This window comes from Lichenostomus cassidix, chromosome 5 (genome assembly GCF_008360975.1).
Source record: "Lichenostomus cassidix isolate B80296 chromosome 5, HeHo_3.0, whole genome shotgun sequence".
Lineage (NCBI taxonomy): Eukaryota > Metazoa > Chordata > Aves > Passeriformes > Meliphagidae > Lichenostomus > Lichenostomus cassidix.
The window spans coordinates 43,706,290-43,778,378 of record NC_139486.1 but is presented as its reverse complement, the minus strand read 5'-3'; the positions used below and the strand labels follow the sequence as shown (position 1 = coordinate 43,778,378).

General features: G+C 40.0%; 1 protein-coding gene across 3 annotated transcripts; it reads left to right on the top strand.

Moving 5' to 3' along the window:
* Positions 1-33,776: 33,776 nt before the first annotated feature.
* Positions 33,777-67,944, top strand: EHF (ETS homologous factor). 3 transcript variants are annotated; one of them, XM_085062691.1, is made up of 9 exons: positions 33,777-33,911; positions 52,411-52,510; positions 54,880-55,125; positions 55,433-55,492; positions 57,730-57,798; positions 57,889-57,957; positions 61,022-61,081; positions 63,487-63,682; positions 64,474-64,804. In XM_085062691.1, the coding sequence occupies exons 2-9, from the start codon at positions 52,414-52,416 to the stop codon at positions 64,571-64,573; spliced, it is 897 nt and encodes a 298-aa protein (XP_084918817.1). In that variant the 5' UTR covers positions 33,777-33,911; positions 52,411-52,413; the 3' UTR covers positions 64,574-64,804. The 3 variants fall into 3 exon arrangements, with proteins under 3 accessions (XP_084918817.1, XP_084918816.1, XP_084918818.1); XM_085062690.1 differs by lacking the exon at positions 33,777-33,911 and adding an exon at positions 67,746-67,944 and having other exon boundaries at positions 64,474-64,607; XM_085062692.1 differs by lacking the exons at positions 33,777-33,911; positions 61,022-61,081.
* Positions 67,945-72,089: the final 4,145 nt, after the last annotated feature.

Below are 72,089 nucleotides of genomic sequence, written 5' to 3'. Positions count from 1 at the left end.
ACTTTAATTACAACTCCTAAAGGTTTACAGAGGAATTTGTGGTTGCTTTCATGAATCATTCCCATGCTATAAATATCTTCATATGTATGCACATGCAGGATTAATGTAATCCTACATGCTGTGTTTTAAACCCTGAGATGCTACTATGACACTGTAGCAAAGCCAAGAGGTGGGCAGAAGCTCTGGGTCTGATTTTGGGACCCATACCTTGAGGATATTTGAATGTCAGATTTCATTCACCTCCTTATTTAAAAGGAAAATCAGATGAGCTTGACATTGGATCAGCTTTGTAAGCCCTGCAGACTGAACACACCTGGTTGTGTCAGGGTCTGAAGGATTCCGTGGGGGAGAATGGGAGTGCTGGGAGCACCAGGCTCACAGGACTTCTGCCAGGGAAAAAAACACCACCTTTAAAATTATGCTTTAGCTCTACAGGGATCCCAGCTTCAGAGGCTGCTCAAGAAAAGCAGAAGGCTGAATCGATCCCTGTCTGAATCAGGAGTACTTTTATTTTTTCTTTTTTCTAATCCTCTGCCAACAGCCTCCAGCCCCCCTTAGGAAAACTGGAATATCATAACATCCTCAACTAGACAGATTTAGAGGCGATGAGCATCCCTGTGGAGCTGGGCATGAACCCAGCCCTGTGTTTCAGGTCTGCTGCCACAGACCTGTCCAGACCCTTTCCCAGTATCTGTGCTCCATATGCAGCCAAGTGAAAAGTTCATGGCATTGCTTTTCTATCTACAAGAGTGTTGGACTGCTCATTATTCTCCTGCCTAAAGGTAATACAAAAAAAAAGCAGAAGTATTTATTCTGCCAATCCACAGGTACAGTGAATAACCTTGAAAGGCTTTGTTGATTTGGCTTGAAACTTTGAACTGATTTGTACTGTCATATAAATGACATGAGATGTTTAATTCATGGAACAGCACTCATCTGGTCCAGTTTCTGGCTTTGCTTTGGTTTTGGAAAGACTAAGATCACACTTTTCAAATATTTCATGGCCCCTTGTAGTGCTGCTGTATTTGATAAGCATTTTAAAGGTGCTGACACCGAGACCTCACCTTCACATGTGGTCATGCCTTTTGTATCTCATATCACAGTAAAGAATCCAGGGAGATTTGCTGTCTTGTAAATGATGAATGTGATCAAGGAATTATGCCACTGAGGAGGAGGAAAGATCAGCCACAGCCAAAGGGTCTATGAAACATTTCAGGGGGCTTTTTAGAGAAAAAGAAAGGGGCAGGTAGAATTTCATGCAACCATACAAGAGCAAAAGGGTCAGTACATCCTCTTGTGACAAAAACATGCCAAAATTGTGCCTAAAAGTACAGTTTGATAAGGTGAGGGGAAGACACCTGGCAGAATGATGGTGAATAGCTGAGGGTTGAGAAGAAAACGTAGAATTCAGACCTTTCCCATTCCACCATTTTACAGTGACTTCCCCCTTTTCACTAAGTGCTGGAAAACAAACTACACGATATTTTTGGTGTCACAAATTTTTATGTCCTCCACTTTGTGTTAGGAAAAAATGCCCCCAAATACAAATGCTGATATATTCTGATTGCCAGAAAATAAAAGAATTAGAATTACCAGTGTGGCAACAGAAAGGCAAACTAAACCTGTAGTTCTTCCCATAGGAACACAGGGGTGGCTGCACTGTCCCAGATGACAGTCCTAGGCCAGGATCCTGTCTCTGATCAGGTGTGCCAGAACTATTTCACATTTTTGCAGATAATATTTTAGAAACAGGCTTTGGGCTCATACATTAAAATAGTGTGCTTTCATGAAGAGGAGCTGACCCAGCAATAGCCTGTAAATCAGTGATCTTCATCTGTTTCTTTCCAGGCAGTCTTGCCACCACAGTTTCATCTCTTTTAATTGAGCTTCTACTTTGTTTCTACCAAGCACAAAACAGGTTTTCAAAAGGCACTGGGTTCACAATCCTTAAACCTATTACTGTCACAAGAAGAAAGTGTAGGTCGAATGTTATTATGCTGACCTACATTCTTCTCTGGCTTTGCAGCAAAGTGCTTCTCTGTTCAAGGGCTGCTTATGCAATGCTGGTGGCTCTGCTGTGGTGGCTTCACCTGTGTATTCTTGACATGCCATATGTGCTCTGTGGCCACTGTGGAATAAATGACAACAGAATTCCCAGGCTGGTTGAAATTTGATTCACATGAGAAATTACTGTGACTGTGAAGGACTCCTAGAAAGCCTAGACGCATCAGGAACTGAGCAATAGAAAACACGTGGAGGAAGAAGCATAGCTCCTACCCTGGTCAGAAAAGGCTCATTATTTCCTCAGCTCATCTTTGCTTGGCAAGAGGCCTCTGACCTGATTGGTGTGTAAAGCTGTGTGTCCTAAGAGCTGAGAGAGCTTACACTCAGCTACACGTGGAGCTCAGTTTAGCATATTTTCTGAGGTGTAGATGTTGCACCACTGTTCACCTGTATGAATTCAGAGCTGTGCAGGTGTTGCATCACAGACCTTATATTGATAACAGGTGACAGTCTGCAGTAAAGTTGGAAATTGCCAAAATACCTCAGATGGGCTGCTTTGCCTTTGGCAAATGCTGCTTTGCTGATATCACAAGTTCCCTAGGGATTATTTCAATTTCAGTGTTGTGGGGTTTATATTTGGGGTTTCTTGTATGTTTGTTTAAAGAAGTGGAAAATTAAATAACAGGCAGATCTTTAATAAAAAGCAAAGGAATTAATCAGAGCGATCCAAAATTAACTTTGAATAAATCACATCAGGTATTTAAAATGCATGTTTAAATTTTAGAACAGAATATTATCTGTGATTTCTGTAATTTCAAATGAAATTTAGAATTGTATTCTAAGATGGAATGAAAAGTAATATTAAAATAATATGATTAAAAAAATTCAGTTCCTGCAGGGCTTTAAATACAACCATTTAGTTGAAGCAAGAAGATTTATAATCTATCTCATATGTCAAACTTAGTGATACAGAAACAAGACACTACATGATCAGTTGTCTTGGATTAGCACCACCAGAAGCCATGTGGAAATTACTGTTATTACTCAAACTGTGTCTTCCAGGCCAGGTGTTTTTCATAAGACCAACAGTGTTGTCATGTAAAGGAGTAAAAATAACTTTGGAAGAGAAAAATGTTGCATGCACCCATAACTTTTTCCCGGTTCTGACCAAAAGTTTGGTTCACTAATATGAGTGGGTTGTACTTCCTCCCTTTTCTGAGCCTCTTGAATGATTCATCCTGAGTGCAGAGAAGAGTATCAGGACTATTTAGGAATTTGAACCAACTGTTTAGAAGGGAGAAGATTTCTAACAAGCAGTGCTTACTTAAGCTTCTGCACAGGGATCTGACCTGACGCCAGAAGATTTGGAATTAATTCTTTCAGAATTGGGATTCCCTCCATGAGATGCACAGCCTGGTAAAGCATGGGGTTTCCACATGGAAAATTCTGTATGGGGAGCTCTTGCATTATTACAGATGCATTTTTCTGGTGCCTTTCAGAATCCTTGTTCTTGCCAGCTTAGTGTGTATTTACCTGGTCACTGCTTTCATTGCCAAGTTGCAGAGCATTTGAGAACTAAATCTCACACTCCTACTCTTCCATTATATAGCTGGAGTGGTGTATTGTGTGGTGCTGCCAACTCAGTGGGCAGAAATAAACAGCTGAAAGCCAATTGCCATCTTGGAGAGAACATAATATCTCCACAGATCATTGGAGAGACACAATTTAAGAATGATTGCAAAGACAACCTGCCCATAGTATCTCTTTCACTCTCTACACCTGTCTCCCAAGGTGTAAGATTTCCCACAAATAAATGTCTGGAATGAAATCCAGGATCCAAGAACCATGGAAAGTAGACATCCTCAAGGTGAAATATTATCTGAGAAGATGGATGAATTATTACAGCCAAAGGGTGCGGGAAAAAAAAAATCCAAAGCCAGTGGATTTAAAAAACCAAACAAACTTAGAACTAGGCACCTGCTTGATTTTGTAGCTGTGGGGACAACATATTTCCCCAAGCTGAGAAACTAAGTTTGTGAAGTGGAATGGCAACCTCAGTCCCTAGTGAGGACTACATTTGAGCTAACTCATGTGGGGTAAAGCTGCCAGCTTCAAATCCTACCAACACGTTTGACCATATCCCTTACAGGCAGCAAAAGCTATTTGGGAAGGAAAAATCCTGTTTTACCCATATGCAAAGATATTAACAATTACCATTAATTTCTGGAATATCCCACATAGAGCTATAGATGTTCCAGAAATTAATGGTAATTATTAATATAATTAGCAAAGAGAATATATTTTCATGTATTTTATGCAAAAGGGATATTGGTTTGGGTCACATTGAATAGTATCTCACCATTAACTGGTGATGTTTATGTATGCACATATCTGCTTAAATACACTTAGGGGACACAGAAAGTGGAAGAGTCAGGCTGGATTTTTTCGAACAACAGGAGAGATTTACAGCTCTTAGTTTTACTCTGTCTGCTGCTGTGTTCACAGAATCTATATATTAGCTTTCACATTACAATCTCTTTTGATTTAGTGATACAGGCCGAGATTGTCAATTTATTAAAAGGTGTTGAGGCTCATGCTTGTCTCTACCATTAATTCATTAAAGCAGAGTCAGTTGTTTATCATTGATAAAACTGGTGATGCAGAAATAGAATGGCAGGCAGTACATCACCTGAGTGCCTGATAAAATCATCACAGCAAAACCATTTTGCCAGCCTACAGCTCTTTTATAAACAATGACTTCAGTAAAGAAATGCAGCTTACTTTTAGGTAGTTGATTACTCCTGATGCTGCAGTTAAAAGTCCAGATGTAGGTCTTGGGAGCAAGGGGGACCAGGAGGCTTCAACAGCAGCACAGCCCAGCACTTTAGAAATAAAGCCACCTGCAGGACTGTGATATATGGAACACCTTAGAGACAAGCTGGTTTGGTTTTTCAAGTTACACACCCCTTTTGATGACAGTGATAATATGTAGCATAATATAGGCCAGAGACGGGGGGGGTGGGGGGGAAGAAGCATTCTCAAGTACAGAAAATTTACCTTTATCCTGTGTTGTTTTCTTCCTCTTTCTCTAAAAGTGTTGATTTATGCAAGCATGACTTATGCACCACCTAAGCAAACCTGCTGGGTTTAAGTACTTAACTAGGGAGAGTCTCACTCCTTCTTTTGTGGCCTTAGCATGTAAGAAGGGCTATCAAATTTTGTTCAGAGTTTTCAAGCCCAGGAAGTGGTGTTCTCACTGTTTGCCTCTGGCAAAGACCAAGATGCAGAAAAATGACTGGCTTAAAGTCATGTAGCAAACCACTGTGGGTATTAGAAAATGGACAGCACTCACCTAAGGCCAGATGACATCTCTGTCTGCCTGAGCATCGTGCCTCTTAGACCCACAAAAACCTGTTGGGTTATAGCCCAGATGCAGCTGCTTTTATGTCTGAATGATCATTAAGAGATTTGAATGTTCATAGATATGATGCTTGGCATGATTTGAAGCAACAGATCAGAGACACCAGAAGTTGTGAGAATGAATTGGTGATTAAATGCATACATCTAATATAATATGATACTTTAAAAAAATATAAATTAGGAATAGTTTTGACCAGAGTAGATTGAAATATTTTTGTGCCCCAGAGTTCCATGTTAATGAGTTGTCACTTGAGAATGCCTGCACAAACAGCAAGAGTAAAAATTTAGGAACACATCACTTCAAGTGGAGGCATTTCTTTGCTCCTTGGCTGTGCTGGCAGGTGCCTCATGAGCTTTGCCATGTCACTGTCACGTGGAGCTCACACTGGTGGTGTGACATGGCTGTAGGGAGAAGCAGCTCTGATGAAGGTGATGTTGAGTGGTGTGAATACAAGGAGAGGTGACTCAGAGGGAGTGCCACCTTTTATCTCCTCAGCACAACCGGGGCTATGCCAAGAAATGATGCTGATGGAGCTGGTCGAGGGCCACCCAGGTGCAGTGTCCCAGCCAGTTGTTGCAGAGCAGTGCATGGTCCCAGGAGAATTACCTTCTTGTTATACAAGGTGAGGGCTGACAAATGTGACTGAAGCCTGTAGGCTCACATTTGGCAAAGCCTTAGCCCTAGAGAACCCTCCATCCTTCTCCCACTGCACTCTCCTTGCTCTTCTTTAACTAACTGAATTATCTCTCCACTCTGTCCTTATTTTTTAATTTCCTTCTCTGCTTGCCTTTCTTCTATCTTTCTCTCTTCACCTTTCTCTCAAAATGGTAGAATGATGGAATTTGCTTCAACCAGTGGGGAAAATGCATATATACTGTGGCAGTTCTATTGCAGAAAGATCTTTCCAGAAACTCAGTTTGCAGTGAGTGAGACTAAACACATAAGGTTGTGCAACAGCGTATCATCTTGTCCAAAGCAACTGTCTGATTTCCTGCAATTTGGCTTTTGCATTGATAAAGCAGCATATAAACTGTGGGACAATCCAGACAGGAAACTGTTGGTAACCTTGTAAACATCAATAACTGTATAAATAAGGAGTTACTGTACAGAAGCGATTTCAGAGGCTGTATGAACAGTGTCATAGGTACAGCCCTAAGAAATGAAACTAAAGAAAAAAGATTTCCTCTCCCTTCTCTGCTACTCAATGAAGATACTTAAATAAAATTCTCATTTCTCAAGGATATGGGAAAAGACTTCTGTTTTGACACAGTCTCTTAAGACATACTTCTGCACTTGTGAATTCACAAGTCAGCCTCAGTCCATGCTGTGTACTTGGTTTTGCACAGAAGTACCTGAGCCTTAGTGCTCAGCTCATGAACAAAGGCCTGCAGGTTTAAATTGACTAAACTCTTGAGATTAGCAGGAAGAAGTTATCATCGGATTAGTCCATGATACCATCTTTCACAGTAATGTGTCAATCACAGAGCTTTTCAGACTGATTGGAGAAGTACTGCTGGGGTGTGGAAATGGACACTGAAGAATTCCCCAGTGATACGTCTCTGATTCAGATACATCTCTGATTTTGACTGGCTAAAGTGGACTTTGTTCACAGTCTATTAAACTGGCTTCATCTGATATTTCCTAGTTTACAACCTGTTATTATTTTTTATCACTCACCATCATAAGAGTGACCCGAAAGAGACTTTGACTTTTATGATGTGGAAAGTGTGGGGATGATCATACCATAAATACCAATCTAGTTTTTTCTTTCAGCTACAGAAGCAGGGAAACCTGATTAACTCTGTTGCCTCCATCCAGAACTCACCAACACCAAACAATTCATGTCGTAGCAGAGGATGTCATGAACACACTGTGTCACATCTTCACCCTGACATGTATAAATTCTCTAAATAAGAATCATGCCACACTCAGCATTTACCAGCACCATGAACAGATAGTTATCCAGGCTTTTGCTGACTTGTGCTACTGCCACAAGTTTTCTATCTCCTGAAAAGGTGCAGATTTTCCACTTTTATTTTTTGGTGTAATCCCACACAGAAACAGTGCTACTGACTAGAGACAGGAGAGTCCATAAGGGAAAAAAAAATATAGGAACATGTACAAACAAGGCTGCAGCATAGAACAAGTTCCCAGGTCTCCTCTGAGATACCATTCCCTTGCATCCTAAAGATTGTCGACACCAGACAGGGTGGAGCTGGAGAATGATGGAACCACTGACATTCTCCTTGCCTTTATGTGGAATGATCACTGTGTATTAAAGATTCACATGCTGCACATTTTCTGCTCTAAGAAATTTTTGTGAGAAGACAGCGTTGAATGTTTTTAGCATTAAAATTAAAACTGGTGATAGAAAGAAACACTGACAAAAAGAAAAAGCCTGACTAGAGCCTTGGTGATGAAGAATAGGCAGAACATGAGCTTTTTGAGTTTGTCTGGCAACAGCTGCTTACATTTGTAGGTGGAGATGGATTGGAAAGGAAACTGGTTCTCCACCTAGCCCAACAGCATGGTTTTGACTTTTGATGGTTCTACTGTTAGATCCCACTCTTCTTCTTACATACATTAGCCACCTCCCAGTTTAGATGCCAGGAGTGGGCACCTGCTCCAACAAACACTAGTATGTAGTTATATCCCTGCTAAGGAATATCAGGTGGAGTGGCAGCCATTTTGCTCGTGCCACCTGAAATGAGGGTCAAAATGCTTTACACAACCTTCTGTTATTTTTTTAAGGGGAAGAAAAATCAGGGTGTGTCTTTGACCTTTGAAATATGATGGTAATTCCCCTACAGACTAAGGTCAGAGGAGTTAGGAAACAATAGGGTTGATCAATTTGAGACAGCTCAAGGGTTAGAAAACAGCAGGAGAAATCAACTTAGTGCTATAAAAATTATCACCATTTAAAAATACCTTTCATCTCTTAATTTACAAGGCCCATAAAAAAGGCAAAATAAAAGTACCTATTTCTCTCAGAAGTCTAGATGGCCAATATTCATAAACAGGTCTATCTACACAGGAGACCACAGAATTATTTAGACTGGAAAAGACCTCTAAGATCATCATGTCCAGCCATTAACACAGCACAGCTGAGTCCAGCATTAAACCATGTCCCTTAACAACACATCTACAGCTCCTATAAATACCTGCAGTGATGGTGGTGCAACCATGTACCTGAGCAGCCTGTTCCAATTCTTGACAGCCAGCGAGGAAAATCTCAGTGAAGAAATTTTTCCTAATATCCAATCTAAACTTCCCTTGGTGCAACCTGAGGTTGTTTCCTCTCATCCTGTTGCTTGGCTCTTGGGAGAAGAGACTGACACCCACCTCACTTTGACCTCTACATGAAAGTAAGGATCTTGAGTAAAAGCACGTAATGCAAGGACCCAAAGGTAAAGAATCTCAGATTTATTCTGACCTGAGGACCATCATCTATCTGTATGCATTTGGTGCTACTCATTATTTGGTGCTACCTGGAAATGTTTTCATTTTTCTGTTTAAAAAACTGTGGGACAATATGAAAGGCTGATTTAGGGATGTCTACACACCATAGGTTTCTTGGTTTAACAAATCTGTCTGTGTCATAAAATGATACATTTAATCATTCTTAAGTTGAGGCCAAATTTTTTGTTCCTAAGCACAGGAGCCGAAAAGGACATAATTCCATAATTCATGAAAACAGGGCTTTAGGTGAGTCTGAAAGCTATACCTTTCTTTACACCTAGCAGATTCTGTAGCTTTGCAAGCTTGAGTCCCCCTTGTTGTAAAGCCCATGCTCCCATCCCTGGAAGTGTTCAAGACTAGGCTGGATGGGGCCCTGAGCAACCTGGGATAGTGGAAGGTGATCTTGCCTGGGCCAAGGATCCAGGTGGGTGTGGAACCAGGTGGATTTCAGGTCCCTTCCAAGCCAAACCATTCCATGATTCTATAACCACAGGTCTGTAAAAGCAATCCTCCTCATGCTGTGACTCAGCAAATTGTTGCAGCTTAATGAATGAATGCCATGTGCAATTCCATTAATTCGTCTAATTAAAAGACTATCAGCCGGCAGTATGCCTATCTCATCAGAAATAAAGGATGTGGGGTCTTCAGGTGGAGGGATAATTTGAATGTTAAGTGCTGCATCCAGCTCCCTGGACTGAGGAGCAGTCTGCCCTGTGACAGGTGTGGCTGAAGCCCTCTCTGCTAGGCAAGTTTTGGAGACATTGGTGGATTTGGATGCCTCCAGCATTGTCCATGTGAAAGGATGACTGTGGGTGATGGTGAGGCCAAGCAGCATGCTTGGAAATATTTTGGTAGCTGGAAGACAAAACCAGCAGAAATTGTGGTGTGCTACCCCCAGGCTTATCGCTGTTGATCCCAGTTATACAGCTCTGCTGTAACAGGCTGGGGAGATTCTTGCTACTACTTTGTTAGCTCATGAGCATTCAGGGACAGTGACAAAACATGCAAAGCTAAAATGAGCCACCTGGATGTGATCAGCCTCATGCAGAGTTCATGTGCATCCTCCCTGCCAAGCACCCCCCTCACACACACCCAAAATTGTGAGAAGCTGCTGGAAAATCTGTAACAAAACACCCAGATGCACCATCACTGACAGCCTCAGGTTTAAACAATATAGCTCTCAAGCGAGAAATTTGAGATTAAAATATAAACATGAGTGAGAAATGGTGCCAAGCTTGGAGGGATTAAGGGATTCAGTGAACAATGAAACTTCAGAAAGTGTTCGAACCTGTTTCAAAATCCTTGAAACTCAAAGGCACAGAAAAGTAACCTCTTAGTTGCTACACTCCTGTGTCTGCCTTTGCCACTGCCTGCAAATGCAGCTCATATGTTTTAGTGACCAGAAAAGTGAACATCTCTCAACCACAGACCTGTGAACTGTTCCACTTAAACAAATTTTCCCTCTCCGTCCATGCATGAGAAACACAAGGTTACTCTTACAAGCACAAAATCTTTCTTAGGCTTTTCTCTCGGTACTAATCTACCCATGAAATGTTTGTGACTTGAGGCAGAAGAAACAGAGGGTGGAAATAATAATGACAGCCTTAGTTGGAAAACTCCATTATGAGAATTATTAAATCCTGCAAGGCTCTGTGATTACCAAGGGACTTGCAAATGAATGGGACTAATCAAGTCACCAATTGGATTTCTACCATTTTTTTGTCACCTTCTTTGGTACAGCATAGAAATGCAAAATGTTCCCTGATCCTGATTGAAATATCCTGGAGGATACAACAGGAAAAGAGCAATGGTTCTGCCCAAATTAGGCTGTCTAGATGGTGGGGCACATAGGCAGGCCTCTTTACAATGGAAGACTTTCCTCTTTCTAAACCAGTGCACCATTAATAATGCACATCAGTTTCTTGGCAGAAAGTGTTGCTCCAAAAGCCCTTTCAAGCTGTGTTCAGGAAGCTCAGACAGATGTGTATTTCCTTCATAACAGGGGGAAGGACAGCTTGAAGTACAGCCCAGGGACCACGGAGAACAGGCAGCAACAAAGACACCTGTGCTTGACTTCTTGTCTTGCCATGCATTTCTTCATAGAAAACACATATTCAACCTTTTGCTTTGGTTTAATTCTGAAAATGGGGGTATCAGTGATTTGATCTGTACAGAAGCATAGTGGGAGTCCACAACTGTTTGGAAAGGTCAATTAAAGCTGTTATAGTGTTTCATTTTGTTGAATTTCGCCATGAAATGACCTTGTCAGCTACCAGTGCAGCAGTTGGCTGAAACTAAGCCTTAACCAGACAGCTTTCAGAAAGAAATGAAAATTTCTCTGTCTGCTGTTTTTCAGGAATGTTGGGCAGTACAGAAATCTTAATGCTGCCAATGTTGTTGGCTCAAACAATGCTTTTGACATTTCAGGAATCGAACATGAAGGATTAACAGATAAATGTACATTGTTGTGTGTGAAGAACAATTCTTAAACCTTCACACATCCCAAAAGAATATTTGCATGGTCTGGGTGGACAGAGAAGAGGCACTGGGAAGGGGGCATTTGGCTTTCCTTTTGCATCCACAAAGGATTCACATTTGAGCTTCCTCATTCTCCCCACATTCTGAAAGGATCAGAATACAAGAGTATATGACTAGAGCTCTGCAAAAATTTGTCAGAAGATACAATGACAGCTAGGGTAGGATAAATTATGCTACTTAAAAGAAAGCTAAATATCATCATTTTACTCTTGAGGATTGGGCTATAGTGATTTAAGGCTATGTGAGTGCACTGAATTGGAGGTTTACCTTGCTTTAGGATACACATTAAAACTTCACGTGTTCAGCTAATTCATGTCCACTTTGCTGAAGAGACAGATGACAGTCAGAGGTCAGCCAGAAAGCCAGGGAGCTGAATCGGGAGCTAACAAGTACAATATTAGCTCCCGCAACAATTGCTATGTTTTTCTTTTTATATGAACTCAGCTAGGATTACACATGCTACACTGCTGCTATTACCATCCATTAATTTTCTGTAATGCTGGCTTGCAGATCTCTCCCAAACCAACTCTTAGTGAAGTTTAGGAGACATGTCCTCACTGCACATTGAATTCCTTTTACAGCACTGAAATACTGTCAGGTCTTAACATGCTCAGGCTGTAGCAAGGCCAAGTCAGATAGAAATCAGTTGTCGTGCTTGGAGAACATTTGCTCTAATATGTATCTGTACATTTCTGCAAGGGAAGCACTGCCAGGGAGGTGCCCTGGGAGGGCAGAGGCAGGGAGCAGTGAGGAGCTGCCATCCTGCATGTGTGCCAAACCTCTAGAAAATGAGGAAAGTGTGTTTGTACACTTTTACCGTTGGGGTCTGCAATGGTGTTTTCAAACCTTCAGTTTTCCCTTTGGGATAACCAGGAGTCTGCATTACAACAGCATTAGCTGTCCCATAGATTGGACAGCATATGAGAGTGGGATGCAGCAGTTATCAGATAGTGCTTCTGCAATGTTCAACCGTGTAAGCTTTACAGCCACAAGGAACACTCGTCTTTCTTGCTTCAGTTTTTAGCTCCTAGTAAATGTTATTCTTTGTGCCATCTCTTCTTTTTTCCTGTAAAGCTGTGAACATTATTTTCTGGAAGGAATCTCTAGCATTGAATGGACTTTTAATAGGCATTTCAGTTTTCGAATAAGAATGATGCCTTTATTTGTAAATTGTGCCTAGAAAAAGTCTTCAGTGCCTGGTCTGGCTGCAGTCCTCCTTCACCTAGGCACATGATGAAGTACATTTTAGAGTGCCATTGCCATTAAGATAAATCAAGTCCTTTAAGATACATGCATCATTAAGTATAGAAGGGTAGATATCATCTAAGTGGTTCATCTACCATTGCAATATTTTTCTTGAAATGAATACAGTAACCATCCATAACCTATAATTTTCAGAGAAGAATATGTTTGTAAACCTCAACAGAAAGTAGGTTTGGATACTCAATTTGCTCAAAAGTCCTGTTTGGAATCACCTATAGAACAAGGATAAAATATGGAGGAGAATTACAAATGGCAGAGGCTCCTTTCTGTTCATTGAGGATGTTGCTAAGTGTTCTAGAGCTCCAAGGGTTTGGATACCCTTCCATTAAAATTCTGTCATCTATCTATCTATCTATCTATCTATCTGCCAATGTATGTAACTACTTCACAAAGTGGAAACTGATCTGAAACTTGCTGTGCATATTAATCAATTAGCTACAAATGGTATCAATTGACTGTCTGCAGTAGCTTTACATGAAACCTATAGACTCATTTTGCAACCATCCCTCTTATTAGCTCATTAGGGAAAAAAAAATCCCAAACAACAAACAGAAGAAAAAGAGAGTGGTCAAGGAAAGAATTACATATCTTGTGGCACTGAGAAAACTCAATATAGGTAGAGAATTTTCAGCTAAGAACATAATTAGCAAGTAGTCTGTATTCACTGAGATCATAACATCATTACATACAAATCTCGAACCCTGAAGTTTCAAACCAAAATGTACTTATCTTAAACTTATGAAGCCTTTCTGTTTAGCTGCAGGGTGGAAAAAGGTAGCTCCTTGTTTAAATCTGATTTCCATTACAGAAATAAAAATAATGAAGAGAATGTCTCTGGGAGGACACATACATGTCTTGAATCCACAATTAACTGCGAAAGAGCAAGATTACTACATTGAGGAGCAGTCTCGACTGGTCAAATATTTTCAGTAAGGGAGTAAAATTCTTCTCTTAGCGTTGGCTCCATATCTGAGTTCACTAATAGCTCTGGAAATTTCTCCTTGGAATATGCAGTTACTGCTTGTCAGATGCAGTGTAAGTCACATGGGCAAGAGTGGGGGCCAAGTATCCTGCCTTCCCAAGCAGGTCAGGGCTGTCAGCAAGGAATGCAGCTCATGGGTTAAATGTCCTCTTTATGACTCCTTGTTGAGACGCAAGATCCAAGTTCCTAGGAAGAGGTTAGGGGTTTTTTTTGAGATACTCATTGCATTTTTTTGTAAGTACTTGAATGCAGTGCTGGTGAGGAATCTGCCAGGGTGGCATTTTTTCCACCAGAAAATTCCCTTTTGTCAAAATTTGAAATATTTTGTGAAAATATATCAACTTCAAAAGAATAGTGTGTGAAATCATACTCTTGGTCAAAACAGACAGTGATGAATTCTACCTGGCTCAAATAAGTGAAGCTATGTGGTAATAGCAGGATGGGTGGAGAGTTTCTTAGAGCAAGAGATGTCCAAGTTTATGATCCAGGTAAAGGAATACTTCATCCATTTAACTGTGATTCGCCAGTTAAAAAAAAAAATCAATCCACAATCAAAAAACCAAAAAAGCAGCAGTCTTGTTTTTTTAGTGAAGGAATACACAAGTGCAAAAGAAACATTCCTAAATTGAATGAGAGGGTGGATTTTAAAAGACTGCAGATGCCTGTTGTTAGAACTGTGAAAACTCAGAAGTGATTGTTTCCTTGTGTAATTGTTACTATTGTGTAAGTGGTTCCCAGCATGGTAAACAGCAAAGGTAAGATGGTGAGATACAGATAGCTTAGAGAAACATGTATTTATTTGTCAATACCATTTTGGTACAAACAGATTTGATTTTATACATGCAGCGCTGGGTCTCATTAACATTTATGAGCAAAACCAATAGCGTGTAGCACTGTCTGTCTTTTCATCAAAGACAAACTTCATAACTCTGTACTTGACTAAATATTGTCTGTGTAATATTCTATTCTACCTGAAAGAGCACTGTGCTGGTTTTGGCTGGGATAGAGTTTATTTTCTTCATGGTAGCTGGCATGGACCTACGTTTGGATTTGTGCTGGAAACAGTTGTGACAACACAGGGATGTTTTCCTTACTGCTGAGTAGCACTCATATAGGTCCAAGGGCTTTTCTGCTCCTCATCCCTCCTCACCCCACCCATGTGTGGTCTGGGGGTGCACAAGGAGCTTGGAGAGGAAACAGCTGTGACAGCTGACCCTTCCTTTGGTCAGGTTCCATGTTGTACGACATGCTCAGTGCAAAAATCTGGGGGAAGATGAAGGAAGTGGGGCATGTTCAGAGTTAAGGTGCTTGTCTTCTCAAGTAGCTATTACACAGCCCTGCTTTCTTGGGAATGGCCAAGTACCTGCCTGGGGATGGGAAGTGGTGAATGAATTCTTTGTTTTATTTTGCTTGTGGGTGCGGCTTCTGCTTTACCTATTAAACTACGTTTATTGCAATCGATAAGTTTTTTCACTTTTCCCACTCAGGGGGAGTAGACAAGTGTCTGGAGAGAGTACAAGACAGCTAAATGCTGTTAAAATCAGTGAGGAAAAGAAACTGACCCCAGCTGAGGAAACAATTCAAGAGACTTGGTACAGTCTGCTTCTAATGTAATTTGAAAAGCTGCTGATTTTGAAGTTTCTTTTCAGATGACCTTGGATCTTTGCTGTTGTAGGAACTTTAAATGGTGTTTGCTGAATATTAAACTCTGAAACTACTGCTAGATGTTTTCTCTTTTCCAAATTACAGAAACATTGGAATTTACTAAATTCTAACTCATTCCCTTAATTCTAATGAATGTTGCACTTAGTTCTTCTGAATTGTGTACTAAATAGCTGCTTGATATCCTTCTGCTGCAATGCTGAATACTCTTGCAGAAATACTCTGCAATCACTAGACTGAGATCCATTCCTTGCAAAACAACCAGATGAGCTAATGGCTCACCTTTGGCTTCTTCTCTTTGCCGTCTTGTTTCCTGGGAAATCTGTGTGTGTCTAAGTTCATGTGCATCTTTCCTGTCTGACTTCTTGGATCTTTTTCATCTATTGACCAGTTTTAACTATATTTGATACATGAACAGGAGTCTCAAGGACACCACAGTTCAATGGAAATGGTCAAGTGAGAACCTGAGACTTTTTCTTTGGTTTGTTATAGTCAGTCAAAGCTGACTTTTTCTTTTTTTAAAAAAAACATGTCATACCCAGATCTGATCCTGCTTAAGAATTCAGATCTAAACCATCCTAAAACTTCAAGCTTCCCCAAACTCACAGACCTGTTTTTATGTCATATGATGAGCTGCACAGGTTACATGCATTGAGACAGATCTGATCTTCTGTGAAGAGTAAATCAGGGGTTCCCAGAGTTGTGCAAAGTGAGCTAGAGGCAAAAGTAACTAATTTACTCTTTGCCAGGTGACGATAAAGAAAAGATCAGGAGAGTCATTGCTTTTAATTTTGACCTGCTTTCCACCAGATGGTGCTCCTTCCCTTGTCCTGAGGTTGTTCTTCCGATCGAGTAATACCTATCCATATCAGACCCTCTGCATCTGTGTGTCTGTGTCTAACCATCCTGTACACCTGGATGCATTGCTCTAGGAGTCTTCCTCTGGCCAGCACCGCTTTCTCAGCTCTGACCTGCGGCTGTGCTTCACAAGATGTTTGGGGTCTGTTTGGCTCTTCAAACCCTTCTGCATTATGAAACAGTGATATTGCAGCTGAGTCCAATCACATTGCGTCAGTACAGCCCAATGCTTTGTTACCACCATATGTATTCACCTTTGTGGCACTGTCTGAGGCAGGTAAACCAAGAAATGGGTGCAATTCCACACAGCAGCATGACTGTTAGAGGCTATGATGTGTCGATCAAGCGTGGGATTATGACCCGTGATGGAATGTGTTAGCTCTTTGGAAATCATGGATTGGTTTCTCTCGACTAGGTTTGTATCAGCATAAACAAGTGGATGACAGTACCAAATTAAAAACAAAGGCTGAGTCAAGCAGGAAACAACACTGATTTTACAGTGTCTGCATCCCGTGTTTTCCAGAGCACTTGCTGCGCTTACCTTGACAGTGCTCCCAGCAGAAGGTTTGATCTTGAACCAGCCAGAGCCAAGGCACTTTAGCTCACCCACAGCAGATCACCAAGGTGCTCTTGCAACTTCCACTTTTATCTAGGACCAGGAAGACAGCCAGGAAAGGATATTGTAAAGGCGTCTTTATCTCCACTAAAAGTATAAAAAGTTAACACAATGTTCCATGACTTTTCCTCTGACATTTTAGATATGTGGAGTGACACTGCACAAGAAAGTAAAGGCACAGACCCACAAGCAACGCTCCTGGGACCTGACAAGCCTCCAGCCACTGGACACAGCAGAGCCAGCTGCAGCCCTGTCCTTCAGCCATCAGTATGTTCAGCCTTTCACAGCCCTCCATAGCCCTCACCTCTGCCTTTTTCATGGATCTGCTATTAAGAAAACTCCTGAAATAATGGAGCATATGTTTTGCTGTAAGGTTTTCTCTTAACTTCTTTCTCGGTGTATTTAGCCGGCTGTCAGTCCCCACCCTACCTCCCAGCCCCCCGCGATGGTGCATTATTGGCATTGTGGAGTAGATACACTTACCAGATGTGTCAGGAAGGGATGGGTGGGGGTTCCAATATCTGATAGAAACAGATGGTGAGCAGGAAGAGATTCTCTTCTGCAGGACTTTTGTCCTTTGCTCTTACTGTGTTACTGGGCTAGGAAGGAGGCAGGTAAGAGATTGCAGTGGCAGGGCTACTCCTTTTCATAGGAAGTCCTTGAAGTGTTTATGAGGCTGAGAACTATCACTGCCCCATTCACCTCTTCCTGAACTACGGCAGACACTTGCCCAGGCTGCACAGTGAGTCACTGTAGAATGGGTTTGCCTCAGCTTTAGCTTGCAATTCCATAAGGCATTTCAGGGACTCTGTAACAACAGATGATTTGAAAGAGAATTAAAGTGAGTAAAGAAAACCCGAGTGAGACCAGATGACTATAACAAACTGCTGGGTCCTCTTCTGTTCTGTTGGGTGTTGCTAATTCACATATGTCATTACATCCATAGATCAAGAGCCATCTTAAAAACAGGACTTTTGCTAAAAGCTGAATTAAAATTCCATTCTACTTCTTTCCTTTTTTTTTCACACTATTTAGTGGCGGGGGAAAAGTTTTCAACCGTGAATTATTTTACTTTCCTTTTTTTTTTTTTAATGATTACATGTTTTTTCATTACTTGTTTGCCTGATTTATGTGCAACTGTGGATATTTAATTTTAATAGCAGAAGGCATTATACATTACTCACTGTCAAGCAGCAGAATCCTAGAAACAGCTTCTTCACAGACTGCCCATGTGCAGGAATGATGACTGCACAGACCTTGAGACTCATCCTGAGCTTAATTTTCCTTGACGTCTTGGTGATGTATCAGATCATGTCATCTGTTGTGAGGTTTGTATGTCCCGCATTTTCAAATGCCTGGATTTTCTAACCTTCAAGGACAGATCCACTCTTAAGCTAAAAGGAGAAAAGATATACTTCCACAGTTATGATTAGTGATAGAGCCATTGCATGTGTTTATGCCAAATATTTCAAGGATTAATGACAATAAATATTATGGCTCAAGATCTGTGTGTTAGTATGGATTGGTAACTCTGTTCCAATTTGGTCTTTTTCTACCTAGAAGTTTGCTTCATTTCAGAAACAATTCATAGGAGTGTTCTCATCTTCACTCTCCAGCTACCTTAACAGTAGGATGCATTTCTAGGAGAAGGAAAATTATTAGAAGAATTTATGCTCTCATATGATTCACTACCCAAGAGAAAAAATACTTCAGAGTATTTGTGGCTAAATGTATTTCTTTTTTCCTGTTCAGAGCTGCCTGATTCCCATGTCTGTGGGAATGATTTTTGCCAGAGGACAAATTGAATATTGAGTGTTCAGTGTGAAAATTGATTTAAAGTCACAATTCTGATGAGGATGGGACAATAGGACTGCAGAGAATACCTGTTTGTGATGCAAGAATGCAAATAGTACAGTGTGTACAGAAGAGTTAATCCAACAAAAAGTGGTTTTATCTCAAGACGCAGTTTAAGACTCTGCTGCCCTTCCTTGGACATTTTAATTGCAGGTGGAGAGAGATAAGCTAGCACTCAAAGTGACAGCAAGCTAATACCATGCTTTGTAATGAGAGCAAAGGAATGAATAGCTTTCTCATTACCAATTTCAGGCATGGGCAGGCAGAAGAAAATGCAATGTTAAGATCTGGGACAGGTCTAGAAATCCTGCTTCCTCTGCACCAGCCAGATGGGCACAGTGGCTATGGGCACACAGCATAATTCTGGGCTGGAGCAGTTTGGGCTCTTGATGCTTAGTGATTATTAATGGGCTAAAATTTACAGGGAGAAACTGTTTTTGATGTTTCATAGACTCACAATATAATGAAGACAGTCTTGCACTGACCAAGAGAGGGGCAGATTAACCTAACACTTTAGCTCTATCTCAACTCTGAAATTAGCAGGCTGCAAAAGCTGGTGCTGGAGCAGGGTGAAGCAGGACTCTCTGGGAAAGGAGAGTACTCTGCCTTCGAAAGGTTACCAAGGAATGGCTGTGATTCAGCGCTGAAGTGACAAAATAAGAATATGTTTTCCAGAAAGCCTCCAGCTAGGCAGCTCAGACAGGCAGTGCTCCTGGCATGGAGTCGCAGTATCGATCTGGTGTCCTTGCAGCTGATGGCACACATCTTCTGACTTTGCCCACTGCATTTAGATTTTGCTGTTGGGTGTTAGGAGGCTCTTTTTTGCTATTTTTTTTCTCCTTCTTTTTCTTCACAAACACTATAGTAAATATTCTGTTTGTTTACCAAAAAGAGCTCACTGTCTAGAGCAAGTTCTCATTCACCACTAAAATCCTCTCAGAAGATTTCCAAAGCCAGTGTAGGAGGCACTCTGCAGCACTGGCTCTGGTGGTGACAATGCCTCTTGGCACCCACTGGGACATTGTAGCTCCTATGGCTGACGCATCCTTTCAGAAGCTGTGAGCATTTCCTGGGGAAATACATCTAGCTGAAGGTCTCCCAGCCACATCCCTTTTTCTCTCGAGGACATAAGAAGAGGACACCAAAACTGTACTGTACAGGCCCTGCACATTAGTGAAGCAATGATGAGTTTCTCCATGTCTTTCTCAAGGGAACTTTGAAGTCATTCAAAGAGCTTTGGGAATGTATATTTTAATAACAACCCGGGAATGTACTTGCTGGTCTTTGTATTTGGCTTTGCCATTTTGTTTACTGTCGTGTTTGTGAAACAGGGACAAGCCATAAACATCCACCTAGCTGCACTTCTGCAATGACATGCTCTGACATGCATGAGTATTTTCGGTGGAAGTATTGCTGCAGCCTTCTTCTTTGTGGGTTTTCAAGTCATCCAGTTAGGGAGAAAAACAACCATAACATGTTACTGAGGTCACAGATGAATAAGACATTATGAATAGTCATGCTGGAAACAAAAGCTTTGGTGAATACTTGGTGAGAACTGTGGGGGTTGACAAAAGTTTGCAGAGCAATTCAAATTAATGAAGCACATGGAAAAATGTTACCTTGTGGATAACTTACAGGCTAAAAGAGTTTTTGACTAAACTGTTCAATGCTGGGATTTCACTCGCCCTTATTTTCACCTGAGTTGTGAATCATTCGATCATCATCTTGAAGGTAAATCATTAAGTCAAAAAATTTAGGGGGTGGGGGGGAGAGGAGGGGGTGGCAAATCAATGTGTCAGGTTTACCCTATGTCTCAGAGCAGTGAATAATTGCTGTTACTGTAGCAACTGATGGCTTAGTGCCCAAGCTTAAACTTCTCTCCAGCAGTGTCAGATCTTCTGAGCAGGTCATAAATAAATGGGAATATATATAATTTTTGCATCAGAAACTTTGCCAACAGATAAAATACCTTTCTTTCTTATGCCATTTTAAAAGAGAGCAGATACTAACATGCCCACAAAATAATAACTTGTCCATTTGTGACTAGGCTTTTCTCCATATCACGTCTTACTGCCAACAGTAACAGTCAACAACTTCCTTCATGAACTGCTGCGATTTTATCTGGAAGTTTCAGTCAGATGCATGTTTGTAAATTTTTCTCAACTATAGATTATGAGCATTTATACATTTATTCTCCCAGCAGCTGTGCAAAAGGATACAGTGGTCTACAGCTCTGGACCTGAAAAATAAATATCATATAACCTGCCTATAGTGTTGCAGAAAGTATATATCCTGCCTATAGTGTTACAGTAGAAAGAGAAATACATTCCAGATTTCCTAAGATCAACCCCAGAGCCTTATGTACATAATTGCCCAAGCTAAACATCAACTCTGCAGTCGTGGGTCCAGACATATCTGTCCCTAATATATTAAATGGCAGAAACATGCTGGCACAAAAAGATGGGGTGACGTTCAGTGTTAGAATATTTACTTTTCTCAATCTTACGTAATCTTAGCATGTTGATCTGTTTTTCCTACCTCTGAGGTAGATTTTACAGATTTTTCTCAAGTGAAGCAACATACTTCAAGTTCACTTTGGTCATTCAGTCACTTATTTCCCCTTTCTTCCACAAAATAAGAGAAGGTTTGCCACCTGTCAGGAAATTTCCAGTGAAAGGACAAAATTGGTAGCAGCAATCAGCTGAAAGTAAGAATGTGCTTATTACATGAAAGTGCATGCTTAGCAATTAAAATTTTCTAAAACAACATTGTAGTTGTTTTTGTGCTTTATATACAGCATGAAAAATAAAACAGTCTACCACATGTAATTTATGAAAGCAGCTAATAATGAGCTCATTATTGCATAGCAAGACAATGTTGCAGTCGTGGTTACAGGCCTGGCCAAAGTCTTTGATCTTCTGGTTCATTAATGTGTAAATGAAAAGACCTTTGCTAATTATTTCAGTAACTGGTCTCACTCAGGTCTCAGTCAGTTCTTATTCAAGGTCTTACTCTTTCATTTTCCATCCTCTATGCAGGGATTGAGTCACCTGAGTCATGATTTATTGTCCTTTCATATAAGAGATTTGTTATTTTCATACCTCTGTCCAAGGGACTCATCTGCCTATAAAATTTGCAGTTGAAACAATTTGAAAAATGCCAGGTGATGAAGCTATTTGCAGTGTCACCATCGGATATTAGTAAAGAGGAGCTGATTTTAAATAGGCAAATGTAGCACTAAAGAGTTGAGCCAGCCCCAGGGCTGAACTGAGTATCATCAGAGCATCACTGCACTCTTCAGGCTCCTTCCTCTGCTCCCAGGCAACCAGGTGGTGAAACCCATGACTGGGAATGAGAGGCCATGCCAACAGGGCATTTTAAAAATCCAGGGAAGATGAATTCTTGAATCTACTAGCCTCGCCTGTAACAGTGTATTCTGTCAGAAGTGAACAGCAAATAATTTTCTCTACCAGCTCTTGGCTCTACATGAAAAACATGGTATAGTTTAAAGATTTTGTTCACTTTCAAATATTGCAAATGGTCACTTCTATTCAGATACATTTCAGTCATAATTTTATATATATACATAATATTTGTATTTCTAAAAAAAAATTCATTCTGAATTCTAAATTATTGAAATCTGATTTTGATGGTGATTCTAAAATGTGGTCTTCATTTTATACACAGATTGTAGTTTTCAACTTGCATCTCAAAGAGTAGAAATAGTTACCAAATGGTGCTTAATAGATCATTGCCAGTCTCTCTCCCCTTCTTCCTCCTTCTTTTTCATTATTTTAATAATGACAGTTCAGTGACAGCAAATAGGAACATTACGTTCCAGACTTAGAAGTTGCATACCAAATTATTTTACACCCGGATTCTATGACACATCCTCTATTTCTTATTACTATAAACAAATCACATTCCATGAAGAATTACGTCATTAGAAACTCACATCAAATTCATATATTACAGTATTAATATGATGAATTTTTGGAATAGTAAGATTTGTGATATGCCTTCAAGTTCTAGTATAATTTATTTTTTGTTGTATCTTTCAATGAATCCATGTATGAACATGTCATGGCTTACCTGCTTTGACTGCCATTGATTTTCCAGGGATGAGACCTGGTGCTGGGAATGGAATCTGTTTTATGCAACTGTGCTGTGTGGAGAAAAATGCTGAAGGTAATATTTAACAATGGTTGCACTCACATATAATTAACCATTATTTTCAGGGGAATTTGCTTCTGGTTTTTTGTTTTGTTTTGTTTTGTTTTTTACTATACAGAATTACACAGAAACAGGTGGCTGCTTTCTTTCAACTCACGTCCTTATGGACAGTGGATTTCATGGTGCCTTGGTGCCTCTACATACAGCATTACTGGAGATGTGAAAAGAGATATGATACACAGTTTAGAGGATAAGTGACATGATGAGAGAAATATGACAGTGGATTATAACTGGAGTATATGGTTCAACATGATCAGGGCAAAACTGATCCAGATACACTTCTTGCCAGAATGTGACATATCTCTGAAGAGTCTGTAAGGGGAGAGGAATGAGTACCATTCTGAGAAACACTTAAAACAGGTCTAGATGATAGACTGGTTACAATTATAGTTATAACAGTAGTTTCAATTCATGCAATACACGATTGACCAAGAAACTGCTTAAAAGGGACAAAAAAGCCCTAAAGCCTGTAGCCACCTGGTTTGATCGCTTAGCTGACTTTGGTGTAAACAGGAACTTAAACTAGACACGTTCTGAAGTCCCTGAGAGCCTGAACTGTCCTTTAAAGTCACAGAATGGTTAAGGTCAGAAAGGACTACTGCAGGTCATCTATGAATATAAAAAGCAAATCAATACAACCAAATGCATGGCAAAGAAATCAATTGTAGAAAGTGACTGTACCATTTCCTATGAAATTAAAACTCTTACTTGGTTTTTTTTTTCCACCTCCTTCATTTTCTTCTCCACTCCATTTCTCCTTTTGTAGATTTTGGGCATACTAGTATGTTTTCCTGTGTTTTCTGTGCTGTGATCCAAGAACATGCTTTTTGTGCCCTTTCTGTGCATATGCAAGAATGATCAGATCTAGAGATCTCGTGCCTGTCCCCCATTTAGATTAGACCATCAGGGCCATTAACTAAATTATGTACTTGGCAGTAAGGACAGAGTATGCAATCCATTTTAGTAGCAATGGTGCAATCTCCTAGTAAAGAAATGGACTAAAAACCTGTGTCTGTTCTTTCCTCCAGATTTGGCAGCTCCATAAGTGTTTCTTTCAGGTATGCTCTGGAGAGGCATTTCTGCAATGTGTATATGTGTGTGGAGGTGCATGATAAAGCCATGTCCTTTAATGGGTGGGGGGCTGATTCCCACCACTGGGGTGATTGCAAGAGGCATTGCTGCCTGTTAAGATGTCTGCATGTGAAAAGGATCTCCTGCAGGGCATGAGACCAATGGTGAAGTTTCCTGAAGATCACAATCCCAGCTCCAAGGCTTTTGCTGTCTTAGGGAGCAGTTCAAGGAGAGACTCACTCCTTTGAAATTCAGGGCTGTTTTGCTGTGGGTCACTGAGCCCAGTTTGCAAGCCACAGAATAAATCCTAGTAAAGTCACTACAATTCTTCTCATTCTTTCCTCCCACAGATGCAGCATGCCAGCTGCTAAAAGCCTTTTCAGAAAGGGCATGGGAGAAACTTGGGAGAAGGTTTTTCTTTCCAAATAAATCAAGTCATTAATTCTGACTAATGAAATGTTGCATAGTAACTCTGTACAGGGGTAATGAGGTGCCAGCTTCATGTCAGTGTGCCTCACTGCAGTGCCTGTGATACTGTTCACATGGTCACCTTCCAGATTTAAAAGTCTGGTTTGTAAGAGGCAGATGAAGCTCCTCAGTGCAAACACCCACAGAGCTGAATTATATTGGCCCCTTGTCCAGGAAAAAAAGTGATGTACATGTGCTTTAATCTGGGAACAACATGCCAGAAGTAAGGCTTAGAGACATGAAACCTTTGCTGAGTAAAAGGCATCTGGAAAATATTAGGGCTATTGGACATGGACAGCCCACCTCAAATACTAATGCAGCAGATGTCTAGGGATAGAGGCTGAACTTCTGTGCCCCTCAAGTTTAATTAGCATGGTAAGTGCTAGTACAACAGTCTGCTACATAGTCCGGTATATCCGAGATCTGTCTTTATGGCATCCCTAATAAACTCTGTAGAGTCTTCATCTCTAGACACATCCACTGAGACTTGAAATGTCTCATGAACAGCAATGCATTCATCTTTATAGTGTTACATTATTTCAGGAAGGGTAGCTTCCTTAGCATCATGACTAGTGAGACCTCGAAGGGTAAATAGCTGAAAGACTCTGACAGAACCCAGAGGAATAACCCAGAGCTCTGAAGTCCTCTCTCTTTCCTCCTTAGGAAAAGTCTCTGCTCCACGGTGCAAGCTGTGTAGTGGGAACCAGCTGACTTCCAATAAGGTTACTGTTAAATACTTGCTTGTTCTATGCCCCATCTTCCTCAGAATGATACTTCCCCTGGTCACAAACTCCCCTTCCAATGAATGGACATGAAGAAAACTCTTGGGACATGCAAGGATATAGCACATATATCTATCTAATGAAAGGGTTTTTTTAAATGGTAGCAAAGTGAAAGCAGAGTAAGGAAAGGGTGCATTGTTTCAATTTCTTTATACAAACAAATAAAAAGTACTTGCAGTTCCATGGAATTTTAACACAGTTAATCATAAACTTGGTATTTGCATCTCACAGGCACTGAACATTGTGTAGTTACAGGAACTGGGATAAACTGGTTTTGAAAGATTTGTCTGCTATAGCTATGTTCAAGGGTTAACCCTCACTCCCCTGCTCAGATGTTGGCAAAGGAAATCCTCTCATAATCACAAAGATTGGAAGTTAGCCTATGAATTGTTCACATCTCTGTCTTGCAGGTAGCTGCTTGCTTTCAGATGCCCTCAAAGATCTGTTCTGGTATGATTCCTAAGGCTAACTTGAACCATGAAGGGTTGGGTTTTCATTGTCCTTTGTACCTATATAGTTCTTAGATCCCCCTTCATTAATTTCTGTGAAGATATTCCAACTTTTCCTTATGGCAGATATGTCCATTCCCTGACTCTAAATGCTGAAATCTTGGAGTCTTCTTTAATATCCTTTCCCAAATGCATGAATGTACTCTTTTAAATTCACTTGGCTCACATTTATGCACCATGACAGAAATGTGCATTAAAAGTTTCTCAGTTTATCCCCTCCTCAGTCATGCAATACTCACACACATGCATGCAGACATGCACGAGAATGCACTCATCCAGAATGCTGCTCTTCCATGGCATGAAGAGTGAGAAGCTCACATTAAAGACCTTGGGCACCTACATATTCACTGTCGTGGATCTTTGTTGGGCATATTCTTATTTGAGCAATCCAGGGGAGTAGCACTGCTACCTACCATAGCTCCCTCATAACTAAACAAATCCATAAGCTATCAGTCAGATGCTCTGAACCTCAACTTGTCTGTTGCTGTATTTTCAGTTAGGAGGTGTTGCACCATCCTGTCCTTAAAATGCTTTTGATCTAAATCTGCATATGGGTATTTGTGTCCAGGGCTGCCCTTGACTTTTCATCTTTGTTTCATTTTCCCATGCTGTATGGATTTTGTAATGGATTTTTGTAAAGGGTGCATGCCTTGAAAGTAGCTTATTACAGTGTGAACAATTTCCATTTTTCCATGTACCTGGCCCTGCCATTCCTTTTCAATCCCATTTTATTGGCTCCTTGATATGTTCTTTTATCATCTTGTTGTCCTTATTTTTAATTTTCTGCTTTCCCAGCACATAACAGAAATTATCCATCATTATCTCCTTGTAGGTATGTTCTAGAGATTAGCTAAACCCAAATTCTCTTTGCTGAAAAGTTTTTAATTTTGGGAATGTTCAAACCATTTAGATTTTAAAAGACTCCATAGGGCTCTTAGGGAATTTAACACCCTTAAACTGGGATAAGTTTAATTTGGTAAGACACACTGCACCATAAGAATCAGCACTTTGTAGCTGAAGCCATTTATGCACTTGCAGTCTTTCTACAATGCTAGATATATTCTGTATATCAAATGCAATAGTGAAATACAGTCCCTGGTAAGGACCTAAGTGCAGGAATGAACTCGAACTCCTGTCCAGCCAACTTACAGTGCTTACCCCCACTTTTCTTACATTTGTACTTTAATGACAAGGTATCCACATGGCACAAGACCTCTTCTAAGTTCTATAGGTGTGCTCCAGTTCCTGTCTCCATGGTCCTAGCAGAAACCTATTTCTATATTCACCAAACTTTGGGAATGAGGTGAAATACCCAGGAATGGTTGTGCCTCTCCTGGTCATTTATGGTTTTATCATGTCTTACATTATGAATGTAACAGGAGAAGTATTTGAGCCCTACTAAAGTTTATCTCATAGTATCTGTGCTCCTTTTATTTTTTAATCTTTGTGCATTACTTTGTGTTTGCCTTCTTTATGTTCTCATAATTTTGCTTTGGTTCTGGCAGCATCAAAGTGTTTGCTAAGAGATTCAAACCACAACAGATAGACAAGACCCATTAGGTCATTTTGCCCCGCTTGTTGTTTAACACCCTCTATTGCATAGTTATGAAGTTTTCCACTGAGACATCATTGCACAGTCAGTATTGCATCATAATACATTAAATCTTTTTGAGTCCTGAAAAGGCAATATACACAACTATATTCAAAATACTATTATATATACATTGTCAAAACCTCACAGAAATCCATGGAACAGTGTCAGCTCATATGGGCAAAACATAATCTTATAAAAAGTTTCTTGCCAATCGATAGTGTTCACTCCTTACAAACTTTTTAATATTTTTCCTTCAAATCAGAAGCAAAATATAAATGATGCTGCCCTGGATTGAATGACCTCCTCATTGCTACATATCTTTTTATTTGCCACAGACATTACTTATTAATATTAATCTTTCTCTCCCTATGTCTCATACAAGTTTATTCCCAACAGTTTGTGCAACAGTATTACATTGAGTTGGTTTGACCTGCACACTGAAGAAACTAAAACAAATAATGAATTATAAACCTGTATTATCTCTAGGATTTGCATGTCTTTCTTTCAGCGTTTGTGTAAGCAAGTCCATTCTAGCCAGTTGTTACACTTATCTTTTCCATGGAAAACTTACAAAGTTCTTTATATTTTTTTCTTCTTTCTACCTCATTATATTTCCCAGTGCAGGCTTTTTTCGTATGAATCTCTCTCTCTCTCAGAGCATGGACAGTTTTTCAGTGATCCTTGCAAAGCCTCTTACATAATTTTTTACCTGCAAGTCCTTAAACTAACAGATTCACACTTGATTTTGCCTTCTCTATTATTTTAGACTGACATGATGAGAGAAACCACTGTAATGTTTTCAAGAAACAATCCTACTCTTGATTTGAGGTGTGGCAAGGAGACAAAAGGGTCAAGGTGGGGGGGCTCCTCTCCAGGAACAGAAGTGGTGCTTAAATGGTATTTTCTGGTTGGCAGATGGCTTTCTGGGAATGGAATTTGAGGGGGTTTGCTTTTATCCCTTTGTTCATCAGGTTATCCAGTATCCCTTTTGAGGCACATCTGATTTTCAGGATATGTCCTTCTCCTGGGGAGAGCATAGAGAACCAAGGAACTTTGTTACTCAATTATTTTCAGCTTATCAGATCCAGCTTACAGAAAGTTGGGGTCTGTTTGATGACTGTTATGCATGTGAAGAAACTGTAGAAATACTAAAATATGTAGCTCTATTGGTTTAAAATTTCAGTCTTCACAGAATTGTCTGCAAAGGTCATATTCTGCTGTGACCATTGCCAAGCTCCTCATCATTACTTTCTTTTCATAATTTCTTTTCATCATTACTTGCTAAGTGCCAAGATCTGAAATGAGAGTGAATGGTAGCTGTGCTTTCAGCACTTTACATAACTATGGAATACTAAGTGTTTTAAATACATGGTGCTCAGGCAGCTCAAAATGGATCTCTTGAATTAATAAATACCTTTGTCTTGATCTTTTTAGGATTCTCCATTAAAATAGGGACAATAAATTATTACTTTCTCACCCCACTAGGGATGCATAAAGATCAATAAATGTTTTTGTGCTAATACTGTAATTTTAGTGTTAATTCATTAATATAATGTAATACACTAATCTACATATATTAAATGTTTATTTACATTATAAATACATGTGCAGCTATAATACCTAAAATACCATGAGGATGAACAGCATAAGAAAACTCATGAGGAAATGAACAGAAATTTTCAGCGCAAGTTTGATTCATGTGCAGCAAATCCAGCTCAGGGCCACTCCCTGTAAGCATAGTATTGGTTAGCTTCTCTTTGAATGAGTACCCCCTTGTCTGTGCCCTAAGTACTCCACCTCCCAACCTGTCCCAATGTTAATAATGTTCTTTTAGTTCTTTCCCCTGTGCACAGTTTCTCGGTTTTGAATAAGTGGTGTTCAGAGACGGCTGTTTCAGCATGGAGCATCCTGTGGGTTAATCCCACGAATGACACCTTCAGTTTCCCCCTACAGATTTCTGCCAGTTGCACTGAGAGTAGCTGCTGGGCCAAATGGAAGGCTCATGGGAAAATTTTCTCTTTCAAGTTGGTGGACGTACAGGAATAGCCTTTGATAGCTGCTAGGAAAGCCCTCTGAAGCCAGGAAGTGGAGAACACTTGCTGCAAAAGAAAGATGAGAGAATGAGGCTCATCCTCATGCATCCAGTATGTGGATTACGATTTGAGGGGAGGGCAGTGGATGTTGTCTCCCTGGACTTCAGCAAGGCCTTCAGCACAGGTCTCTCACAACATCCTCATAGGCAAACTCAGGAAGTGTGGACTGTCTGAGTGGACAGGAAGGTGGATTGAAAACTGTCAGGGTGGCAGGTCCTAGTGGGTCATGATCAGTGGCACAGGTCTGTCATTAGTGGTGTCCTCCAGGGTTTAATATTGGTCCCAGCCTTGTTTAACTAATTCATCAATGAGTTGTAGGAAGGGGCAGATGCCTCCTCAGAAAGTTCCCTGCCAACATAAAGGTGGGAGCAGTGGCTGATACCCCAGAGGGCTGTGCAGCCCTTCAGAAGGGCCTTGGCAGGCTGGGGAGATGGACAGAGAGGAACCTCCTGAAATTCAACAAAGGGAAATGCAGGGTCCTACACCTGAGGAGGAATAACCTCACACACCAGGACAGGCTGGGGGCTGACCTGCTGGAAAGCAGCTCTTTGGAGAAGGACTTGGGGTCCTGGTGGAAAACAAGCTGTCCATGAGCCAGCAGTGGGCAAGAAGGCCAGTGCTACCCTGGGGTGTATTAGGAAGAGCATTGCCAGCAGGTCAAGGGAGGTGATCCTTCCCGTCTACTCAGCCCTGGTGTGGCACATCTGGAGGGCTGTGTCCAGTTCTGGGCTCCTCAGGACAACAGAGACATGGAGCTCCTGGAGTGGGTCCAGTGAAGGACAGCAAAGATGACTGGGAGAGTGCACCATGTCTCTTGCCAGGAAAAGCTGAGACAGTTCGGCCTGTTGGGATTCATGAAGACATGAATGAGAGGGGACCTTATCAATGTCTGTAAGTGTGTGGCAGGAGGGGGTCAGAGGATGGACCAGGCCTTTCTCAGTGGTGCCAAACAATAGGAGAAGAGCCAATGGGCAGAAATGGATCACAGAAGTTCCACCTGAATATGAGCAAGAGCTTCTTTACCATGCAGGTGATGGAGCGCTGGAACAGATTACCCAGAGAGGGTGTGAAGTCTCCCTCACTGGAGATACTCAGGATCTGTCTGGATACAATCCTGTGCCATGTGCTCTAGGCTGACCCTGAAGTATGGACCAGATGACTCACTGTGACCCCTTCCAACCTTGCCCATTTTATTATTCTGTGATTTGTCAATAAGCTTTAAACTGGCTAACTTAGGTTGGATTTTATTTGGAGTAGTAAATAGTACATCCTTAATTTGACAGCCTGCTGTAATCAGTCTTTGCTTCAAACATAAATGTTCCTGAGCTTTCCAAAGAAAAGGCAGCAATATTTATTACTACAAATACAAAGTAGAGCACTTTCATTAGCCTTTTTTAATTTGTCAGAAAAACATATACTATTATGGATGACAATTATTCAAAATTTTGTTGCAAAGAAAATGCCCATGATGGAAAATTTCAATTTAGTCAAAGAGCTAAAGGCTAAAATTTAAGAAACTGTGAAGAAAAATTACAAGGTCTTGCAAGCCTAAGTAATGGGCAACCTTAGTAATTGGTGGCATTTGCCTATAACATAGAATACGGCTTAGAAATAGTATCTGTTCTATTTCTTCTGGCTTCTCTAGTGACATTTTTACAGAAAGTGTATTATTTTACATCAAAGTTTATGAATCACTTCTGGTTTTGCTGCAGCAGAATGAAGGCAGGAATCTCATACTCTGTATTCTCAAATTGCTTGGCATGCCTAACCTAAATATCAGAGTTATACCCACCTTTTGATATTCCACTGGAATTTAACAAATGAAGCAGAGATTAATATTAATGAAAAAGAAGAAATTACCATACATTTGTTCTATGTTTTCATCAGGTGTCAGACATTACAGTAAGAGACGCCAATTTAAGAATCTAGACAGATTTAGGTAATTTCCTTGATGCTTGATGGCTATAATTAAATTAATTCTGGGAATCTGCACTCGCACTTCTGCCATACTGTGATTGTGGCCTCCAAGCTCCTAGTTATAAAGTTTTTAAGTTTTCTCTGCCACCTAGAACTGTGTGGGGACCAAATTCATGGTAATTTTGTGGCTGCAGTGCTAAAGAAGGATATGCAGAGGGAAAGGTCTGACTGTCTCTGAAAGCCACCCGTAATCCTCTCTGTGATGAACCACATGTAAGTGTCAATAAGCATACTTGGGAGCATGGGGGCAGCATAGTTGGCCAGGTAGGGCAGTAAATTTAGGGAGCCACCACCCTGTGTGGCACCCTGCCTTTGAAAACAGCACAGTAATAAATAATGCATGCTGGTGTGCCGACCAAGCGAGCTTCACCTTGTCCAGACCTGTTGGTACAATGTGCTTTTTTGTCTGTCTGGAAGTATCCTGCGTCTTAGCAACCAGAGCTGTCTCTGCCCCTAGGAGCTGAAACAGAAAAGGCCAACAGCCACACAAACAGAAAGTGACATTCCAGTCTCTGTACCCCATTGGAACCAGTTTTCTTCTGCTTTTGCTGATGTCCTTCTTAGCAATAGGAAAATTCTGATTTCCCTGTCTGTGTTGAGACGCAGTGGTCACATCCTCCTGCAGTGCTTCTGCAGCACATGGAAGAGATGTGTTTCAGTGTGATTCTTTAATTCCCCTGGTTTTGCTCAGTGGGACAATGAGTTTCTTGGGTTTCTTGCTAAAGGTATTCTTCCTGGGAAGGGAAGTGCTCTTTACTGCTTGCTAGTTCTTTGCTTACTTCTTAGCTTTTCCTGCTCTGGACCGATCGTTCATGTTGATATTATGCTAAGCCATTATTTTGATGATGAAAGCTTTAAATACTCACCAAGACATGAACTGGTATGCAAATACTTGCACTCAGTGACATGAATGCTTAGAAAAATCTTCTAAGTGCTAAGCCTACTTATCAAAATACTTGCCTAGCTGTCTGCAGGGACAACCTTAACCCTTGGTGTTGTACCTACAAGGCAGTACAGCTCTCCAAGATGGATATTTACAGTCTTCCTTCTTCCTCAAGGACAACTTTCTTTGATAGTGAGAATCAATGTGAGAAGTCATGGAACTTGGCCATAACTTGGATGAAAAATTACTGAATCTTCCCCCAAGTAACACTTCTACACAGGTGCACCTTATCTATGCGAACAAAAGGAACTTAGTTTTTAATTGGTGTTAGTGTGGATGATAGGAACAAAGGTGACATTCCTTGAGTCTGAGATCCATTATTTATCTTGAAAGCAGGTTTAGCATAAATATATTTGTGAAATATTTCCCCTACGTTGACAATGAGCCTTGATTAATAATTAATGGTATCTCTGGATGTTGAAGGACAATTCATTCCCTGTGCTTGGCAAATCTAGCACTGAGAACACTTGTCAGCATCTGTCAGGGGGAAGATTTATGATGAGACTGGGGACCAAAAATGAGCAAAGACTTGAAAATTCACTTCACACAGACCACTGAACAGTCTCTGAATAATAATATTAAGCATTTCTTGTTTTATGCATACAAATTAATGAAACCTCAGAACCATCCCACATTACTGCATTTTTAACTGTTTCTATGTTGGTGCCTTTTCTGACTAGAGAAATAATGAGAAACAGATGAGGCTTCATAATTTAATTTAGGTACCTTGTTTCCTGCTCCAATTCATGGTTGCAGACAGGAGGGCTAAATCCCACATGGTCAAGGAATACTTTGGACTCAGCACGTCTACTCAGATTCTCTGCCCTGCTAACCTGTATGTAGCTGAACTTTCATACTCAACCCGTATGCACCTACACTGATGATTTTTGTCCTTGTTTCTTACCTTCTCCCAAAGACCCAGAGAAAATGAAAGACCAATAAACTCTACTTTCACACATTTTTCAGGATTCTCAATGTATAAAAGAAAGGACTGAGCCCATCATATGGGCTCACTGGGTCCACCTCCCTACCAGCACAGGGTTATTCCACACCATGCATCTCCTAGTGTCATTTCCAGACTACTTTTAATTTAGGACATTCCTGCTTTTCACTTCTCCCCATTCTCATTATGATCTCCCTATCTACCTGAAATAACCTTAATTTCAAAAAATAAAAAAAATAAAAAAGAAGGGATGGTCTTAAAAAAACAACTACAAAGAAATCAATCCCTCATCCATTACCAGGTTTTTCTTTTGTTCTGGAGCCACGCGTTTAACCCGGTTAGACCTGTTCTCTTTGAATGCCGAGGACTGAGCTGGCCTTATGCAAACGCTCTCAACCTCATCTTGCTTGTTGTCGTTGTAGATCCAATCAAACGAACAGGAAGTGACCTAAGGAATTCCCCTATTGGCTGCTTGAGTGTTCAGCAAAATGTTTTAAAATTAGTATCACATCCATTTATCTTCACTCCTGGGAGCCTTTAGTTGACATAACCTAGTACCTGTGCTTACCCAACCTACTGTTCTGTAGTTTTCCCATTGCCTCAGTTCAGGATTTCCACTCCAGAATCTGCAGCTAAATGAGGTAAGGTGTTTGGGGTATTTATTATTTTTCTTAAATGCACTTCCTTTAAAATAACACCAGTGAAAATAAAAAATAACAATAATAATAATAATAAAGAATAATTGTCTGCTGGACTCCTGGCCACTATACTGAGCCTCTCCCTTCCAACTTTGGAACAGCAGCTAAGCTCATTTCATCAAAAGGCTTTTACTAATGTTACAATAAAGATTTCTGGTTTCCTGGTTTCAACTTACATCTTCTATTTAAATATTTCTGTTGTGTTTATGTTTGAGTGGAGCCAGATCCTGAGAATTTTTTCTATTATGATGTATCTCATAATATTCCGGGTCCTAAATCTGCTACTTTTGTCAAGAGAGTTGTCATCTGTTTAGTAAGACAGGGGAGAAAAAGTGGACTTTCTCAATACTATAGAGAGTGCTTGTGTCGCAGAACCAGGAGACACTCCACAATGACAGTGTTTCTATTCCTTTTCGTGATGAGGATGTTGATGGAGATTGTGTTCGTAACAAAAAATCCCCAAGTAAATTTACAATTTAGCTTGGTTTCAGCCTCAAGGCAATCTCTTGGCAGTTGTGTAGTGAAGGAGGTTCTGCTGATCTTAGTCCTGTCTAAGCAAAAACACTGCACAGAACCCGGCTCAGGCACTGGGTAGGTAAATATAGTGTGAGGCCCGCAGTGTCTTTGCTTGTTTAATTTGTTTCTGTTCCAATGGTAATTTTATTTTAATAGAACCAGAACTGGCCCCTTAAGGTATAGACACAGTTGTTCAAGTGGTTGTAGAAGAGAATGTAAAGAAAAAGTTGCTCAAAATCTGTGTTGATTTTGTAAAATATGTGTAATGGGCTTAGTGACAAATGTTTGCATTTGACCACATGAGATATTTGAGGCACATACTTTTGTGTCTATTCTTATAGAGTTATTGAATTATATCAGTAATGTACTTTTTGATTACTTCATCTAAAGATATATGTCATGTTTGCTTCTAAAATACGTAAAACTATCCTTTCTTTCTTATCTTTCCCATTTTTTAGAATTAAACAATTCTTAGAATTAGACAAGTTCATAATGACAGAAATATACCTTGGGGTAAAAATTTTCTTTAGTGATTTTATTTGTACTTGTCTCATATGACACTGTTAAACAGATATAACTTGCATCAGTATTTCCTGCGATTTGTGAAAACTTCAGTGAAATTTAAAAACAGGCTCCTTTAAGTTTTGCTTTGATAGCAAATTTACAGAGTGCATTTTAAGCCAGTTTCCTGACATCTGTTTTGTACTGTAGAAAATATCAGAGCTGGGAAATAAAACAGTTTTATATTTAATGCAAATGCAGAAACTGAAGAAAATGGTTGCAATTAAAACTAGAAAGACAACAGGATTAAAGTGTTTCACTTATAAATATCGCAGTGACAATTTAATTCCTGCCCTTTACAATTTTCAAAACTAAGTGATTGCTGCAAAAACAACATAGGACTTTCCAGAATTTTTCAAAGATAATTATATGACTTGAAGTAGAGCTTATCTTTTAGAAAAGTTTCAACTTGAAAAAAATGGTGCAGAAGTCCAGCGATGGAAATTCACCAGAACTTTTTCAAGTGCCCCAGCAATTAAATACCATTCTTCTAAAAATATTTTATCTCATTTTCAGTCTCACATGGTCTTGCTTTAACATTCAGCCACCTGATTTTTTGTCTCTTGACAGTTATTGCGAAGTTCCCCCGGGTAGTAAATTTCTTTTCCTTGTGTAGTTAGCTGAGGACAAGTCCTTTCTTAGCCTAGTCCCTGGTAATTGTAGTAGTCTGAGCTCCAAAGGCTGTTCCTTTTCATGGAGAAACTTACAGTACAGTGAAGGCTCAACCTGTTTTCACTGTAAGCTTTTCCATCCTTTAATCACTTCAATGCTCTCCTCTAATTTTTCCACAGCAGCTGTGAAATTTGGATCAGAGTCTGTAGGAACAGCAGTGCCAAACAGAGATATTATGAGTCAATATACTGGGAATTCCAGTTCAGGGGTTTATGAAGTGTGCCCAAGGCTTTCACAGAGCTGCCATCCTCCAGACACCCTTCTCCCCCTTGAGCACTGGCCCTGTGTGCAGAGACAAGGTTATCATTAGTAGAGATGTTTCCTTACATTTAGCTTTTCCATTTTTTTTTCCTACTCCAAGTGTCACTTGTAAAGCCTGTAAGAATGGTAGAAATACATATTTTCCACAAGTCCTGATACCAAAGGCTCTCATATCAGACCAAAATATCACTTTGCTTGCACCAGCACAAGTTAGGTTGGGCTTCACAGCAACCTATAGTGACAACCATATATTACCCCAGTCGTGGTGAGATCAGGTAGTAGAATGTGGTCTGTGTAACGTGGGATATTATTACCTTCCTGTCAACTGAAAGAATACGCTGTGGTATTGCCATAGTAATTTCTTATTGCTTTAGATATTCTCAGGGTTTTGTGGGTTCTCAGCAGTGGTGGAAACAGACAATAGGACAGTTGGACAAATGAAAAACTAAATCATTTTTCTCCCATGCAATTTCCTTAATTTTTTCATTCCCAATGAATTTTGTTAGCATTTATACTTTTTCTGTCTGGGAGGTGCAAGATAGCACATTACAATGGAGAGAGATCAAACTAAAACAGAAGAATCATCCAGAAACACAGATGGAGAGAGATTAGAGAGGAAAAAAGAAGGATTTCTGTAGGTGTGCCTGTGTTCGGACAAGAGCGACATGGTAGTCTGTTGCGTGTCCCACAGCAATTTTCATCAAACCCCCCTGTGAGGATGGAATTCTACACCTGCTGAAGAAGTGTGTATTTATGTACAATTCTCACAGAAAAGGATTAATGATTTTATTGACTCAGTGAACTCAGAGAACTGCCCACCAGCCATGACACCTTTCCAGAATCAGCACTTAGCTTTCCTTCCTTTTTCACCCCTTCCATGTCTTTTATAAATATGTCTAACTTAATGTCAGGCCCAAGCCAGGAAAACTTTTCACTGAATGTAATGTAGTCTGGATCTATTCTGTGGAGTCTCAAGTCTCAACATATCTTCTGTTGCTGTTAACTTGTTCAGATTCAATCCCCACACCAGTGCCCGAGCTCTTTCTGCAATACTAGGTATACCATCTCTGTGAACTGGGGCAGTGACCTACTGTACGGAGAGCCAGGTTGGAAAGTGGGTGCTCCAGGACAGACCTGTCTGGCTTAAAAATTTGTGACTGTGCTGAGATCAAAATACAGATAGAGATGAGTGACCCCTTCTTAATCTGAGGGCAGTGTACCCACTCTCTATAGGATTTTCTGCAGTCTTACAGGGCTCTCCTTCTCATCAGCCTTCCTACAGTTGTTAAGTAGGTATTCTTGTTGAGGTCTAGGCATTCCTGCAATGAGCAGCACATAAAAAGAAAATGGCCACAAACGTAGTTGTCATTTGTCATTACTAATGACACACAATATTAGGATGTGGTAAAACAAAATGTAAAGGCTTGTTATGCACAAGGAAATGAACAGAAACACTATTTTTGTAGCTGGCATAGTTTGTGATGTTTAATGAAATAGTCTCTGTCCAATCTCACAGCTTCATTACTATTGAATTTCAACCATAAAGTAATGGAATTTTCTCCCTAATGATAAGCACCTTCTGAGTGTTGGTGAAGTTCAACACCATCTTCAGCAAAGTGCTCTGGCTTCAGCCATTCAGCCAGCCCAGTGTTCAAGGGCACTTCAAGATCTCTAATCACAAATGTCTGTGTCTCTCCCTCACTGTCCCTGCCTCGGCACACTCTGCAGCTTACATTTGTTATGATCCTTGATGATCCAAGGAAGCATTTCAGTAAGTTTTCAAGAGGAGGGTACATTGCAAACTTGGTAACACTGAAACTCATGAGTAATGCTGTTGATCGAAAGGTTAAGCAAAGAAGGATTTGTTCTCACAGGTGGTATATGAAAAAGTAAGGATTAATTTGTTTTTTGTGGAAGTCATCAGGAGCCTTAGTATGAGAGCTCCTTTGAGCTCTACTGGGGATGCAGTTTGCACCAAATCCCTCACTGAATGCCTGGAATACTTGGGGCGTTTGTTGGTCGTTGGTCTACAGACAGGTGAGAATGAGTAAACATGGAGTCATGTAGCCAGTGGAGCAATCGACTGGCATTTGGCATTCTGCATGTCTCCCTCTGAGCAGGAGGCCTCAAAGACTCCCCTTCCAAAAGCTGACATTGCACATGGTTATCATTACCTATTCCTCTGCTGATCTTGTGAAATGTGCTTCACAGGAAAGAGTATGAGAACCAGTAGACAGAACAGCCAACTGGAGCTGGGTAATCACTGATTATAGACCAATAAGATGGGGTAATAAAAGATAATTGCTTTGTAGTGCTGGAAAGAAAGTAATTCTACCTAAAGGACCTACAAAAATGTAGAATAAAAGTTCTTGTCTATTATGGAGGAAGGACACAGACATAAAAATTAGAGATATTTTCTCAACTGACAATCAGATGTAGCCAGAATAATCTCCTGAGCCCCTAGAAGTCTGTAAGGATTAAGCACCTATGTGTAAAAATATGTTCTATTGCCTAAATTACTAGTGCCATCACAAGAAGAATTGGTTATGTTTTTTAAAATTTCTGAGTTTTCTTTCATTTAACAGTGAGCAGGTAACTAATTAATTTTGCTATATAGTTAAAGAACCCTTGTAAAACTGCCCAAGATGCTATGGTCAGGAATCAGACTAAGTCCATGATATAGTGATAACCCCCAAACTTTCTTAATGATTTTTTACTGCAACATGTAATTATTATTACACAATAGTTTAGAAGCTTGCATCTTGATGATGCACTTCCAAAGTATGCTTGCTTAAGCAATTGTCTCATAGATTGGAGGGGCTTTATCAGGGAGTCGAATTCTGACACACTCAAGGGTGCTGTTCTCATCTCTTTTGCAGTGAGATCTAACACAGTACTCACATAAAAGACTCTTAATACTCCCAGGCATCTGCCCTGACAGAAGAAGATGAAAAAGGTTTAGAAGACTGAATTAAGAGGTGATTAGATGAGCAAGATATCCTCATAGGCTTATCAAAATTGGAATGTACAAAATTAAATAGATGCAGTTTTTTCTACATTTAGTGACTCGCAGTTATCCTTACCCTCTCTGAGACTTTTAATGATGGAGCTGTAATACTTTGTAACAGCAGGTAGAAGCTTCCCTTTGTTCTTTAAAATCTTTAATGATTAAATATTTTTGGACGAGAGTCAATCCCATAAATTTCTTTGTCTGCCTTTTGCCGGTTCCAACAGTCATAACAAATACCCTGCGCTAATACATGGAATTATAGAATCATTTAGGCTGGAAAAGTTCTCTAAGAACATGGTGTCTAACCCTCAACTCAGCATTGCTGAGTCTGCCACTAAATCAAGTCCCTAAGTGCCATATCTTTATGTTTTAAGCACCTCCAGGTGTGGACACCCTGCCACTTTCCTGAGCAACCTGTTCTAATCCTCGATAACCTTTTTGGTGAAGAAGTGTTTCCTAATATTCAATTAAAACTCCCCTGGTTGAATTTGAGACTATGTTCTCTCATGCTGTTGCTTGTCACCTGAGAAAAGAGACTGACCCCCAACCTCCTTTCAGGTAGTTGTAGAGAGTGATAAAGTTTCCCCTGAGCCTACTTTTGTCCAGGCTAAAACCCCCCAGTTCCCTGAAATGCTCCTCGTAAGACTTGCAAATCCCTTATCTCCTTAACAGCCTCTCTTGCTATAGCTTTTAAAACAGGAATTCAAATATATTTTTTCCCAGTTTCAACCATTTCTGTTTTCCCATCTTAAGAGCCCCTTGATTTAATCCTTTAAAATGCAAATCCTTTAAAATGCAAAGCTATTGCTATTTGGCATGTCTGTTGTGTCAGTAGGTATAAATGAGTGACTGGCATTTTCTTGTAGTGAGTGAGGGGATGTTCATGCCAGGAGTCCTAGATCGAGCTACTGACTTCCATGTCTGCCAGTTTTGCCCTGTGCTGCAGTAGGTTTTTTTCCAGGAACACGTGCATGGCCTGAGAGCTGGGGTGCCCAGGGCTGCCCTTCCCCAAACCCTGGACTACAAGCAATATAGTCAAGGCATCAGCCTTCCTTATGATAGCTATGACACATCTTCAAAATTAAAAATCTAATGAAGATTTAATCATAAAAGATAAAAAGAAAAGAAGAAAATGCTTCCCAGCACCTGAAAGTAGCTGTTATAAGGATCCCTGATAACATTCCTTTCCCAGAACATTGTTAAAATAGGTATAATTCCATGGTAATAAATCTACTTTTGAGGAAAATAGTTGTTTGAAATAGTCTGAAAATATTTTTCTTGGTTTTGCTGGGGAAATCTCTTCCAGTTACATTGATGACTGAGATACATAGCAGTATAGGAGAGCAAAAAGAACTGGAGGAAGCAAGTTTTTTTCTGATTTCTGACTCCTCCAGCCTCCCTCTTCGAGACCTGCTACAAACTCAGCAGTTGCTGTAAGACCTGGCATTCTTGTACCAGAGATAGATAATTGAAAATGATATTTTAGTCTGTTTTACTGGTTACAGGATTATGATGTATCGAAGGAAACTTACTTGTCCTGGTCAGTCAGTCTGACTAATTAAAAGGCAAAAAAATTAAAGAGAGAGGGAAAAAGGGAAAGAAAAATTTTAAAAAGAAAAGTAAAAGAAATAAACAGGAAGATGAGGAATAGAGATGTTCAGTGAAAGAGAAGAAACAGGATCACAAAATTCATGTCCTAGTTTGGTTTTGGGACAGTCAGAGGCTGCCTTCATTTCAGGATTAGCGTGGTTGGGCTCTGCTGAGGGTTCCCTGGTGACCATATGCACAACAGCCACGTTAGGTGAGTTTATTGCTCCCAGTACAGCTGCTCTGGGGATATTGCTGCCTGTGTGCCTTAGTTTGGTTCTTCACATTTCTGTCTTTTACAAACAATTCTACATTTGATATTGATATTTGATACTCGGACAACTTGAATATAGGTTTTTACAAGTCAGTTGATTCCCTATGGTCAGGAGACTTTCTTTTGAAAATTCTTTTCTTTCATTGTGATTAAAAGAGAAAAAAAAAAAAAAACAGACCAAAAAAAAATCCTAAACCACACAAACAGCCAAAAACCAACCAATCAACCAACCAAAAAAACCCAAATAAACAATCAAACAAATAAAAACAAAAAAAAAAAAGGAAGGAAAAAACCCTACAGAAATAGCCACAGTTCCACAGAACTGTTCACAGAACAGAAATTTTGAATTTCAGCCAGCTCTGCTTAGGAATTTCTAGCTCATTTTCAGGATCGTACATAGGTCAAGGGCAGCTTTTTGATTTAATGCTTCAACTGTAGTTTTAATTGTTTGGCTAACTTATCATTCAAATCTCTACCAGTCACATAATAGCCATGATGCATAGAAGAATTTTGGTTTCAGTCTGAACAGGTCTTTTTTTTTCTTGAGGATTCTTTCTCTTGTTTAATACCTTCTCTCTGCCCTCAAAAAACCCACATTCAACCTAACTCATCTGCATGTTGAAAGATTTCCTGGAGACGTGATGCAATGGATAGCGATGGAGCTTCAGCTGGAAGATATGAGCTGGACTGACTTCTCCATTGACTTGTTATGTGACTTCAGTGAATAATTTCAGCTCAGTGTCTCAGTTTTCCTATTTGTAATGAGGATACAATGCTGGTTCCTTCCCCCATTTCTGTGTTTTGTGCTATTTAGTGCCTTTGCTGTCTGTGTGAACTCTTCCTTCCGTGCTCCATGATTGTCAGTGTTTCAGGAGTTTTTCCATCACCATAGATGCTATTAGAGTAGATGAGCCCTGCAGGCTTAATTTTCAGAAGAACTTAAAAGTAACTCAGTTCCCATCTGAGTACCTACTTCTCATGGACTCAATGTTATTTTTTTTCTCCTGTGAAATAGCAGATTAAGAGTTGGAGTGTGTGTGGGTTCATATGGGAAAGCAAACCCTCCCAGATTTTCAGGTTTTCTTTATCTCTCAAGAAAGCTCCTTTACTGTTTACATTTAATTTGCTGCTTTTTCCTAGTAATTTTTGAACCACCACATCTTAGCTGCTTTTTCTTTATGTATTTGAATGACATTTCTTCTGACTCCAGTCTTAGAACAGGGTCTTACTTTGACTGGTTCCATTGATGGAAAAGAATAGTATTGAGTTCTTTTCTGACACCAGGTTATTCTGTTGCAAAGGACTATTTGTGAAACAGGAGAGAGTTCACATAAGAATTGAAAGAGCACATTTGTACAAAACCCAATGGGAAAAGCTCTATCATCAAACCGGCCCCGGCTGTTGAGGCAGATGCCTGGCTTTGCTTTTTTTGTTTATATTCCAACAAATCAAAGCTGACCTGTGTTGTTATCGGAGTAGAGCAGCAGGTGCAAAAAAATAACTCTGCTGCCAACTCAAACGAAAGGGTAAGACTAATACCCTCTGGGAGGTATTGAGGAGATAACAGAGAGCCATGCCAGCAACTGAATTAACGGCTCTATTTACGGTGGGTTTTACTTAATAACCTGCTCCTAACACTGACACATAAATACTCCATTGTATTGTTTAACGCAACCACTGGAGAAATCAATGGAAACAGGATGGGCAGCTCTGGCTGTGCCAGGTGAGAAGGACCGACGCCACGGAAGCGTTGCTCTTCTAACCACAGGCAGGAGGGAGTCAAGGAAGGTGTTCTTGGCTTTTACAGAAGTGGGGAGACATCATTTCCCACAACATCTTAACTTACCTGTCAAAAGTGGCTACAGAGCAAGGAAACCTCATTCCCCCATTTTCTGGTGGCTTTTAATAAAGGCAGTGAGCATAAATAGGTGGTGGCATATATGTAAAGTACTGTCTCAGTGCCATGTGGCTCTGGAAGGCTCACAGTCCTCAGACCAGGGGACAAGTGAGCCTGCTGCTAAACCCAGCAGTAAAGCCAACAGCTCTTGTGCAGCTGTTGGAGTGGGATGCCAGGGAAGTGGTATTGCAATCTCTTATTCTTTTCACAACAAATACAATATGAAGAAACCACATGGATATAGCTGGACTCCAAGTAAATGTTTACTAAAAACACACAAACATGAAAGACTGAAAGGCAGTCAAAGTAATGGTCTGACAGCAGCTTTCTGAAACAGGGTCTGTGAGCTTGACTGGGTTTCAGTGATAGCCACCCAGTAGAGTACAACTTTCTTTGCAAACAGACGCTCATCTTGGGGTACTTGGTAGTCTGGGGAGCAGTGCAGGGTAAGCAGGCGTCCTGGATGGAGCTACCCCATAAGTGGGATCAGCAAGTCCCAGCTTGGTACTAGGGAATGTGGTAGAGAAGTTAATAGCCAAAAAACCCCTCCCTGTCAGCTGTGCAGAATGATCCTTCCCGCCATGAACCCTGCATTGCCTCTGCTACATCTCCTCTTTGAAATATGCTTTTGCTATCCCATCAGCAAAAAAGTGTGATCCTATTATGGTTAGTCAGGCAGTGGGTCGTAACACTGTATAAGCACTGCAATTAAGTAGATTGGATCCCCAGAAAGCTGCATAAAATGCTTTATGCTTAACTTCGAGATTCTCTGTCCTAGTTAATTTGTGCTGTGATGCTCATGTATTTAATGAAGAAGCACAATCAGTTTGTTGATTAAATGAATAAAATCATGTAAAAAGTAGTAGCCCAATGGGAAAATTTGCACTTTCCCCAAGACACTGTTTTGGGTCTCCATCCCAAGTTCCTTATTCTGTTTGGTTCTCACTCAGAAACCAGCCCTAAAGAGGAATCTTGCAGTTTACAGGCAGATGCCCTCTATAAAACAAATATATGAAACAGAGTTTACAAAAAAGAAAAGAGAGAAAAAACACAATTGCTCTTTTTTTTTTTTTTTTTTAAAGTAGGCAAATTAGTGGTTGTTACTGTTGAAAACCAGACTAGCCCCATAACAAAAGAGAAATGCTGGTGGTGATAGTGGTTAAAATAAACTTCCACATGAAATACTGTCTGTTGCTGCAGCATATATCTGAGTAGCTGTTATGTCAGCAACGAGTCAGCATCTAATGAGAGCCAAACAAGAATACAAACACAATTATTACTGTTATTATTGTCATTATTCACTAACAACTGAACAGTCACACAGGCTATATTAGCAGTATGGAAAACAGTTCCCTCAATGTGCTGCTAGTCTTTAAAGCAATGCAAAGAGAAGCTGTCATGGAAGGTAGAGGGAAGTGGTTGGGAAACCAGAGCCAAGGGAAAAGGAGAAGGTGTTAGAACATGATGGTAATATTTTGTTAGCTGATGAGGTTCATGTGTAATTATAGACGTGTGGCTTGTCAAGTTACAGGGCCATCTAGAGTGCTTTTCGGCCATTTGTATATTTAGTGTATTGTAAGCAAAAGAAAGGTGTTTAGCAAAAGCAGATTAGGGAGATGAGCTGGCTCCTGGTTAGAGGAAGGATGTACCAGAGAGATAGGAAGGACATGAAAGGAGGTGTGGAGTTGTTCCATGAGGTGTGGTATTAAGTGCTGAAAGAAGAATAAAGAGCAAAGGCAGTTTTTCCCATTATTGTGTTTCCAAGACTCCGTATACCTGAGGCTAGCCTGATGAACCTATGGCAAATGACTTCTAAATATTCCAGAAAAAATGATTGACCCAAATTATCATGAACTTGCTGAAGTGGTGCAGACAGTAATGAAAGCATTGCCATATACCAGTCAAAGCCAACTCTGAAAAATGAAAAAGAAAATAGCCTGCTTATTTTTGGCTAGTTTTTAATGATTCTATCTGCTTGTTCCAAATATCCTAAGAATACATTACTGCAGATATAACCCAAACATCTATCACAAGAAATAAAACCTTTTCTTGACTCACTTTTGTCTCAACTCTATGATAGCAATTTCACTAATATTATATGGCTCTGTGCACAGAACTTCTGCAAAAAGGAGGATGAGTTTTTTGACAGTAAAATAAATGATGATATTGTTCTTTTCATATTCAAAAACTAGTGGCATGGCAAGACCATGCACATCTAGCTGGTGATGTGACAGGAAAGCATGGATCTGAAACACCAGATTCTTGTTAAGTGGCAGTTTCCATTTCACTGTTTTCTCTGCTAAAGTAACACGACAATGGGTAAAATTTGCAGAAGTACAAACCTTTGGTAGTTAACACTGTCAGACACATCTGTGCCTCAAGGACTCTCTGTTCACAATCTGCTTTCTGTTTGCTTCTGATTTAGAAAAACAAACAAACAAAAAGCCTCCTCTTTAAAAAATCTTCCTTTTATTTTCATTTTACTAATGAGTACTTTGAAAATTGAAGTCAGTTCATATGAAGATTATTGGCAAAAAAGGGGTCAGAGAAAAAACAACCTATGAGTCTTTGCATATCATCAAGTAATTTTCTTGCATTCATAAAGTGAACTTTGTTCTCTCTCAAAAAGGAAACTGAACTATGGTTTTGTCTTTAAATTACATCGTTAAAAGAGAGATAAGAACCAAACCCAAACCCTGGAGCAGAGGGATAGCTCAGATACAGATCTAGATCCTAACTTTTCTACCCAAGGTTCTCTTTAGTTAAAATATATATGCAAGATTTTGAAGCATCCATATGAACATGTTAAAACAACCACCACATATCTCTTACAAAAGTTGCCTTGTAGTGCATCATGAAAATAAGATCTTTAGTAATAAAATATTCCAATCAAGCTTTATTTGAATTTGTTTATCATGATCCTATCTGTAATGTAGGTATATGTTAAACACTCCTGTTCTATTCATCTTCCTTTTTCTGGTCTTTCAGTTTACCTTCATGTATACATTTAATGTACAAGGTTCAAAGAAAACAAAAGAATAAACCAAAGTCTTCCTTTCCAAAAGCCCGCAACAGTAAATGATCAAGGATTCAATGTAGTCTCTGAAAGCTCACCAAGAGCTCACCACTTTTACACATGCAAAGGTGGGTTTATGTACATGAACCACAGCTATATAGTAAAAAAATACGTTAGCATAGAAACATGCACTTCAGAGAGGTGTAGTAGGAAAAAAATTAGCCCCAAAGACCCAAACCAGAATCCTGCATATTACGAATTTCAGAGATTATTTAGAAAAGTTTCTTAGAAAAATGATTCCTTGAACTTTATACTCGTAATGTGATTCAGTAAACAGATTTTTTTACAATGGCCCAAAGGCACATGAGATGGACTAAAAATGAAATGCATCAAACACTCGGTATGTTTTACAACAAATATTATGTGATCAGAGTGCTTCTTCACATGAACGTTCTTCAAAGCTTTCTAAGAGTTTTTCAGTTCTCTCAGTGGTGAGTCTTGAGGTTATTATCAAACACATCAAGCTGCACAGACTGTCACCTGAATGGTACCTTGCAGGCCATAGCAAATTGATCTGAAGTTGAGCTTTTTGTTGTAAAGTGGATGCCTGCAAGTAATCAGCCTACAGATGAGTTGTTTCTCTTGAGGCTTCTCTCTGCTCTATAGGCACTACAGGTGTGGAAACAAAGAAGTGTGTGATAGCTACAAGTGGATCTACATGGCCAGAAGAGATGCTAACACACTGCAGAAAAGGTCACATCTGAAAGTGAGCCATGGCATGGGTGATATCTTATCTGGGAGTCTGGCACAGACACCAAGGATGAACCTGAGACCTTTGCAAATTAGACAGATAAAGATCATAGGGCAATCTTTGGGTCAGCCATAACTGTATGTATAGACACACTGGCTCAAACTAGGACCCTGGAGCCCTGGTAGTAATGCACATTAAATGAAAGGGAATAAAAAACCCCCTAACAGAAGACCCAAAGCTCACAGGAACATGCAAACAGGCTTTCAACATTCATATATTCAGTTTGTGCCTGCCCTTACCACCACTGGAGATGTAAAATAGCTGGTTGGAATGCAAAGCAGCTAATTGATCATATACATTACAAGTACAAGGCATTTATGTTTCCGAAGTAGCCGTATGTGTAAAACAAGTCCACGTGCTGTCTTGTACATGTTCTGTGTTTGTTACGGCTTGAAAATTCTGCCTACTTAGTGGTCTTTTGATTTTTCAAGAAAAGGATTAAAAATCCAGATTTTGTTACTCTTCAATTGCAATTATCACTTGGTATTATTTATTTTAGATTACTGTGTAAGTCTTTGACTGTAATCCAAGATGCAGTAATGATCTAAAATATTTAACATACTCTGTAGATACTTGTTCCATAAACTCCAAGCCCTGAAAAGCAGGGATTGTGTCTTCACTGTGTACATAACAGACTTCAAAGAAAGTAGGCCCAGGTGAAATCTACATTTGAAGTTCAGCCATGATGGTAAAAGGGGAAAAATGGGGAAGAATCCCATAGGTAAATATGCCAGAAGAGATCCACCCTTTTGGACACGCCAGGAGGAGCTGCGCTGAGCTTGTCTCAGCTAGAAGTCACTCTTAGACTTTGCATAGCTTACAGGTGGAGTCATGGCTTAGTAGTTTCAGTCTGTTTTGCCCTAGACATTGTTGTTGTGTTCTGCTCACGGTGCATGGCTTAACCACCGGGAGGGCTGGGGGCCTCCTGCCCCTGTGGAGCCCTTTCCCCTGTGGGCTCCCCCTCCATACTCCCTTAGTTCACTTCAGAGTTGTGCCCATGAGCAACTATACAAATTGATATCAGAACAATCATTCTGGTTGTACTACTTTAGGATTCAATCACTTTCTCTGTACTGCTTATTCGCCTTTCCTGTGCTCAGAATTTTTGTGTCGTTTAATATAAGTTGTTCTTGAGAGATTCTGGTTTAAAGAAAGGAGAAACTTTATGGATGTTAAGATTGATTGGGTTGAATGTGGAAATGGGGATCAAAGTAATTTATTTTCAGAGCACACCTGTAGTGCAATAAAATAATTCGCATAGAGTGCACTATACAGTGTTCAAGGTTCAAGGATTTGTAAATATATTTTTCTGCAATGCTGGATTTGCTCCACAGGCAGGCCATGGCTCCTTGCTCTTTCCATTACCACTGTTTACTCAGAGTGGTCAGGTGGTCATGGAAAAGAAGAGGAGCAGAGCAAATGACCTCCTGCTACTGCCAAGTTGCTGGGTTGTGGTTCAGCCCAAGCTCCTTCAGACTCCAGTGGGAGTTCTCACTAAGACAGGACTTCAGGGTTTGGTCTTAGAATACCACCTGATAAAATGAATGTAGGTAAAAGAATTTTTTTTTTTTAAATTAAATAATCCCTTCTAATAATACTACCTCTCTAGAAAGAATTTTGCTGAACACCAATGCACAACTGTATTTAACTGTGCTGATTGAGTAAAGTGTTATTTGCATAGTGTTATAAATTATTCCTCAGAGATGGCATCTCTTCAGGGGAACAGAATGGGAATGTGTGTACAGACATCTGCCATGCACAGACATAGGCATGTGTGTGTGTATGTGTATAAAAATACATGTGATTATATACTCATATGATATTTCATATGTGCTTTCATTTATAATGTACCCAGTCATAATAGAGGAGCAGGTCTTAAGATCTTTATATTATTTTCCAAAATCTTAGCTCAGCTAGAATCCTTTTTTAACATGGCTTCCAGAGGAAATGAGGCTTTTGTGGTTATTCCGTGTTTTGGCTTTTACATTTGACCTGTAACAATCTTTGAGTTTCATCACCAATTTTAATTAAATTTGATATGGGGGTAGAAGTCCCAGAGATACGAAGTTTTTACAGGATTAATGAAGACTGGCTGCCAAGTACAGAAGGAAAATCCATTAATACTTGATCTGAAAGAAAGAGTGACGCTTGAGCTCACTGCTTTGAGACAATGAGATATTATGAATGCCCCAACCGTGGGAAAAACTTCAATCAGCACTCACATCTTACTAGACACAAGAGAATCCAACCACAAGATACACATTCATAGGAAACCAAGCTTCATTAGTTCCACAATTCACTTTGATACATGGAGTATAATTAAAAGAAAACTGAGCATCTTATGTGTCCTTCCCCTTGAGGTTTCACGCCCTTTAACCAGGTTTGTCTGTACACCAGGAAGATTTGAGCATTTAGCCCTAAACTAGTGAGGAACACGGTGCCTCCAATATCCTGACTCAAAACCTTTTCAAGTATGGGATTAGACACTACTATAAGTATAAATCTTCCATGATTTTTTAGCAAAAAAAGGCATATACACGGTGATACGAAGAAAATCACAGTTTTATTTTTATACAGAAGATATTGTTGAGCATAATGCTGTGTGCTTCCAAGCAAAGGTGTGGAAATTGTTAGCAGGACTGTATACTCCTCCTGAACAAAGAGCTAGAATGATTTCCAAATAGGGAACGCCCTTGCATTAAGATAAAGGAGGTGAGCTGACAATTTTTGAGACACCAAAAAACCCATTCCTTGAGTAATATGCAGAACTTTGGCAAAGTTTGGGTTAAAGCTAAATCCAGTCCTCTTTCTGTGATTAGTGTGATATTGTAAATTCACTCTCTTAGGCACAATTTTTCCTATAGGTGATACTGGAAATTAATTAAGTTATTCTAGTTTTGATAATTTATTTAGCTTCCAAAACCGCGATGTGTTGACTGATTAAATTGTAAAGCGAGTTCCATGGACATTATTTGAAAATAATACTGATGACCAGGGATACAGGGAAGGGCAACTGTCTGCTGGACTGCAATGGTGAGAGGACATTTTAAAGGAAAGTAACATCCATATCTAGGGAAAAGTCTGTCAGAATTCTTATTTTCAGATCTCTGAAGTGCATTTGTTTTAGTTGCTGCTGGAATGGAAAAACTGTGCAAGACACATGATTTGGTTTATTTAACTATCCATAGCTTCAGTTGCCAAATCAAAGTGTCACAGGATCTTTTGGTTTGGAAATTCACTTGATGAGCTAGGAAGAAAAAAAACCCCGAATTTTCAGGACCAAATTACACAGAAATAATTTCAGTTCATATGCACACATTTTTCCAGAGACATTTGTAAGCATTTTGCACAAGTTGTGAAACCTGTGTAGAAGTCCAGAAACTACAGAAGTTGTAGAATACAAAACCACATAACACGGTACTTGCAATTCTGAGATAGCTTCTGTAAATGCAACTTCAGATCAATGGATTTAAGTTATGAAGTGCATATGAAGTGCATGTTACATTTTTTTTTAAAGTGAATTCACCAACCAAAGTTTCTAAGTGTTTTCCTGATTCTCAAGTTTTATAGTTTTTCCAGAATAGCTGGTATTCTACCTCACCTCTATTTGATACTGTAATAAGTTCTTTTTCATTAATATTTCATTCATTCATACCTAATTGTCTTTAATGATTAAAACCAAAGTTAAAGAAATAACTTGATACATCATCAACCTGTACAGCCTCAGAAGTGTACGTATTGACTGTCAAATATGCATTATTGCTTAAAAGTTCTTACACATCAAGTATATAATTTGTATACGTTATAGGCTGAACACCTTTATAATTATGGTATTGAATTCAAGTGCTTCCTCACACCTCACTCACAATACTAAGTCACTTGGCCTTCACATTGGGCTAAAGAATATTTTATAACTTGTATAAATGTACTGACTGATATGATAGTCATCTTTCATTTGGCCAGAATGGGACAAGTAGTATCTGTACCTCAATTGTTAATATTTTATAACCCCATATACCTACTATGAGAAATTAAATCCTCCTTGCTAGTGGTCACTTCACAGAGTGGCTAGAGATAAAAGTGGAAAGCAACTGCTAAATTATCCATGGTTTGATTTTGCCATCCTGCGTAGCTACAAAAAATAAAAAAAACCCCCACAAAAACAACAAAACAAAACAAAACAAATCCAAAAAGGCAAAAAAACCCCAAAACCAAAAACCAACCAACCAAACAAACCCCCCCCAAAAAACCAGCAAAACCCCCCCTGAAGTAGTTTATACTGTAAAGTGCCATTCCCTATGATAAACTTTATAAACTTACGCTTTGGCTTTTTCAGCAATGGTCAGTAAGCCCTCTCTCTCCCTTTGTTTCACTGAATATATAGAGGAGTAGGGGGGCAGGGGGAAGAAGTAGATATTTGTAACTTTTAAGTTACATGATTTATTTTAAGTGACAGAGGAAAATACCAATCCAGGTCATTTTTAGAGTGCTTCTTTAAACCCAAGGCCGTAAGTGTTTCTATTGACTCCTTGTATCAAAAAGGTTGCTGGCATGAGCTTGTAGGGGATAGAGGGATGTGCTCTCAGTGGAAGTTTTTCACTGGCCTCAGCGGATGAACAGCCAAGACCAGTGACTTTAACCTTCACAAGTTCATTTCGTATTTCATAATCTTTTTAATTTCAGGGTGAAGTCTAGTTGCATGCACATGCCATCCTGATGTCTAATGTTTTGTTTTTACAGACTTTGTGGCTTTCAATATTTTTGAATAGTGGTTTGGTTTTTGGTTTTTTTTTCCCTGTGTATATAAGAATTACAATCCAAAGCCTTTATAATGTTTAACAAATTACTTTCCCAATCTCCTCGATAATGTCTTTGGTTATAATGTATATTTTTAAACTTTACAACTTCAAACTACTGAAAGATCGTGCCTGGGGAATTTTGTATATTTTCACTGGAATGATTGGGCATGAGATAAACGTGACATTTTTCTAAAATATCACACAAGTAGGGTTTTTTTAAGTATAAAAAAGTAAAGGACAATTTTTCTCATGGTGCTAATGCTAAGATACATGGAAAGGAAAGTTTGCTTAAAAAGGGAATGCTATCTTGGGGCTGGTGTCACTCCAAAATATTGATTCTTTTACAACAATGGCTGTCTCATTTACAAGATCTTTGACCATCTGATTTTTTTTGTGATTTGAAATGTATGATCAGTGATATTTGTTACCAAGAAGTGTTATAGACACTGCTGACACAGATCAGATAAGAAACTGGGTCAGCTGACAAGATATTCCCTGTAATGCTACCTCCTTGTAACATTATTATGTGTATCCTTCTGTGTGAAGGATTTTCTGAGCATGGCTTGTAGTCTACTATATAGTTTCATTTCCAATTCTTGAAAAGTCCTTTCTATCTCCTAAAAAAAAAGAAAAAGAGGAAAGAAGAACATTTCCCTTTGAGATAGAAAAGAAAAAAGTAAAACTATTTGATATTTCACTTCTCAAAGCTTAGCAGTTTTCATGCATTGCTCTGTCAGGAGCCTTGTCTTTTCATTCGGCTTCTTTTCTGATTACAGATTATTCATTTATGGATGGGCAGCTGTAGAAACTTGCTTCTTGCATATGCAAATTAATCATGGTAATGTTTATCATAAGGAGATTTTGTGGCAGTGGAAAAGGGGTTGTGTCAACATGTTCTTGATTTCAGTTGTATCTTCTTCTACAAATGGAATTGGCCTCCTTGCTTCACCTTCAGTGGATTTTTTTTTTTTTTTTTTGTGCCATTTACCTCTTGGACTAGACACCGCTCACTAAGCAAGCTGTTTAATTCACTTACAGATCATGATTTTGGAAGGAGCTGGCAGAATGAGTATCAATTCCAGCAGCAATCTACTCCACCAGCAGCCTTCCTGGACAGACGGATATTCCACATGCAATGGTAGGAGGAATTCAACTGCTCTGAGCTGTGTTCTTTTTGGGGAGGCTGGGGAGAAGGGGCTGCTACACCTTTAAGTATTATTTTTCAGTAGTACTAATTTACTAGAGTTTCATTTCTGGTAAGAAAAATTTCCATTTATTACTTTATTTGTAAAAAGCTGAACTTCCAAAAGAGACCAGTTTATTGTTCATTTCCTTACTGGCTCTTTTTCTTAAAATTTAATGGTGTTGAAAGTGCCAGAAGTTCTCTCTTCTCAGTCCAGAATTCTTTCTCTCTTACCTTTATCCCTCGTGTTTCCTCTGAACCAACATTACTCTTTAATGCTAATCACCCCTCTGGCTTTCCAGGGGAATAGTCTTTTTGCTCCTTTGCTGTATTTGCTTTTTCATCTCAAATTACTAGATAGCTTTCTAATTAGACTGGCATTAACACAATAGATACCTTGTGATTTTTTCTCTTTTTTTCTTCTTACTGTTTTCTGATTATATATCTGTGTATATAAAAATGTATTCATATATATTCTCTCAGTATAAAAATATGTATATTAACCTATATCCCTATGTGTAGTGCTTGACATAATTTTAAAATTCTTTTCATTATTCAATGGACAGGTAAATCTTAAAATCTAAGCAGTAACATACTGCAGTTGTCCTTCTAATCCAAATAATGCTGCAATAAAACTTACAATGAAAGTTCCCACTTAATGAAATCCTTATTCTTTTTTTTATGTCTAAATTCTAAATACACAGGAATACATCAACATGTGCTTAATAAATGTGCTTATCTGTCTATAAGAGATTAATAGAGAAAAAAAGTTCTGTCTGAGTTTCACTCTGCACAGGATTTCATGGAGGGAAATGGTGGGGGTCTATGTCAAATTTCCAGTGTGAAACTCCTCAAGATTCGCTTATGTTTTAGGGGCACAGGGGGCTCAAAGCTCAGACCAGCCAGCGCAATAATTCACCAGTTCAATTACTTCTACCTAGCTACCTTTTCCTTTCACTAAAGCATTTTCTCTAGCATTAGGATTCTAGTGGCCTCTGAAATCACTTTACTTCTCTGAAGTGATAAAAATACAAATCAACTTCCTTTCCAACGGGACACTTGACAGGTCCCGTAAACCTTTTTTTCTCTGACATACCACGCTGTTAATAACTTCTGCACTCATTCCACAAATCCTTCAAGCATTTGTGAGGAGGATGAGAACCAGTCCTGCAAATTCTCTAAGTTACTCACACGGGTCTTGTTGGCTAATATTGATAAAGTAAGCTAAGTAACTGTGGGGATTGTTTTTGTGTATACCTGGAAACTGTGTCCTGTATCTCAGCTGAAGAGAGCAGAGGTCTTGTGACACCTGAATGAAGGTGATTTCCTAAAATGTGCCAACTCTTATACTTGTGGTCCTCTAGCAATATCCATTGTTGTCAGTATTTCTCGCTGTGTGGTTAAACTTTTTCTAGGGGAGGCTGGGAACAGACCAGTGCCATATCCTGGAGTGGGGCCACTGCAGAGCTAGGCCATGGCAGTTTCTCCTTCTGTAATCTCTCATTCCCTCTGCCTTAAACCCTTCATGAACTTGTGAACATTTTATCTCACCGTCACCTCTGCCTGGCATAGTCCATTTTCCTCCTTTCCCAGGGAATAAATTGCGCTGAACTCTGTGAGGACAGACCAAAGCAGTCCTGCCTTTGCTCTTATCTTACATAATGATCGTATCCCATGTACAATTTCTTCCATTTGCACATGTAAATTATTGTCGTGCAACGACACAACTGAGAGCAGTTTAAGAGATTGCCAAGAACAGATTCAGACATTCTAACAAGAAAATCAGGCAACTTCCGTAACTAAAAATGAGTTTTACAATTACATTCAGAAACCACCTTACATGACTACAGCAATAATGTGCATCCTTCAGAATGCCAACTCTGTCATGAAATCATAGCCCACACTGATAGGCTTTTACTGTTGAGCACTATTGAGAGTGCTTTAGCTTTTAATCTTCCCTTTTCTAACCCCACAATCCATATTCTGCCCACACTAAGTTCTTATTCAAAGAAAGTTTCCACTATGAGGGTTTTGCAAGGCTTTTCCATAATTTTCTGATGCAATAAAATAATTTTCCCACACACCCCTTTTCAAGAGTACTTCTGTAAGGTATTTTCCCTCAGAGAAGGGGTCCCTTAAAGTATATTTAGCCAATATTAATAACTTAATTCCTGCAAATCAATCAACCAAGAAGTGTGTAATGAAATAACGTCCAACTTTTAGTTGGAAAACTGAAGCCAAAAACCCCACAATATATTCTCCAGCAATATTGTTGCTGACTATTATGCTTTCAGAGACAGTAAATATTTTTTTTTCTTTTCCAGTATCCAGTAGCTTCTATGGAACCCAGTGGCACGAAATACACCCACAGTACTGGACTAAGTTTCAAGTCTGGGAGTGGCTGCAGCACCTCCTTGATACCAACCAACTGGATGCCAACTGCATACCTTTCCAGGAGTTTGATATCAATGGGGAACATCTGTGTAGCATGAGCCTGCAGGAATTCACTCAGGCAGCTGGGACAGCAGGACAACTGCTTTACAGCAACCTCCAGCACCTAAAATGGAATGGTAAATAGATGGTAGACAGAGAAATGTACGGTGGTTTGAATTCTGAGATTTTCAGGAGTCACGTTCCCCAGCGACCTGCCTGGCAGATTATATTTGCTATGTTTGCTATTCTGCTTATAGGTAATTTACTGCATTCCTAAATTTCTTAAATATGACTTAAGGCAGAAATCTGAAGGACCAAGAGGAGAAGGTATGTTTCTTGCTCCAAAATCTGGCACAGGTTTAGAAGTTGCTGCTTGGAGCTAATGCATTTGATTCCTCTGTGCTCATTCTCATACCTCTTTTCTGCTAATTTTCTTTCTTGCAGGCCAGTGTGGAAGTGATATGTACCAATCTCATAATGTCATTGTGAAGACAGAGCAAACAGGTGAGTAAAAGTTGGGTAAATTGCCCTTTGTCAAGGCGGGATCCCTCTGCCAAGAGAGACAAATCAAAGTAGCATTAAATAAAAAGGAAGGCATGTAGAGCAGAATTAAACAAGTAATACAAATCTCAGTCAGTGCTTACTTCTGAAGTTTCAGGTAATACCACATGCATGTGGCCACTTTTCCTGGGAGACCTCTGCAGTATCAGCAGTTTACGCTAATGTTCAAAATTGGAATAGTTTGAGGAGCTCTGAAGGCATCTTTGTAGAGGACTTCATTCTATGTTTATTTCAGCAGATTTCAAAACAACTATTTTAACAATATGCTCAGTTAAAAAAACCAGAAAGAAATAAAAAAGAAAAAAATATTTTGTTTTGCAGTGCTGTTAATATTTGAAACACGGGGAGATTTCCCAACAAAACAGTTTGGAGAGAAAACAAATGTTACATTTTAATTTCTTCACATGTTTCAATGAAACTGAAATTCAGGCAGTAGTTTGGTTTGATCAAATCTGCATTTTTCCTATTGTAGTTCTTTTTCTGAGTGTGTTCATAGCTAGATCCCTTTCCTCCCAGGACTTTGTTTCACTCAGAAAAGAACTTAAGCTTGATTCAACCGTCCTTTTCAGGCACAATTATTTTCCTGGTTCCTTTGCCAGATCACTCCTGCCCATACCCACACACTGTCTATCCCACTAGTCCCAGCCTCTTTGTACGTAGGTGTGTCCACAAGCCACGTTTTGATATCTGCTGGCAGAACAAATACAGATTTGTTGCATGTGGCATCTCCAACAAATACTGTCAGCCTGTTTATCCAACTAACCTACAGAGCCCAGCCTCTCCAGGCAGGGACAGTATTCACCTTCTCCTTGCAGCAGGCGAGGATTGCAACCCGCAATCCACTCCTGGCCTGTGCTGGTGTGGTATGGGAGATGTGCATGAGGCAGCCTCACTGCTTTTCATAGAGGTAACTCCAGTAATCCTTTAAGTCCTGATTTGTGAGATTCTGGTATAATATTATTTCCTTCTCCTGCTAGAGATACACAGTGCAGGGCAAAGTACCTCAGCTGCACATCTTGGAAAGGACTAACTGATGGATGGTTCTCCTGGATGTGCTGAATTAGGAGAGGCCTGGTGGGGCTCTGGTGGTGCCGATCACGGGCAGTGGGAATGGGTTTAGTTTCTGCATGTAGGGGAGCAGGAACTGTGGATTAGGGTTGCTGAAAAAGTTGCTCTTTTTGAGGCAGCAGGCAACATTAGGCAGTCCAAGCAAGCAAAGGGTGTGTGCTATTGTAGGAACGCAAGCTCTGGGTGCCCAAACATGCAGCTATTAGTTAGCATGCCTGCTAAATTCCTATGTCATAAGTGGTAACTTGGCCAAACATGATGATTTAGCTGTAACTCATTTTGGGGTTTTTGATTTCATTTATATGAACATGAAAAAATTAGGTTTAACCTGGATTTGAACCTTATATCTCATCCTTTCTGACCTGGTTTCAAAGAAAAAGAGATTTTTAAGGCTTCTGACCTCAAAAATGCACTGTGAAGGAAGTAATTTCCAGGCCAGTGTACAGGTCATAAAGTCAATACTTCTGTTCTGCTTATATTGATCCATACAATGAGCAGGTCACTAAAAATTATTCTTCTTTAATCATGAAGGTGGTTTTTAGGTTAAGGATGGAGACTTGATGTGCCTGGAATAAAATGTCCCTTCATCTAGGATTAGTCTTTGATGTTTCTCTCTGTGTGCTTAAACATGAAGCTGTGTTTCGGAGAGGACTTTCGAGTTCTACCATTATAGAAATAAATACTCATCATAAACATCCGTCTGTTTCACTAGATATTTGAGAACACTTTCATGTCTGTGGCTCCAAAGCACTGTCATAATCATCAGGGGCTGAGAATTCAGGACTGGATTGGGTAGAATTAGAGTTGATCTGGCATAGGAAACCTCCTCCAAGGCCAGGCATAAATGAGATATGAGTCAGGAAAAGGAAGAGCATACTACATTATTTCTAAAAGTCAGTTCTTTGTGTAAATACATTTGCCTGAATATGCAAAACTCTATGCATAATTTGAGTGAAAGGAAATAATTTCTTACATAGCCCCTTCACTTCTTGGTTCCCTTGACAGCTTTTTTTTTTTAACTCATTTTTAATTTTCTTAGTGCTCAGTATTTACCTCTGTGCTAAGAAATATTCTTTAGTAATCTAATTTTCTTTTTGGTCCTTTACCTTCAGATCCATCATTAATGGTGTCCTGGAAAGAAGAGAATTATCTTTATGACAGTGGCTATGGTAGCACAGTAGGTAACTAACATCACAATACTTCATGCATTCTGAGAAGGTTTTATTGTTGTCTGAGGCTATTAGTTTAAACGTCTTGTTTTTAATTCCCAGAGTTATTGGACAGTAAAACATTCTGTCGTGCTCAGATTTCCATGATGACACCTAGTCACCAATCTTCTGGTAAGGAACTTGTAATTATATTTTTAATTGTTTGTCACTTGTCCCAGAGCTGCCGACATGCAATAGCCTCTGTGGTCGTCTGTTGTAGGATTGCATCTGAGCCTCCACTAATTTCAAACCATGCAATGATGATTCTGACAGATTTATTAGCTGTCATTATTACAATAGCTTTCTTTAAAGACATGCTTCTGTCTTCTCTCTGTCAAGAGAAAGATGATCAAATAATCTGTAATCTCCACATATCTTTTAAAGTGACTGAGTCAAAGGGCTAAACAGTGTCAGAGAGACAAGACATTCCAGCTACACCACGCTTTTCTGTGGTGCAGCAGGGCATGGGCAAACGAGTGCCCTATTGCTCCCCAGCAGTGGCCGTGTTTCCCGGCGAGCCCATGATTCATGCTGAGTAGGTTTCTGGGTTTGGGGCCAGGCTTGGGCTGGCTGGGGAAGCCGTAGGGCAGGCACCCTGCTCTCTGCCCACATGCACCGGCACAGGGCCTGCCTCCTGCAGCCCTTCTCCCCTGCCAGCGGGTGCTTACTGAACCCCCTTCCCTTCTCTTCCCTTCCGTGAGGGAGAGCGCAAACTTGCCTGCCAAAGGGCAGGGGAAAGAGCAAACCCGTTTGCAGTAGGGCCTGGCGAAAGGGCAGTCTGGTCCCATGTGTGGAAGGCCACGTGGGCCCTGTCCCTGGGGCTGGCACCAGGACAGAGAGGGGAGAGCAAGGCAGTGGGAAATGAGTAGAGCAGGGATGGCAGGGGAGCGAGAAAGCGGGGAGGGAAAAGCAGGTTCTTCTCAGGGGGCCATTAAGCAGAGATCTGAGGGAGAAAGCAGTGAAGTGCTGGGAGGATAAGAAAGGAGAGCACATTGCTGTAGGCTTGCCCTGTGCTTCTGCCTGTGGGCAGAGGCCCCAGCCTCTGTGCCTGCCATCCCCTGCTTCTCCAGCCCCTGAGCCTGCCATCCCCTGCTTCTCCAGCCCCTGAGCCTGCCATCCCCTGCTTCTCCAGCCCCCTGAGCTGGACTTGCCAAACAACATATGGCTTAAACTAATGGACTCAGCTATCAATTATAAAAAAACAAGGAAAAGAAAGGAAAAAAAAGGAGAGAGAGAAAACTTGACCAGAAGAAGAAAAGCACCTAACCATAAAAAACCTCGACTAAACACCCTGTTTGCTTTCTCTGCCACCTCCACCCAATGTCACAAGATGGCTAGCAGGATTTCAGAGCTCTCTGACAGGGCTGGGGACCCGTCCAGATCCTGGCATGGTGTGTTTATCCGCTGACTGCTTAAGCCTAGAGCTAGGGTGGCACGCCAAGGGCACAGCCTCCTGTAAAAACTAAATTTGTATATCCCGTAAAAAAATGGCTCATTCCTGAATCATATGCAAATAACGTGTAACCTTTTGTCAAAAGTTTTGCAAGACAGCTTTGTTGAAACTGCATCATAACTCTTTTCATCTGTCAGGCCCCAGCCTCCTAACATGGCGTGTTTGAAACCAGTCTCCACGTAGGAGCTGTGGCAGAGCAGGAGGCTATTTACACAGCTGAAATCCAGAATAAATCACTGGCTAGGCAGAAGGCAACTGAACTTCCAAGAATAAATCTCCAGCTAAGTGGAGCATAACAAACATTTGCAAGCGAATTGTGGTCTTTTAAATGAGAAGGATTTATATGAGGGTAAATAAAGAGCTGGGTCCTGCAGTCCTTACCTGGAGTTCCCACAGGCTTTTAATAACATATGGGGAATCATAATCTGAGGAAAGGCAGTGAAATAAACCTCATTTTACTTCCCCCACACCACACCCCCCTCCAAGCTGAGTAAGGTTCAGGCTAGTTCCTGCTCTTTGAGAGTGGGAAGGCAAAATGACTCAGAGCACGTTTGCTGCTTGGGGGTCAAGGACAGTAATTTACCGGGCTCAGAATAGCAGAGGTTAGGCCTATCCCCACGGTCTTGTTCAGTTTATGTTTCCAGTTATGTATGAATAAAGCAAGTGTGTGAATAACTTTGCATCTACCTTTTCACATGCAGTTATTGCAGTAGCTTGTGCAAATCTGACAAGTTTCTATGCAAATAAATATTTCCTGTGAGTCATTTTCCCATGCAAATGCCTGGTTTCCATGAAAAGTATGATAATTGTGCATTCATAGAAGCTGGGAAAACATGCGTGGGACCTTAAGCTTTGCTTTATGGGATTCAGGGACAAGGTATGCTGAAAAGCAAACACAGAAGGGGCTCCCTCTCAGGTCTATCCCACAGATTTTGCGAGACTTAGAGCAATCAGATGAAAGCTATTCATTAAGTACAAGAGCAGAGCCAGGCTGCGGTGGTTTGGGGGCAGGAGGGTTGAACGTGCAGACTGCAAGGTAGGTTACAGTCATGAACAGGCGGAACTTCTTTTTTTTTCATTTCTGAAGAAATGCTTGTGCCAGAAAACCTATTCCTCCTCTGGCTGGCTGCAGGTGATAAAGTACCATTGATGAGAAATGGCTTGTTCCTATGGCTCTGAGCCACAGAAAAATATATGCTTGTCTTGCTGCCAAAAACTCCTACCAGCGCAGCCCCTTTCCCCCACCCTGCCCCCCCGAACAAGAGCACTTTGCCAGTTCATTATGTTTTAGTCAGGTAGGTGTTCTGTGCGTTGGTACCAACACATACATTTCCCATTAGATCATCTCTTCAGAAACAAATAAGCCCCCAAAGATACGTGCTTCAGCAAAGACTAAGATAATGGGACAATTCAGGATTCCTTTTACAGATGTGATCATCCTATTTTTCTCTCTCTCACACATAACATGAGGTGAGGTATTTGTTAATCAAATTAAGTTTCAAAAGCCAAATGTTTACCTCTGCATTCATTCTTTATTCATCAATGGTCTCTTTGAGAAGTGTGCTGATTAACATGTAGTACAGAAAACAAAACTCTCCCTCCTCACTTAGATTACCTTCCGAAAAGTGATTATCTTTAGAAGAGATATTTGCTCTTTTTTGTGGTTTTATTTCTTTCAACCTGCTAGTCAATGGAAAGCCTTTAATCAAATTTACAAATAGGCTTCATTTTCCTTCTCTGCAGAATCTTCAGATGCAAAAAAATTGCAAGATCATACCCCTAAGTCTCACACCAAGAAGCACAGTAAGTCAACATCCATGTTTATAAATGGTTGGTTAATTGATAGACGGAAAAATAAACAAATGAAAATCAGATCCTATTTGGGAGGGAAGAGGAAGCATTTTGAACACAAAACTTATTGGATCATTATTGTGACTGAATTCTCCAAGGATCTGACTGTCTAGTACTGAGTGTTTGCATCATTTTTGGACTCAATATTGTTAAACTTTTCAAATTGTTTTTATCAGTGAGGGCCTATGGGGAAGCAGCCGAAGCCAGCTGCCTCTGCCCTGTGTTGAGCTGGGCTGGTGGGCTGGAGGAAAGGAATGATGAGGAAGACCCAGGATTAAATCAGGAGGGCCTGTGCGTGGGCACAGTCATGCTTGTGCCTGTGCCTGCCAGGTGCAGCACACACCACAGGCCCTGCTCAGCATCTTGCAGAACTTCTCATGCATGACATCACAAGCAAGCATCTGTCCCTCAATCCTGCCACCTTCTTATCCCCTGATACGACAGTCTTTCTGCTCCTTCACCTACATTTTCTGCTAGTGTTTATTCAACCTGACTCTGAAGACAGGTTACCATAATTGTGATTTCTGTACATAGTTCCATTAATGTACATTACTGATATTTTTTTATCCTGAAAATAGCTTGTGTATGCCTTTTGCATCCTTTGTAATTCCTTGAGTATAATAGGAAAGCTTAATATTTGTCTTTTACTGCATTTTGTTGTATTTGGATTCATCTTTTTTCAATATGTCCTCCAGATTACCTGTCTTCCTGACTCTTCTTACTCTTGTTCTGTCCCTTTGTCCAAACAGTATCCCTGAACATTGTATCTGCACACAGATATCTGGTTTCTTTTTGTGTGTGTGTGTATAATAAGGTTGTTAATGAAAGGATTAGACAAGACTGGTCTGAAGAAAGACCTGTGAAGAACTGAGGTCTATCAGTTTGTTCAGCCTGGCGAAGAGAAGGCTGAGGGGTGACCCATCCCAGTCTGCAGCTTCCTCAGGGAGGGCAGTGGAGGGGAAGGTGCTGGTCTCCACTCTCTAGTGACCAGCAATAGGACATGAGGAAATGGAGTGAAGGTGTGCCTGGGAAAGTTTAAACTGGACAATAGAGAAGGGTTCTTCCCCCAGAGGGTGGTTGGGCACTGGAACAGCTCCCCAGGGGAGTGGTCACAGCACCAAGCCTGACAGAGTTCAAGGAGTATCTGCATAATGCTCTTAGTCATGTGATTTTGTTCTAGGATGTCCTGTGAGGAGTGGGGAGTAGGGCTTGATGATTTTTATAGGTCGCTTCCAGCTTGAGATATTCTGTGATTCTAAGAATACATCACAGCCTGGCCATACAGAACAGGTCACATTGGCAGTCTGGGCTAATCCCCTTCATTTCCAGTGTGTTCAGTATTGCTCTGTATCATGACTGTAAATTACTGATGTCCAGATAGGCTAGGTCCACCACATTTTACCAGGTCCAGAAAACAATTATAATAACAAAGAAAAATATTGGATTAGTTGACTGAAATCTAATTCTACTTATACTGTACTATATACCATTTTCAAGTTACCTTCACATCTTTGACTAGCTTGTTTCCTTCTTTATTTGGTCTAATTGCATGCTTTTGAAGTCAGACCAAAGGACTGCTGTCTTTCTGGCTCACCTTGTCACTGTGTTTGTTATTCTTCATTTGTAAACTACTTCATCTGACTTGTTGGATTTATTTTCTTTTTTATTTAAAGACCTGGACTTTCTGGTGCCATCTTTATAGTAACTGAGAGATGTATTTGCGCTTAAACTGGGAGATACACCTCTTGAACTTGGAGATCTGTTTCTGTCTTTCCTATAACATGGTCAAACTTTTTAGTACCCTTTTTACATACAATTTTGCCAGGCCAGTTTTGTCACTGTCCCTCTATCCAGTCTACAGCTTCTTACTTATTCATGCAGAATGGCAATTCACCTCCTGTGCCTTCTGTCTGTCCTTTAAATGCACGGAGCTTCGGTGCCTGCTTCACGGTAATCTCGGCTGTTTCATGTGCCACACAATGATATCAGGTTACATGCTGTGCTGTAGACGAGGATCAGGAGAAATGGGCAAATGAGATGAGGGGAAGGCTTAAACATGCTCTCTTCAGGGCAGAAGCAGTGCCAAAGGCAGAAGGAAGCAGTGGGTGGTTTGGATTCTGCTTCCCCTGGTTGCTGGGGCTCCTACCTGCCTGCCACAGGGCTCAGACTGCCTGAGGCTGACACTTACCTCCACTGTAAAGGCTGTCAGTATTTTTCACCTGTGTATCTCTGAGGTGGGGGTCCTGTGCTCCAGAAACTGTGGCCTGATTGTTCACCCTCTGTAGATGACATAAAAATTGCAAGTGTAGCCCAGAGAGCTCTTGAGACACTCCTTCCTGCCCTCTTTTCTCTTTCAGACCCTCGAGGAACTCATCTTTGGGAATTTATTCGAGATATTCTTCTCAATCCTGAGAAAAACCCAGGTTTAATTAAGTGGGAAGACCGGTCAGAAGGTGTCTTCAGATTTTTAAAATCTGAAGCTGTGGCTCAGCTGTGGGGAAAGAAGAAAAACAACAGCAGCATGACTTATGAGAAACTCAGCCGGGCTATGAGGTGAGCTGAAATGTTGCTGAGGAAGACTGTGGCACATACAGAGACCAACTGGATGGAGACTTTGTTTGACTTTTAAAAATGATTTGACAACAGCACCAGTTGCTATCTTTGACAGTCTCTCATACTAGTTTTGAGATTGTAGCACTGTGTTATTTGTCTTTTCTTCACCTCCTTTTTCTATATAATATATTATATAATATATATAACAAAAATAATTGTTTACATATATATATAAATTCATCCAGACAACCAATGTAATAAAGGAACATGGTTGCAGAAATCTGAAAGTTCCCATACTACTAAACTGAGAATGTTTAAATGGCCCAGTAATGGCTGGAGACCTTGTTATTTCCAGCAATGTTCAGAAACTAGACACACCCCACATCCATTGTCTTAAAGTAGATGTTAGGATTTTCTTTCCTCTTCAAAACTTCAACGCATATTTTTAAAAAGAAGCTGAGGTTTTTGCCTGGTCTGATTTTCAGATCCTGGCTTATCTGGGAAAAAAACCCCCATGAAATCTCATAAGAGCGTGAGATAAATCTAGCAATGTGCTTTGACCTGAAATACGGTGACATTCAAACTAAGAAGCTAGTTAATATAAAGTAAAAAGAAAACGTCAATTTTTTCCTTCTCTGTCATTCAATTATAGTGATCTTAGGTATTATACATATATCTCAATAGAAAATAAAGACTTTTGAGGCTAGCTAAAGGATTGTCTAGTTGGCAGTGGCCTTTCAGGACTATAGGTGAATTTGCTCTTATACATTTTTCTGTTTTTCTTTTAACAGATACTATTATAAAAGAGAAATCCTGGAGCGTGTGGATGGTCGGAGATTAGTATATAAATTTGGAAAGAATGCCCGTGGTTGGAGAGAAAATGAGAATTAAATATATCGAAAAATAACATTTAAAACACATGGATGTAAATATTCAAAGACTATTTTCTTATATTTATGTACCAAACTGGGGTGAAAAAACAATTCTACTTCTGTCGGGAAGAAAGAACATTATCATTATTGGTGTTAAAATTATTTTATTTGAAGTATGTCCTGTATGGGGAAAAAATGTACACAGTTTTCTGTGATATAAGTTAACATTATAGAATTATGATTGTTTTTCCCTTCTTGTGAAGTTTTCCTCTTTTTTCTTTTTTTAAATCATACAGGCATAATGTGATTTATGAGTCATGCAGAGAAAGGGAAGGAGCTAAATATTAGGGCATTTAGGGAGTATGATAATCCACTTTGGAAGGCAACTATAAGTGGAGGAAACAGTAAAGCATCTCTGAGCCAAGTAGCATTCTTCCATAGTCAGATGGTTTATAGCTTTCCTTGGCCAATACCACTTGTTCCTTCCCTCCTCTGATTTCTGAATGTTTTTATACTTTGCTGGCTTTCAGCTCCTTTTCTTGAATTAGACAGTGGGTTCCTCTTCAACTGGCTTACCCCAGCCACAAGAGCAGTGACTCTGCAAGGTGGCTGTCAGCAATTATTTGGAGAACCCATACTACCTCCACCATTGCGACCTTCTTTTGTAGGCAGACATTTAGGATCAGACCTTACCTGGTACTCAGTGTCCTCTCTAACCTCCAAAGAGCATTCAGCTCACCCCAGGAAAAAGGCTATTTGTTATTTAACTAATATCTTTGGGGTGAACTGCTGGAAGAGAGTCAATCTTGGGGACCAAAAGCTATTGAAGGAAGATTGTTTTCTGACTGGGCAAACTTATTAAAAGGCACTGCTTTCCCAGTAGGAATGTTAATATTCCTCTCACCCTCTTGCACTTCTAATTAAAGCTTTCAAATCTGTGCTATATGAAGCAGTGAGGAGGTGGGCAGGCAGAACATTTATTAATCCCATGGCATGAGGAAGCAGTCTCCCCAGTTACTTCAAGCTGTGTGATCCTCCTGGAAGGTCAAGTCTCACTTGGACAGATATTTTAAAAAAACCTTTGAGAAATGCAAAGCCACACTGTGTGTAAAATATTAGTTCCCTTTGTTTTCCTCAAGTCTAACTCTATACTCTATTTGTATTTGTCAGTTGTTCTTGGGATTCTTAGCTGGAGGAAAGACCCTATCAACATAAAGAGACTGAGATTTTAGGGACATTCAGACCTAGGTCAGTATTTTGGGTTCACCTCTAGCAGTGCTATGCAGATACTGAGCATTCATCGGCAGCTTTTTTTTTCTTCAAGTCATAAATGCTTTTTGCCAGCACTGAGCATATGCAGAAAGTAGTGAAATAAAAACTAGAGGAGGCAGCACTTCACCAGGTCACTGAGTACATGAGATGTGGGAGTTGAGAAACAGGATTGTCTTGGTGATGTTAACAGAGGTGAAACCAAGATCAATTTCAAATCACTTTTTCAGGGATGGGGAACATGGAAAACAATGACAGGGACTGAGAAGTCCAGGATTAAAAAAAGAAAAAGAAAAAATAAGAAAAATTAAGATTATTAAATCCATCCAATATCCATTTCCTCAGGCATCCCCTGCGTTTGAATCCATATTAGCTTGAAATACAGCAAGATACAGCTGGAGGTTGCAGGATATTCCATTTTGTTTGTCTTAAAAAGAAATAGAGATGAAACCAAGAGACAACAGAAGTATCAATATAAAGGGTATAAAACGTGCTTAGCAACAATTTGTAGGCAAACATGAGAGCCTAACTTGTTATCTACACATGTAGGGCATGTTAAACAATAACACCACCTCCTACACTGTGTATGCCAGAGCTGTCACCATCAATTACCCATACATGACAATTTTTGCTTTTCATAACCTGGGTGGAGAGAGGTTCATCTTATTTACAAATCAAATAATAAGCCTGTGTACTTCAAAGCATTTTTTTCTCTCAGTCTAGATCTCTTTTTTTTTTTTGACTGTCTGTGCCAGCCTTGCTTGCTTTTGTGCAACTCAATAATTTCCTTTTTTAGCTTAATTTGCTACATTTCACTTCCTTTACCATCATTTTTGTAGTTCATATAACAAGAATCAGGCCACCAGATGAGAAGAGCACTTTCACTTTGCTCCTAAGACCATTTCTTCCCCCTACCTGATGGTTATTTGTAGCCCTTTGCTCCATGCTCTTCACACCACCTCCACACCTTGGGTGAAAATCTGAGATCAGTGGTACCATTACAAATCTGCAATGTAGTTGTACCTTATCTCAGGTTAACATATATCTTATAGCAATGGATTGTAATACTTCTTAAATTTGCTTTCTACCTGACCTCTCACAAAAATTTCTTGTGAGATAAAACAAACCTGTGATATGTGCATGTCACCACTTGGTTGCTGAGCAGCAGCTAAACTTGCTTTTAAAGGTTTTGAAAGATCAAACCTGTATTTAGAAGCATACTGTATAAATTGAGAGAGTGGTTTATGTTGGGGTGCAGTATAAATGGTCTTCCACTGTCACATCTTTCAGCATGTGGAAATCATGCAAGTTTCTGTTTCCACCCTGCAGAGCTTTGCAGAGTACTAGGCACTTGTCATTCATCATTACAATAGCACAAAGTTGGAATAGAAGCCAGCCAATATTTACTCTGTTTTACAAATATATTAACCTTTGCCTAAGACAAACACAAAGGACTGTTTAAAACTACAGTTCTTGCCAAGTTCAGATGCAACCAACCAAAGAGTGTCTTTTTACCAGACCTAAGCAAACGGAGAAAATGAAGAGATGAATTTTTATGTAAATTGCTATTTAAACAAAAAGCATTTCTGATTGCTCTTTTATTTTGTATTTCAGAGGCTGAGCAATCATATTTTTAGATGTATCCTTAAAGTTAGCAGCTGCTGAACTGGTAGCACCATGTGTATAGATTTTTATTGTACCATAATTTTTCATATGTATAAAGCTCTAGATAGGAAAGTATATTGTATTTATACAGTTACATGCAAATCACAATGTCAAAGGGGTTGGCATGAGCACTCTCAATATTTTCTGCACAAAATTAGAGCAGCTTGCTCTAAAAACATCCTGAGAAACTGTATGTAGGCTGTTGAACTACATAGACATTAAAATGTTTAGTTACATTTTCGTCTTTCTTTCTGCAGCACATTGCATAATTCCTGCTTGCTTCTCACAGCATCGTCTTCAATCTCTACGTGTGGAAACAAATCCAAGTTAGATATTTCACTGTTGCCATTGTAAATCTCAACTTGGAGACAATGTATTCACAAAACGGTTCTAAAGACTGTTTCTATTTTTGTGAATATTATATAAATTCAAATAAAACCCTCATGAAAGAAATAATTTATGTTTATCTTCCCTTTTTTATGTCTTGAGATTGGAAGTGACTAATATGAATTCTTTCAGTACTGAATGATACTTTAATATTGATGAAAGGACTGCTGTAACTGCTACAAAATCCAATAGCTTAAATATACTAATATGTTGAATAGCCTATCTATTGTGAAGATACTGGATTTCCAAACCTGTTTTATGTCTCACAGGCCTCACCGAAATAATGGATTATGTCAACACAGCTAGATTGCCTTTCTTGTTTGGCTGCTAAACTTAACAAAGGCCTTACTTCAGCAATGATTTAACTTCAAGGTGTTTTGAAGTGTGTGCAAGGGCTAGGCTGATTAAGGATGCCATTACTCACACTGAGCATTTCCTTTACTGAATCAAAGCAGTTAAAACTGTCCTTCATATTATTTTTCCAAGTGGTGGCTGCAAATAGGGGACATCTCTCCTGATTTGCTCTGCAGCTTGAGGTGTAAAAGTGAAAATGCCTATAATTAAAGGCAGAGCCCTGTGGCATTTGCAGTCTGGGGGCTGTGGCTGTGCCAGCTGGGTGTGACAGTGCTGTGTGTGGCCTGCAAGGAGCCACCCTGTTGCCCCTGTGCTGCCCTGCTGGGTGCCCCAGGCTGGCAGCACAAAGTGGTACAGAGCAGCGAGTCTGACAGCGAGACCTGAGCCTGCTGCTGTGCCAGCACGTCTGGAGCTGGGCTGGAATCTCAATCAGGAGCTTCACTGCAATAGGGCAAGTCACACCATCAGGCTCCATGATCTGCAAGCGTGCAAAATTTTAAGCAAGTGAGTGATTCTCCTGTCTTTGAAATTATGTGTGTGGATGTTTGAGGATGGTGGTTCTGGAAGCATTCAGTCTGTATTGAATCAGCCTATGTTGGAACCTGGAGCTTCAAAGGAACTCCAATATTACGTCCGCATAAATCAGAGAATGGGCTTGAATTTTAAACACAGGTACAAACCCCGTATTTAGCATGCAAAATCAGTGTCCCTGAAAGGTGGTCGTAGTTTGAGAACCTGGGAGTTCCAAACTAGATTTCAAAAGGAATTGGAACCAGATTTCAGGCAAGTTCAGACTGAGATTGAAATAAGCACACAGCTGGCTTTCTAGTAAATGGTTGGGGCTATTGTTTCAAGCAAGCTGAGGCCAATATTTGAGACAAAGACAGATGAGAGTATTGTTTGGAAAATGCAAATAAGCATACACTTAATAAAAAACAAAAACCCAAAACAAACAAACAAACAGAAACCCAAGCAAACCAAAATTCTTCTTTGGTTGTCACTTAAAACCAAGGAAAACTTCAGCTTTCAGCTGCAGTCTAAGGCCACATGAAATAAAAATTCAAGGCAAAATTAAATTTTCAAATCCTGTGTAAACTGAGAATAAGTAGGAGCTGTGCTGAAAAACAGAATCTACCTACATCTTAACATGATACAAATTTGTGTACATGTCTGCTTCAAGGACAAGTGAGAATTGCTCCAAATAAGTGAAATCTGGTACTAGCAAAAAAAGAGGTGATTAAGAGTTACCAATACTAATAGCTTCCAGTAAATGGGCTAATTATAATAATATGAAAGATAGATTATCTGTCTGGATTTTCAGTATTTGCTCCATTGCCGATGAAGCTTTGCACAATGCGGTCTGTCCTAAACTTTGTGCAAGCCAAGAATTTCCCCCAACAACCACTCTTTCCCCTGATATTTAGCTCCTTCAGTGGCCTGAGTTAGAGAAAATAATAGGGAAAGAAGCAAATAAAGTAGGAAGAAGAGACTGAGTTGATGACCAAGTCTTAATGCACCAAAGAGTTCTGTGTGGAAATACAAAGGTCCTATGTGCAAAAAAATTTAATAAAAACATGTCAGTCTATTTATAGTCTTTGCAACCATCAGACGGTTGCAAAAATTAAATTAGTGTTTACAAGTTTAATTATAACTTTAAGAAGAACAAGAAATTATAGCAATATGCCCATGTGCACTGCATCATCTTGTGTGCCTAAAAAAAATTTAAATATGAAAAATGACTGAAACATTATTTCTGCTGAAGAACTTCTCCCCTCTGTATTCAGTATGGTATGGTATCCTCTTTGCTTTCATCTTGGTTTGAAATTCAACAATAAGATTCAATCACAACACAGAGAATAAAGAGGGAGATGGATGCCCTGTAGTGTTGTAGCAGGTGTTTTAAAGCAAAAAGGCAAACTGTAGCTTCTTCTTCCTAAGTTTTTTGGTTTCTTATTTAGCATTTATACTGTCCCTGTGAGCAAGGTATGAAGTTGGGGATAAATACCAGTATCAGTGACACGCCTTGTGAATTTTGCAGGGGAACCTCATAATCTCTCTCTAAGCAATGTGAAGAGACCTTCAGAGCACGAAGATTACAGAAGTCTCCTTCTCATACCTGCGTATGTTGAGAGACTGAACATAACAGCTTAAAAACTGCTTTCTAAAGTTCCTGCCTGTATCTTAAAAACTTTGCATAATAATGCAAAATTCAGCATTGTGTGGCAATGTGATTATTGAACTTCACAGCTCACCAGGGAAGGCTGCAGGATGGCTTCATAGCAATCCATGAGTGGGGAGAAGTGCTGTGTTTATCCAGGTTGCAGCCTCTGGAGACTGCAGGACTCGCTCTGTACTGAGGTCTATTGCCACTGTACACCTTCATCTGCATCTCTCAGGTATGCCAAGGCAGATGGAATCCAATGACTTTTAAGAATGCCTTCAAAATGCTTCTGTGAGTACTGCAGAAAGGTCAGAGGGTTACTGGGACTGTCAAAGCTCCTGGAAGTGATGCTGCCATGAGGATGATCAAACACAGCTACCTGAAGATACTGAAGTGGTCGGGGAGAGGGGACTGTCCCTTCTTCAAGTCTTGCCAGTTTTGCTCTCTATTTGTCAGCTTCTGTCTCCAGTTTTTTCTCACATCCCCTTTTCCCAAGCGGTGTGGTTGTAACATCACTGGCTGTACCCATGGCAACTGCTCTTTCCCTGGAAGGGGATATAAAGTGTTTGTCTTCTGAGTCAGCTTTCATGGGCTAAGACCAAACCAGCCCTTTGGCTCTAGCTCACACCTTTATAGGCTGTTAATTTGCCAAGGTGGGGAAATCTAAAAGTGCAACCCAAATGTGCCACCAGGGGCTCTCTTAGGGAGTCACTGAAGTTTGGAGAGGATGGAGGTTCACACCACAGGCCTGATCTTGCCCAGCCTCGTGTGGACTACGGTACTTCTCAACACCCATGATGTCACTCAGTCATCCCATGAAGCCTGTGCCCGGACACAGAAGGAGAAACAACATTCACCACCAAATACTCACAGACTTGAGTTATATTCCATCTAAGATCCCTACATTTTCAAAGAAAGCTTAAATAGACAGGCAATTAATTAAAAATAAGGGGGGAGATCACCTTGAATTTCATCCTGCTTGTAGCAGATAGAATCATAATGTCTCAGGTAATTAGCTTTGCCTGAGATGATGATCACTCATTTTAGGAGTATATAAAGTCTGTGAGTTGTGATGTGAGCAACCTGCAACTCTCCATGCATCCTTCTAGAATTCCCTCTGTACTCCTATATCTCTAAATCGTACCTCCTCTCCTGGGGAAAGGCTCACCAGAGCTTATCAGATTCAATTACTGCTGTTTCATATCAATGTTCTCATGTGAAACCAGAATACAAATAAGCCAAGACTACCTCCATACCCCCAAACAATTACAAATGCCGATGATTCACCAGTTATTCATGCCAAACCAATATTTTTCAGTATTTTAGAGTTCATGAGTGAAACATTTCAGCATGTTCAGACTGAAATCACTGGCAAGCCAGGAGGCATTTCATGGAGAAGGGCACTCTGCATGGAGACTTATGGCATACCCAGCAGCTGTCATGCAATCATATTTGTGTTATGGACACTTTTTACTTTTCCAGTAGATTTGGGGGTGAAGGGATAGTAAAAGTTATATTTACTTTCAAGAAAGTTTAGAGTTAGATGACAAAACTAATCCATTTTTTTACTTTGCTCCCACTCTAAGACAGACACACTTTGCTCTCCTACTTCCCCAGACTTTTCTTTGGTTCAATGAGACTCCTGCACATGGCTGTGACCACTGTCCAGCCCTGCTGACCTCCACAGCTCAGAGGCTGC

What these genes read in the sequence shown, in the direction of transcription:
- EHF (XM_085062690.1), top strand. Translation starts at nt 52,414, where the DNA reads ATGATTTTGGAAGGAGCTGGCAGAATGAGTATCAATTCCAGCAGCAAT. An exon ending in CCAGCACCTAAAATGGAATG is followed by an intron (nt 55,126 to 55,432) that starts GTAAATAGATGG and finishes TCTTTCTTGCAG; the next exon opens with GCCAGTGTGGAAGTGATATG. An exon ending in TGTGAAGACAGAGCAAACAG is followed by an intron (nt 55,493 to 57,729) that starts GTGAGTAAAAGT and finishes CTTTACCTTCAG; the next exon opens with ATCCATCATTAATGGTGTCC.